Genomic DNA, 72,089 nt, shown 5'->3' with positions numbered 1-72,089 from the left:
CGGGTGCCGGTCTCCATGCCCTTCCAGAGTGCCCGGGTGCCGGTCTCCATGCCCTTCCAGAGTGCCGGTCTCCATGCCCTTCCAGAGTGCCCGGGTGCCGGTCTCCATGCCCTTCCAGAGTGCCCGGGTGCCGGTCTCCATGCCCTTCCAGAGTGCCCGGGTGCCGGTCTCCATGCCCTTCCAGAGTGCCCGGGTGCCGGTCTCCATGCCCTTCCAGAGTGCCCGGGTGCCGGTCTCCATGCCCTTCCAGAGGGCCCCGGTTGCGTGTCTCCAAGCCCTTCCAGAGGGCCCCGGTTGCGTGTCTCCAAGCCAAAGAAACAGGGGTTCCCCTAAATGGGACTTTGAAGGCACATAAAAATGGTAAAATTGTATATAATAGAAAAGGTAATAAATTTTATTGAATACAAAAAACAATTGGTTAAAAAGACATGTACAAGCATGAAATAGACAGGGGGACAAAACTCATAATGCTAGAACTATGAAACCCGACATGTTTCGAAGCCAAAATGCTTGCTTCTTCTTCAGGGGTGGTTCAAAGTGGTACTAGAGTTAGGTCATAACTGGGCTTTCATTGCATGCACAAAGGTTAAAAACATCTGATTGGTGTGGATTTATCTGGCAATGTATGCAGCAGTATAGTTTGTGGATTGATCGAATATTTGGAACCCCGGAGGATCAGGTCAGGTAGGTGCCCCACAAATAGCTGGGCATCTGAAGTCCTCAAAGGGAGGAGCCAGGAGCAATCCCTTATGGTGTAAACAATCCAATGGAGGTACTGCCGATCTTGAGGATAAAGTTGGAAGGAAATTGGGTGTCCTCTCCACACAGCAATGGCAGACAAGTGCCCCAGAGGGCCCCGGTTGCATGTCTCCAAGCCCTTCCAGAGGGCCCCGGTTGCCTGTCTCCAAGCCCTTCCAGAGGGCCCCGGTTGCCTGTCTCCAAGCCCTTCCAGAGGGCCCCGGTTGCGTGTCTCCAAGCCCTTCCAGAGGGCCTTCTGACCATCACTGCACCCTCCCTCCTGTCGGATGATGGGGGTGTTGCAGTGCCTTTTTTTCCTCCTCCAGCCCAGGGGAGCAGTGGCCAGCAGGGTTGTCTGTGCCTGTGTGCCCGATGCTGTTTGGAGTTATATGAGCTTGTGTCATGCAGCCCAGGACTTGCAAGGTGGTTATTGCAGTGAAGGGAAGCCTCTGCAGTGGTGGAGGCTTGCCACATGTGATCTGCAGGTCCTGGCCACTCCGCATTCTCAGAATTCTGCTGCTCTGTGCAACATGGAGAAAGCAGAAACTGTTAGCTGCTACAGCAGAAGCAGGTGCCTCATCTCATGCACTAGCCAGGCCCAGGTAAGGGGGGTACAGTGGTGCCTTTTAGTTATCCTTACTATTGGGATTACTTGTGTGTGGTTTATTGTGCCTTCCTCTCTAGGTGTCAGGGTAAAGGAAGCCTGCTGCTGAAGTGCGCTACAGCGTGGGGGCAGCTTTGCATTGGTGAAAGTTCTCAGAGCTCCTTCCTCTCTTGTCTATTTGCGGTTGATTGACCTTGCATGGGGAGCTTGGGTGGTCACATGGCGGGTGTGGGTCAATTGTTGCTGGAGCCCACTTAAAATGGGATTGTATTTGTTTCCCTTTGTTATTGTTTAAGTTTAAAGCAAATGGAGCTCTCCTGATAAAAGGAAAGTGCCCTTCCAGAGTGCCCGGGTGCCCGTCTCCATGCCCTTCCAGAGTGCCCGGGTGCCCGTCTCCATGCCCTTCCAGGGTGCCCGTCTCCATGCCCTTCCAGAGTGCCCGGGTGCCCGTCTCCATGCCCTTCCAGAGTGCCCGGGTGCCCGTCTCCATGCCCTTCCAGAGTGCACGGGTGCCGGTCTCCATGCCCTTCCAGAGTGCCCGGGTGCCGGTCTCCATGCCCTTCCAGAGTGCCCGGGTGCCGGTCTCCATGCCCTTCCAGAGTGCCCGGGTGCCGGTCTCCATGCCCTTCCAGAGGGCCCCGGTTGCGTGTCTCCAAGCCCTTCCAGAGGGCCCCGGTTGCGTGTCTCCAAGCCCTTCCAGAGGGCCCCGGTTGCGTGTCTCCAAGCCCTTCCAGAGGGCCCCGGTTGCGTGTCTCCAAGCCCTTCCAGAGGGCCCCGGTTGCGTGTCTCCAAGCCCTTCCAGAGGGCCCCGGTTGCGTGTCTCCAAGCCCTTCCAGAGGGCCCCGGTTGCGTGTCTCCAAGCCCTTCCAGAGGGCCCCGGTTGCGTGTCTCCAAGCCCCTCCATAGGGCCCCGGTTGCGTGTCTCCAAGCCCCTCCAGAGGGCCCCGGTTGCGTGTCTCCAAGCCCCTCCAGAGGGCCCCGGTTGCGTGTCTCCAAGCCCCTCCAGAGGGCCCAGGTTGCGTGTCTCCAAGCCCCTCCAGAGGGCCCAGGTTGCGTGTCTCCAAGCCCCTCCAGAGGGCCCAGGTTGCGTGTCTCCAAGCCCCTCCAGAGGGCCCAGGTTGCGTGTCTCCAAGCCCCTCCAGAGGGCCCAGGTTGCGTGTCTCCAAGCCCCTCCAGAGGGCCCCCGGTTGCGTGTCTCCAAGCCCCTCCAGAGGGCCCCGGTTGCGTGTCTCCAAGCCCCTCCAGAGGGCCCCGGTTGCGTGTCTCCAAGCCCCTCCAGAGGGCCCCGGTTGCGTGTCTCCAAGCCCCTCCAGAGGGCCCCGGTTGCGTGTCTCCAAGCCCCTCCAGAGGGCCCCGGTTGCCTGTCTCCAAGCCCCTCCAGAGGGCCCCGGTTGCCTGTCTCCAAGCCCTTCCAGAGGGCCCCGGTTGCCTGTCTCCAAGCCCTTCCAGAGGGCCCCGGTTGCCTGTCTCCAAGCCCTTCCAGAGGGCCCCGGTTGCCGGTCTCCAAGCCCTTCCAGAAGGCCCAGGTTGCCTGTCTCCAAGCCCTTCCAGAAGGCCCAGGTTGCCTGTCTCCAAGCCCTTCCAGAGGGCTCCGGTTGCGTGTCTCTCCAAGCCCTTCCAGAGGGCCTTCTGACCATCACTGCACCCTCCCTACTGTCGGATGATGGGGGTGTTGCAGTGCCTTTTTTTCCTCCTCCAGCCCAGGGGAGCAGTGGCCAGCAGGGTTGTCTGTGCCTGTGTGCCCGATGCTGTTTGGAGTTATATGAGCTTGTGTCATGCAGCCCAGGACTTGCAAGGTGGTTCTTGCAGTGAAGGGAAGCTGCTGCAGTGGTGGAGGCTTGCCACATGTGATCTGCGGGTCCTGGCCACTCCGCATTCTCAGAATTCTGCTGCTCTGTGCAACATGAAGAAAGCAGAAACTGTTGGCTGCTACAGCAGAAGCAGGTGCTCAATCTCATGCACTAGCCAGGCCCAGGTAAGGGGGGCACAGTGGTGCCTTTTGGTTATCCTTACTATTGGGATTACTTGTGTGTGGTTTATTGTGCCTTCCTCTCTAGGTGTCAGGGTAAAGGAAGCCTGCTGCTGAAGTGCGCTACAGCTTGGGGGCAGCTTTGCATTGGTGAAAGTTCTCGGAGCTCCTTCCTCTCTCATCTATTTGTGGTTGATTTACCTTGCATGGGGAGCTTGGGTGGTCACATGGCGGGTGTGGGTCAATTGTTGCTGGAGCCCACTTAAAATGGGATTGTATTTGTTTCCCTTTGTTATTGTTTAAGGTTAAAGCAAATGGAGCTCTCCTGATAAAAGGAAATTAATAAAAAAGCCACTTATAGTAGAACTACAAGCAAAACCTTCTTTTTGTATAGAGTAAGCCCATCAGGGGTGCCCGTGTCCAGCCTATCAGGGGTGCCCGTGTCAGCCCTTCCAGAGTGCCCGGGTGCCGGTCTCCATGCCCTTCCAGGGTGCCGGTCTCCATGCCCTTCCAGGGTGCCGGTCTCCATGCCCTTCCAGGGTGCCGGTCTCCATGACCTTCCAGGGTGCCGGTCTCCATGCCCTTCCAGAGGGCCCGGGTGCCGGTCTCCATGCCCTTCCAGAGGGCCCGGGTGCCGGTCTCCATGCCCTTCCAGAGGGCCCGGGTGCCGGTCTCCATGCCCTTCCAGAGTGCCCGGGTGCCGGTCTCCATGCCCTTCCAGAGTGCCCGGGTGCCGGTCTCAATGCCCTTCCAGAGTGCCCGGGTGCCTGTGGTATGGGTCTGCACTTGAAGCCCCCTGTGTCAATAAGGTTGACCACCACTGCCTTAAATAATGCTCTTAAAAAGCTGGGGGTCTATTGGATTCAAGCTTCTGGTTCATGTGGTCTCTTCTTCCATTCAGCTCTTTAATAGGTTTCTGCAGTTCATCCATGGACCATGGCTGGAAGGTGTGTGTGCATGGACTTAAGAAGCATTGAACAAATATTGGCATTGAGCTCTGTTTTCATTCAGCATCGGGTATAATTAACCTTTTACACTTCCCCATTCGTCTATCAGGACTGCACCTGGAGAGAGTTGCTGCACCCAAATTCCCAAGAAACACCACAGCAAGCCTTTAAGTTCTACCTCTTCCACCATGCCATTCTGTTATGGTGTTTCCTCCACTATGGAGGCACTGCAGGCAACTTTTGTAGTGGGGGTTATGCTCTCACTGAAGGGGGAGGGGGGAGTGGTTTTTTTACCCAGGTTTTTTTCTGCTCATCCCAGCACCCCCTCCTGTCGGATGATGGATGTGTTGCAGTGCCTTTTTTCCTCCACCAGCTCAGGGGAGCAGTGGCCAGCAGAGTTGTCTGTGCCTGTTTGCCCGACGCTGTTCGGAGTTATATGGGCTTGTGTCATGCAGCCCAGGACTTACAAGGTGGTTCCTGCAGTGCAGGGAAGCCGCTGTAGTAGTGGAGGCTTGCCACATGTGAGCTCCGGGACCTGGCCACACCACATTCTCAACATTCCGCGGCACTGTGCAACATGTAGAAACCAGAAACTGTTGGCTGCTACGGCAGAAGCAGGTGCCTCATCTCATTCACTAGCCAGGCCCAGGTAAGGGGGTACAGTGTTCCTTTCGGTTATCCTTACTATTGGGATTTTTTGTGTGTGGTTTATTGTGCCTTCATCTTTGGGTGTCAGGGTGATGGAAGCCTGCTGTTGAAGTGCGCTACAGATGGGGGGCTACTCTGCATTGGTGAAGGTTTTCAGAGCTCCTTCCTTTATCCTCTATTTGCGGTTGTTTGACCTTGCATGGGGAGCAAGGGTGGTCACATGGCTGGAGCCCACTTAAAATGGGATTGTATTTGTTTCCCTGTGTTTAAGGTTAAATCAAATAGAGCTCTCCTGATAAAAGGAAGTGCCCTTCCTGGAAAAAGCCACTTAAAATAGAACTACAAGTAAAACTTTCTTTATGTATAGAGTAAAGGGGGGGGGGGATTAACCTCAATCAGATATTGATTCGCCATCTGTCCCATAACCAAGATTTTCCTTCAATTCCTGTCCCATAGCCAAACAGGAAGGGAAAAGAAATTCCTGCAGATTGAGGGACCTCCTTGGGGACAGCTAGGTCACCAAAAAAAAGGTGTCGCTATTGGAATATTTCCCTTTTATTTCTTTTATGGGGACCACCCAAACTTTTTTTACTTTCAATGATACCACCTTTGTCCAGCCCCTCAGAGGGCCCGGTTGCCTGTGTCCAGCCCATCAGAGGGCCCGGGTGCCGCCTGTGTCCAGCCCGTTGGAGGGCCCGGGTGCCGCCTGTGTCCAGCCCGTCGGAGGGCCCGGGTGCCGCCTGTGTCCAGCCTGTCGGAGGGCCCAGGGGGGTGCCTGTGTCCAGCCCGCCAGAGGGCGCCCGGGTGCCTGTGTCCAGCCCGCCAGAGGGCGCCCGGGTGCCTGTGTCCAGCCCGCCAGAGGGCGCCCGGGTCCCTGTGTCCAGCCCGCCAGAGGGCGCCCGGGTGCCTGTGTCCAGCCCGCCAGAGGGCGCCCGGGTGCCTGTGTCCAGCCCGCCAGAGGGCGCCCGGGTGCCTGTGTCCAGCCCGCCAGAGGGCGCCCGGGTGCCTGTGTCCAGCCCGCCAGAGGGCGCCCGGGTGCCTGTGTCCAGCCCGCCAGAGGGCGCCCGGGTGCCTGTGTCCAGCCCGCCAGAGGGCGCCCGGGTGCCTGTGTCCAGCCCGCCAGAGGGCGCCCGGGTGCCTGTGTCCAGCCCGCCAGAGGGCGCCCGGGTGCCTGTGTCCAGCCCGCCAGAGGGCGCCCGGGTGCCTGTGTCCAGCCCGCCAGAGGGCGCCCGGGTGCCTGTGTCCAGCCCGCCAGAGGGCGCCCGGGTGCTTGTGTCCAGCCCGCCAGAGGGCGCCCGGGTGCCTGTGTCCAGCCCGCCAGAGGGCGCCCGGGTGCCTGTGTCCAGCCCGCCAGAGGGCGCCCGGTTGCCTGTGTCCAGCCCGCCAGAGGGCGCCCGGGTGCCTGTGTCCAGCCCGCCAGAGGGCGCCGGGTGCCTGTCTGCAGCCCATGCCTCAAAGATTGTGTTAGGGTGTTTGCTTTCCAAAATGGGGTCATTTTGTGGGTGTTTCCATTGTCCTGGTCCTCCAGGGCCTTCAAAAGTGTGATTGGTTGTAATGAAATTAGATGTGCAATTCTCCTAGAACGCCTGAAGGTGCTACTTGGATGTTGGGCCTCTCACACCTGGTATCGCCTTACTCCGGAGGAGTAGCAGAATGTATTTTGGGGTGTAATTTTTGCTGTGTACATGCTATGTGTTAGGAATATCTTTTAAAATTGACAGCTTTGTGTAGATAAAATAAATAAAAAATGTTTATTTTTCTTTCCACATTTTCTAAAAATTTGTGGAAAAAAATGACATAGAGAAAAGACTCATAATGCCTCATAGAGTATACATTGGGGTGTTTTTCAAATGGGGTCATTTTGTTGGTAATTCGATTGTCCTTGTGCTCCAGGGCCTTCAAAGTGTGTTGGGTCGTTATGAAATTGCGTGTAATTTATGCTCCTAGAACACCTGACGGTGCTCTTTGCATGTTGGGCCTCTGTATGTGGCCAGGCTGTGTAAAAGTCTCACACGTGGTATTGCCATATTCAGGAGGAGTAGCAGAATGTATTTTGGGGTGTAATTGCAAGTATGCCTATACTGTGTGTGAGAAATAACTTGTTATTACAATTTTGTGTGAAAAATAAAGTATTTATTTCCTCAAGAATTGTGGGAAAGAATTATAACTCCAAAAATCTCACTATGCCTCTTACTAAATACCCTGGAATGTCTACTTTCCAAAAAGGGGTCATTTTACTGTCCTAACATTTCAGGGCCTCAAGAAATTAGATGGGCCCGTCGGAACATCTGATGTGATTAGGTGTGATCAATTTTTAATGATTGGCACCATAGACTCTATAAGGCCCCTTTCACACAGACGGACCGTTCAAATCCGCCTGTCAGTTGTTTTTGTGGATTTGAACGGACACCCCATGCATCTCTATGGGGCATCGGGTGTCAGCGGAGACATGTCCGCTGACATCCCATCAGATCCATCAAATCTGGACGGATGGAAACCCTATTTTCCATCCGTCGATCGGATGGGATCGAATGAGAATGGACCGACGGTCCGTTCCCATCCAATTCCCCCATAGAGATGCATAGGGACCTGACAGCTGTATCTCCGCACACAGCGCGGAGAACAGCTGTCATCCGGCTGCTCAGCGGGGGATCGACGGATCGATCCCCCGCTGAGATAAACGGAGTCCGTTTGACGGAATCCTAGTGTAAAAGAACCCTAACTGTCACACATAATAATACCCAGTAATTTTGGGTTATTTTTACCAAAGATATGTAGCAGTTCAAATTTATGAGAAAAAAAAATTACTTATTTGCAAAATGTTATAATGGAAACTAAATAAAAATGTTTTTTTTTTTTCTACATTTTCGCTCTTATTTCACTTTTTTCGCAAAAAAATTAATTACTCAGTGGCGATTAGATACCACCAAAAGAAAGCGCTATTTGTTTTAAAACGGATAAAAAATTTGGGTACAGCGTTGCATGACTGAGTAATTGTCATTCAAAGTGTGAGAGCGCTGAAAGCTGAAAATTGGCCTGGGCAGGGGGTGAGAGTGCCCTTGTATTCAAGTGGTTAAATAAGAGTTGCTTGTTCAATATTACTTCTGTAACTTTACCATCTGAGACTAAAATGCTGTCTTGCAGTGCATGAAAATGTTTAAATGCAAACAAAGCAATACATGTTTTTTTTTGGTTGGCTAGAATTTCATGTGTCAAGGCATCTTGCGGTTTTGATAGAAGTAACATAAGAAAACATGGAGGCTTCCCTCATGGGTTTATTCAACTGGAGACTGCTGATTCTCTTGAAAAACTAAAACTTGCTATAGATGGATCACAATTCAAGCAGTTCAGCAGGGACTGGGCTGCATTTTCAGTTAATCTATGGCTGTTCCTATTCCAGAAATGTAGATCTAATGGTAAGACTTCTCTCGAGCCAGCTTGTTGTTCCTTTCAATAAGTGATGATCAGTGTAATCTGACAGTGGAGGAGTCTAAAATACATTAACAAAATTGGAAGGACATCTCCTTCCACATTGTGTGGATGGGGAAATCTGTTCAGTTAAACGGTTCCATGTATGGCCAGCCTTAAAGTAACTAAACTGTGACATGTATTCAGAAAGAGTTGTAACTTCCTTAAGCTGGCCATACATGGATTAAAATGTGGCTGGTTCAGCAGGGCCCAGCTGAATTTCGATCCATGTGTGGCCAATGTGGTTTACAGAAGTCAGTATATTCCCGCTCGATCAGTGCAGTAGGCTGCAGAGCTGATCTGTATATTTTGACAGCAGGGGAGTCTCCTCGCTGTCAGAATACAATGCCACAGCAGGGAAGCCAGATTTATTATAACCATGCAGCAAGCATTTTAGGTTCAAGGCGAAAGTCTTTCTCATGAAATGGTTTACATTTTGTGTTTTTAACCCAAATCTCATATTTCATTATCTCTGAAAACATAGGCATGATGCCGTTGTAAATTTTATCTTTTCCATTAATAGGTGGAAACAATGAACAGCAAAGTGAGAAGCCATGAACACTCCAAGCAAAATGGTAAGCCATGAACACTCCAAGCAAGATGAAATCCCTTTCCTGCGGCATTGGCGGATGGTGGGTATCAATGTAACTCATGGCTTGGGTTAGCCTCTCAATTTTGTGGACTGAAAAATATTTAATGTTTTATGCTGAGTAAGGAAGGAGATGAACTGAGTTATGAGCTTTCATTCTAACTCGTTTCTTGGGTTTAGCCACTCAGTTTTGTGGACCCAAAGCTTAACATACTTTTATTATGCCATTATTATGACATTAATTGTTGCTCATTTATATGCCCACCCTGGAGCAGTGTAGAATGCATTGCAAATGATTTCCCCTTGCGCATATGCTCTTTGTGGTCCCAACAAAGCAGAGTTCATAGGCAATGCATATAGTGATTGGCTGCTTTACTAGAGCCGTGTTTCATTCATCTGAAATGCAAATGATATGTTGTGTAATCAAGCCCTCTCTAGCACTGTTTGTATACAATGCCAGTAATTCCCCTTCCCTGCTGATTTATGCCCAGCCTCTTTCTAAATCTCTTTGCGGATCAGAATGAGCAGCATGGTTGGGCTCTGGCAAGACTTTGCTGTTTGGGTTAGTTTGGTAAATTGGTAAGCATACAATTTAGTCGTTGGAATATGCAACCTATGTTGTTTTTTATATTTAGAGGAAAATCTAGGAGGATCATGGGATATAAGGAAAGGGTACACACTTTTTTTTTCCTGCAATAATATGTGCATTTTACAATTTTTTTTTTTTTTTTTCCACCCTCAAGGGTAAACTTCACTTTTAATTGTATGTGCGTCCCTTTGGTGGTGTGGGTCTGCACTTGAAACCCCCTGTGTCAAGAAAGTTGACCACCACTGCCTTAAATAATGCTCTTAAAAAGCTGGGGGTCTATTGGATTCAAGCTTCTGGTCCATGTGGTCTTTTCCTCCATTCAGCTCTTTAATAGGTTTCTGCAGTTCATCCATGGACCTCCTATGGTTGGAAGTGGTGTGTGTAAGGACTTGGAAGCATTGAACCAAATTTTGCACTTAGCTCTCCTTTGTTTTCATCCAGCATCGGGTATAATTAACCCTTTACACTTTCCCCAATCATCTTTCACGACTGCACCTGGAGAGAGAGTTGCTCCACTCAAATTCCCAGGAAACACTATAGCAAGCCTTTTTGTTCTACCCCTTCCACCATGCCCTCGGTTATGGTGTTTCCTCCACTATGGAGGCACTGCAGGCAATTGTTGTAGTGGGGGCTATGCTCTCACTGGAGGGGGGGGGGGAGAGTGGTGGCCTTACACAGGGTTGTTTCTGATTTTCTGTTCATCCCAGCACCCCCCTCCTGTTGGATGATGGGATTGTTGCAGTGCCTTTTTTCCTCCACCAGCCCAGGGGAGCAGTGGCCAGCCGGGTTGTCTGTGCCTGTGTGCCCGAAGCTGTGTGAAGTTATGTGAGCTGGTGTCATGCAGCCCAGGACTTACAAGGTGGTTGCTGCAGTGCAGGGAAGCCGCTATAGTGGTGGAGGCTTGCCACATGTGAGCTCCAGGTCCTAGTCACTCCACATTCTCAGTTTTCCGCTGCACTGTGCAACATGGAGAAAGCAGAAACTGCTGGCTGCTACAGCGTAAGCAGGTGCCTCATCTCATGCACTAGCCAGGCCCAGGTAAGCGGGGTACAATGGTGCCTTTTGGTTATCCTTACTATTGAGCTTTTTTTTTGTGTGTGAAATTGTGCCTTCCTCTCTGGGTGTCAGGGTAAAGGAAGCCTGCTGCTGAAGTGCGCTACAGCTTGGGGGTTGCTCTGCATTGGTGAAGGTTCTTGGAGTTCCTTCCTCTCTCCTCTGTTTGCGGTTGTTTGACCTTGCATGGGGAGCTTGGGTGGTCACATGGTGGGTGTGGGCCAATTCTTGCTGGAGCCCACTTAAAATTGAATTTTATTTGTTTCCCTGTGTTATTGTTTAAGGTTAAAACAAATAGAGATTACCTGATTAAAATGAAGTGCCCTTCCTGGAAAAAGCCACTTAAAGTATAACTACAAGTAAAACTTTATTTTTGTATAGAGTAAGGGGGGGGGGGTATATCCTCAGTCAGATATTTTTTCACCATCTGTCCCATTGCTGATGTTTTCCTTCACTTCGTGTCCCATAGCCAAACAGGAAGTTAGAAGAAATCCCTGCAGATTGAGGGATTTCCTTGGGAACCGCCAGGTCACCAGAACTAGTGTCCCCATTGGAATATTTCCCCTCTATATTTCTTTTATGGGGACAACCCAAACTTTGGGATTTTTTTACTTTCACTGATACCACCTATCTCCAGCCCATCAGAGTGCCCGGTTGCCTGTCTCCAGCCAAGAGCATGTAACTATTTTAAGCAAATAAAATGCATGTAAAAAGGCAATTTTTCTCCTTTCATCCTTCCAGGACGGCCTACAATTGGGAGATTGTGGCTCCGCCTCACAGGAAACACAACTAATTTGCAGCTGTTTAAAAGGGTCCCACCCATCCTTAGCTCCAGTTCAGTTGTGTTTCCAACCTCACATCGGAACGTTTGTTTTTTTTAACTAACCTGAGGCAAATAGCTGGCCAAGACGGTACCCCTGTAAGGCGGCTTCGGTCGGCCTAATAGCAGGTTCCTCCCTAGCTGTGTCCTTTGGAAAAAGGAGCTTTCAGGTCGCCAAACATACCAGGTAGTGCGGTTTGCCTCGTGGAAGGTCCCTCATACCTGAAGTCCTGCTAGTCTCTGCAGGAAGTCTCCTCCATTCACTTCGTTGGGCGGTAAGGATTTCGAATTTCCCGCCGAGCGGTGAGCCCCAAGCCTCGCTATGGAGACAGGAAGTTCCGGCGGAAGGGGCGGAGCGGCTGACTCCCGGAAGAAACCCAGCGTGGAGGAGACGCCAGATCGGAGCGAACTCGGTGATACCATGACTGACTCTCCGACTCCGAGAGGGCGAAAGCCCCAAAAAGAGACACAAGCAGCCGCAGTCCTCACAGGGGAGAAAGCGGCAACGCAGGTGGCGACAGGATCGGGTAAGTGATACCGATGGTGGCCCACTGCTGTCTATTAGGACAGGTATGCCATGCCATGCTTTTCCTGTATGTTGCCGTAGTGATAGGCAAGAAGATTATGTCGCTTCATGGTGTCCTCTCTTCTTGTTTTTCCATGTGTTGTCACAGGTACACCACCGGCACAGGAAGCCCCTGCCAGACCCCTATCCTCAACTAAAAAATGTGGGGAATGTGGGGTTAGGTTATCTAGGTCTTATACAAAGCCCTTATGCCAGACTTGCATTAACAAATTGGCAGGGCAGGACCTTATGAAAGATTTACTTAAATCTATGAGGGAGGAAATAGCAGCTGCTGTTCAAACCTTTAAGGCTCCAGCAGCCATCCCTCTAGTTCCAGCAATGGAAGGAGCAGACAATGCATCCTCCCAAGATGCTGAGGGGTCAATGGGACCCCCATCCCTCTGGGAAGATAATTTATCCATTCCCTCAACTCAGGTTAGGGAACAGGAGGATCCAGAAGTTAAAAATCTTTTTCCCTTGGAATATATGCAAAATCTTCTCAAAGTGGTATATGACACTGAAGAGATTCCTATTCCAGCAAAAAAGTCTTCTTGCAAAGACAAAGTGTACAAAGGCTTGGGGAAAGCCCAGTACAGAACCATTCCCATTCATCAGTCATTAAAGGACATAATACATCAGGAATGGAAGGTACCTACACATGCCTTTTCCAGACCAAAAAACTGGAAAAGGTTTCCCTTTGAGCCTCAGGATTTTGAGGGTATTTACAAAAAACCCTAAACTTGATGCTCCCCTGTCACAATTATCAAAAGGAACAGATTTGTTCTTTGAAAATGCCGGGCATATTACAGATCCCATGGATCGCAGGATTGAATCCGCATTAAGTAAAGCCTGGGATTCAAATGCATACAATACCACTGTAGCCTTAGCTGATACCTGTGTGGCCAGGAATACAGACTTTTGGCTTAAGGAACTATTAAAACGTGTCCACAGTATGGCAGGATCACAAGATTTGATAAATTCCTTAAACCTGATTAGTAAAGCTGCGTCCTATCTAGCAGACGCAGCTGTGGAGTCATTAGCAGCATCTGCTAAAACAGCAGCATTGGTTAATTCTGCTAGAAGGGCGCTTTGGGTCAAAGCTTGGGAAGGTGATACAAACTCTAAAGTAAGACTTTGTGCCCTGCCTTTTGAAGGTTCATTGCTTTTCGGTTCAGGACTTGATGATACCTTGTCCAGATTCGCAGAAAAAGGGATAAAATTCCCCACAAAGAGAAAGGATAAATCAGGAAGATATTCCTTTCAAAACTTCCAAGGCAAGAGTCAAAGACCATTTAAAGCCAGGAAAAAAGGCTCTGGGAAAGGAAAACAAGGGGACAATTTGTTGTTCCTTAAACCTGGGCCTAAACCCAAAGAATCTAACTGACGTCAGAGTCAGTGTAGGGGGCAGACTAACCCATTTTGCTTCCCAATGGGAAAACATCTCTGCCAGTCCCTACTTTCTGCATCGGGAAGGGTACCAATTGGAGTTGGTCTCCCAAGTGGTACAAAAATCAACTATGACTTGTCCCTTAAAAATAGAACAAAAGTTCTCCAGGGTGAACATGTTCATGGTCAGAAAAAATCTGTACCAAAATGTCTGTATGACAATGTTGGATGTAAGAAATGCTTACCTACACATTACAATGTGCGGGAAACATCAAGCTTTTCTCAGGCAGCCCAGAGGTTCTCCTCCTTGCCTGATAGCAGAGCCAAGGATCTTTATAAAGATTTGGATCAAGGTAGTAGGGCCTCAGTACCTACTAGGCAAAAGGTGGGTCCCATCTCTGGACGATATGGGGACTCGGCTAAAATCAGCAGGTCTATTGGGAATCAGTTACCATCTCACCCAACAGGTAGAATGGGAACTGAACCCCACAATAGTCTAAAACCTGGTCCAATAAAATTGTCAAACAGGAGTGGACATGTTTGTCACACAGAAGAGCCAAAAAGTAGAACAGTTCTTCCTTCTGATGGTACAGAAGGATATGCTGGGCTTGGAGGCCCCAGTACCACCTGGGCCTTTCAAGCAAACCTATGCATTTCCACTACAAAATTTAATATCAAGAGTTCTGCAGAGTCACAAAGTATGGTCGCAAAAAACGATGTGATTTGCAACCCTGGTGTCTCTATTTGTGACAGTTCTTTGGATAATACTCATTGAGTCATTGAGACCCTCCTTTCTAGGAATCTGGAATACTTTTTGTACTTGGCAGAGTCAGAAGAATGATTCCTCTGCCTCAACCCCAAGGATCCTGGATTTTTTACAGGATGGGGTAGATAAGGGAGTGGCGGTGAACACCCTTAAAGTACAGATAGCGGCACTTTCTGTTTTTTTAGACAAAAGGTTAGCCCAAGAACCTTTAAAAGATTTCTGTTGGCCCGGAGTAGGGTATCTCCAATAAACAGAACTATTGTTCCGGCCTGGAACTTAACGCTAGTACTAGAGGCGCTATCTAGTGAAGCGTTTGACTTACAGGGGTACCGTCTTGGCCAGCTATTTGCCTCAGGTTAGTTAAAAAAAACAAACGTTCCGATGTGAGGTTGGAAACACAACTGAACTGGAGCTAAGGATGGGTGGGACCCTTTTAAACAGCTGCAAATTAGTTGTGTTTCCTGTGAGGCGGAGCCACAATCTCCCAATTGCAGGCCGTCCTGGAAGGATTGAAGAGAAAAGCCGTTACCGGTGAACTAACGGTAAGTTTTTTAAAGTTTGAAATAATGCTATGTTAATAGGAGCATCTAACAATATATAAAGTACATGTTACATTCCACTTTGGCTCCAAAAGTGGAAATATGCTTTAAGGACTGCTTTACAAATGTTTTGTCTCTAACCCTATACCTCTCCTCTTTTTTAGCTCCTGCCTTCATTTCAACGAGTCTGCCTAACTGGACTAGCAGTGCTTGTCAGCAAGGTTGAGGTGAACTGCAATCAACGCAAAGATCTCATCTTCATCAATTTTCCCGACTTGCTTTGCAATTTTGTTCTGTAATGTGCATGAAGATGTAGCCCCTTTCTGATGACTTGAAGGACTGTCCTCTACCATTCTTTATAACATGGAGTCATTGAATATAGCTAAAAAATAAATGTTGACCTGATTTTTAAACCTTAGTTATGTCTTCCCATTTTTTTCTCTGTGTTTCTAACCTGGATCGTAGTATTAAGATGCATGCACTTTGAATTCAGATACCATTTGATCAATCAGAATAAAGCAACCCATACACGATTTATTTTATTTGTTTCGATCAACTCTTCCCACACACTTAATGTGGATGGGGAAATCACTCCTGCTGAGGTATTGTATTCTGATGGTGGGGAAAGTTCCCTGCTGTCAGAATACACTGATCAGCACTGCCGGTGTAGCGGAGTAGCCGTACGATCCACGATATCTCCACTGGTAGTCAGGCAGAGCATACAATAATCCTGGTAGCGTATAATATTAACAACGCTATAATAACCAGCAGACACATGGCTTGAAGGTCAACACTAGACTGCCTTGTTTATTGAAAAAACACAGGGATTACACTCAGCCAAAACCCCTCCCTCTTCGAGACATTCCACACACAAAACTGAACATCCCATAATACCTTACTCTGCCAGACAAACAATAGGACAATATCCAGTGGCTGTGTTTGCCACACGGGGTCTCCACAGAGGGACAGCAGGGGTTTCCAATACACATTCATGAGCCAGCAGGTAACACAATACAAAATCCTACAGGTACTGCTCGGGTTACGTTTACACATACAATGCACACATAATACAGTTGTACAATCATTCCTGACAGAATACTCTGTAAGTGGAGATGTTTGCCACAATGCTCCCCCCAGAACCAAGCCGGCATACACAGTCTGATCCATAACGGATCGGCTTGGGGATGTCCGGGGAATACTCACAGATAATTTTTCCAGTTCAGTTTGTCGAGATAACCGTCAGCATTGCCATTCTGTTTTCCGGGGCGGTAGTGAATAGTAAAGTCATAAGGTTGTACCACCAAACTCCAGTGCAACAACCGGGCTCAATACTGTTCTTAATCCAAACATTGAAGCGTCTGGACCTCAGAAGGCCAGTAGGTCTCCAGGATATTGGTCGGGGATCTGGACTGGCAGGATCGCTGAGGGCAACTGGCCTAGATCGTTCCCCAGTAAGATGTCGGTGGGGAGCTCCCGTATCAACCCCACATCAATCAGACCTGACCCGGCACCCCAATTCAAGTGGACCCTCGCAGTGGGTAGTCGGTGTACTGCTCCCCCTGCCATCCGTACCACTGCTGAGCCTCCGGTTCGGGCGGCATCTGGAACCAGGTGTCGCTTGACCAAGGTGAGAGTGGCTCCCGTGTCTCGGAGACCTTGAGCGGGCATTCCATTTAACTGGACCGATTGTAGATGATGCTGTTGGTTCTCCGTGGCGGCTTGCACCGGGTTAGCTTCATGAAGGGTACCCCATTGCTCCTCTGTGTGTTTGAACCTGGGTACAACTGGGGAAACCTCTGCTGGATAGTAGGGGACCGTTGTCTGTGCTGAAGGGGGTGACCCTGGTCGGATCCATGCAGCTTGGTTCCTGCTATGGGTACAGTCTCGTCGATAGTGCCCAAACTGCTTGCACCTGTGGCACTGTACCCCACTGCGGGACGGGTATCTGGGTGTCTGGTGTTTGGAGGAGTTTCGCCCCGTCTGTGGTAGTAGTGGTCCTGTGGTGCGAGCCTGCTGCTGGGTAACAACCGAATAAGCTTCGTGGATGGTAGATTGGGGAACAAAAGCTGAAGTCAGCTCCCCCAGGTCGTTGCCCAAAATAACATCTGCGGGTAAATCCTGCATCATGCCCACCTCCACATTCCCTGACCCAGCTCCCCAATTCAGGTGTACTTTCGCAGTGGGAACTTTGAAAATGGCTCCCCCAGCTACTCGCACAGCTACAGAATCCCCAGTAAGTTGTCTGGATGCAATAAGGTGATTCCGGACCAATGTGATGGTAGCCCCAGAGTCACGTAACCCTTCTAGTTGTCTCCCCTCCAGGTGAACAGCTTGCCGTCGGTTTTGTCGATTGTCCGATGCTGCTTGGATGGGGTTAACCTCGTGTAGGGTGCCCAGGGGTTCCTCCATTTGGAGTGCTGTGGGGGGTTGTAATGCAGCGGCTGCTTGGTAACAGTGTACAGCGGCTCGAGGTGCTGGTGCGTAGCCCTGATTCGGCCAGGGCTGACGAGGCCGATTTCGGGGACAGTCTTTCTGTATGTGCCCCATTTGGTTGCAGAGATGGCACCGGGTATGGGCTCCTGGTTGGTACCTGGGGTACTGACTGTTACCTCCTCCTGAACGTGGGCGTGCTGGTTCGGTAACTGCTGGTCGGTGATAGGGTTGCTGGGCAACTACCCTAGGCGGTGGTCGTTGTTCCCGTCTAGTGTCTTGGTGCTCATCTGCTAATTTAGCAGCCTCTGGAAGGGTGCAAGGTTTACGGTCCCTTATCCAGAGCTGCATTTCTTGAGGTAGTCTCCGGAAAAACTGCTCCAACAATAATAATTGCAAAACATCCTCTCGTGAAGTGGCTTGTGTTGCATCTAACCATCCGGTGGCCGCCCTGTGCAACCGATGGGCAAACTCAGTGTGGGAATCTTGGTCCTGCTTTTTAAGATCCCGGAATTGGAGTCGGTATGCCTCGGAGGTGATGGCATACCTGGTCAAAATCGCCTGCTTAACTTTCTGGTAGTCCCGGATGTCGGCATTAGGGACTGCCCGATACGCATCGGCCGCCCGGCCAGACAATTTCCCAGCCAATATCTGTACCTGATCCTCTGGGTCAATGTTATGTAACTGGCACAGCCTCTCGAAGTCTTGCAAATACCCATCTATTTCTCCCTCCGTGTCCGTGAAGTTTTTAAATGCCTGGTACGGTATTTTGGGTTTACCTTGCGGCATGCTGAGTGGAGTTGGGTGTACTTGGAGAGGTTGTGGCTGGGGCCCCCTTATGGCCATGATGTATTCATGTACGTCTGCTGCGACCCGTTCATGGGTTTCCATTGATGGGGTACTTGGATACAACGCTATCCTGCTGAGAAATTCCAGTTCAAATTCCCGGTCTGTTTCTGGCCTTGCATCCATGGCTGCTCTGTCTTCTTCCATGAGTTCTTTGATCAGTGTCGCCTTGTTCTTGTTGCTGGCTATCTTGCCTCTTGCCTCCAGCAATGCTTTCAATGTCTGCCGCTTTAGCCGTGTATAATCCGTTCCCATTCACCAGCCTTTCGTGTAGTTTTACGTACTGCCGAACTCCGGTTTCACCTGAATGGTTTCTTTTCTCTTTGTTCGCATGAATACTGCCGAACGCTGCTTCGCTGTGTGGATAAAGATCCCGTCGCTTGCCACCAATTGTAGCGGAGTAGCCGTACGATCCACGATATCTCCACTGGTAGTCAGGCAGAGCATACAATAATCCTGGTAGCGTATAATATTAACAACGCTATAATAACCAGCAGACACATGGCTTGAAGGTCAACACTAGACTGCCTTGTTTATTGAAAAAACACAGGGATTACACTCAGCCAAAACCCCTCCCTCTTCGAGACATTCCACACACAAAACTGAACATCCCATAATACCTTACTCTGCCAGACAAACAATAGGACAATATCCAGTGGCTGTGTTTGCCACACGGGGTCTCCACAGAGGGACAGCAGGGGTTTCCAATACACATTCATGAGCCAGCAGGTAACACAATACAAAATCCTACAGGTACTGCTCGGGTTACGTTTACACATACAATGCACACATAATACAGTTGTACAATCATTCCTGACAGAATACTCTGTAAGTGGAGATGTTTGCCACAGCCGGATATCACTTCAGTGTTGATCGTGCAGACTTTTTCAAATAGGCTATTGTACAACCAGCCCGCCCTTACATGGGTCGACACTTGGCTGGTTCCTGCTGAACCAGGGCCGGATCCAGGTGTGGGGGGGGGGCGCAACTGGGCAATTGCCCCTCAAAAAAGTATTACTCCAGAGTACCAAGTCCAAACTGAGCGGAGCCGCCACCTTCCTCTTCCACCGCATGCCTAGTGGGTGTTGGCTTCACCCACCTCCTCCCTTAAGCATCTCAAGGCTCCAGCACTGTGAAATATGAAAACATCTGTGTGATGCTGGCTGCCTCCTTATCTTAGTCTCTATTCCTCTTCCATGGGAGCCCCCCCACCAAAGCACCAAAGTATTACCTATAAGTGCATACAATAATACATGTCTAATATCACAGAATACAGTCAGGTATGGATGCCATTAGTTATGAAAAAAAAGTGCTGCCCTTTTAGTATTGACATTATTGTCTAGTTCAATCTTAACCACTTAAGGACCAGGTCTATTTCTGACACTTGTTTACAAGTTAAAATCAATATTTTTTGCTAGAAAATTACTTAGGCTGGGTTCACATGTGGGCGTTGGCGTTTTTCAGGCGTTTGTTTATCGTTTTTCCAGCCTTGTTTTGGCGTTTTTCAGGCGTTTTTTCAGGCGTTTTTGCAAGCGTTTACAAGCGTTTTACAGGCGTTTTTATAGGCGTTTTTTATAGGCGTTTTTGTGTAGTGACTTGGCCAATGAAAAGCATTGTGTTTTGTTTACAAAATTTGCAAAGGAACCTCCCAGGGACCTCCTCCCCTGCATTGGACCTCCCAGGGACCTCCTCTTCTTCATTTTGTTTTTTTCTTTTTTGTCTGTGTGAGTTCTCTGCTGCTTAAAATGGACGACAATGAAAGAGGATTTCTGTTTTGTGCATCACTTGCACTTCTGATGCTGGAGGAAGAGAAGGAAGAGAGTAATCGACAATACTGGGTCCATCCTGTGATTGCTAATCGGCGACAGCGTGGCCAGTTCTGGGCAATGTATGATGACCTTCGTGTGCACGAGGACAAATTTTTTCAATACACACGGATGTCAGTAAAAAGGTGGGTACATCTCCTAATATCCTCAATAAGCTTGTACTATGAATGATATATTATTTGCCCACTAACAATCAATATTATATTGTACAGTTTTGATGAGTTGCTGGAGTTACTCTCTGCACATCTTCAGCGACAAGACACTGATTTTCGTGACTGTATTCCACCTGTGGAAAGGCTGATCATTACACTGCGGTAAGCAACAACCCACGTCCCCATCCCCCATCTCTCAAACCCCATCTCCCTCACCCTACTCCACTTACAATCAGTGCCACGTATCAGTGCCACGAATAAGTGTCCACCAGTGCCACGTATCAGTGCCACGTATCATTGCCACGTATTAGTGCCACGAATAAGTGTCCACCAGTGCCACGTATCAGTGCCACGTATAAGTGCCACGAATAAGTGTCCACCAGTGCCACGTATAAGTGCCACGAATAAGTGTCCACCAGTGCCACGTATAAGTGCCACGTATCATTGCCACGTATTAGTGCCACGAATAAGTGTCCACCAGTGCCACGTATCAGTGCCACGTATCATTGCCACCTATTAGTGCCACGAATAAGTGTCCACCAGTGCCACGTATAAGTGCCACGAATCATTGCCACGTATTAGTGCCACGAATAAGTGTCCACCAGTGCCACGTATCAGTGCCACGAATCAGTGCCACGAATTAGTGCCACGAATAAGTGTCCACCAGTGCCACGTATAAGTGCCACGAATAAGTGTCCACCAGTGCCACGTATAAGTGCCACGTATCATTGCCACGTATTAGTGCCACGAATAAGTGTCCACCAGTGCCACGTATCAGTGCCACGTATCATTGCCACGTATTAGTGCCACGAATAAGTGTCCACCAGTGCCACGTATCAGTGCCACGTATCATTGCCACGTATTAGTGCCACGAATAAGTGTCCACCAGTGCCACGTATCAGTGCCACGTATCATTGCCACGTATTAGTGCCACGAATAAGTGTCCACCAGTGCCACGTATAAGTGCCACGAATAAGTGTCCACCAGTGCCACGTATAAGTGCCACGTATCATTGCCACGTATTAGTGCCACGAATAAGTGTCCACCAGTGCCACGTATAAGTGCCACGTATCATTGCCACGTATTAGTGCCACGAATAAGTGTCCACCAGTGCCACGTATCAGTGCCACGAATTAGTGCCACGAATAAGTGTCCACCAGTGCCACGTATAAGTGCCACGAATAAGTGTCCACCAGTGCCACGTATAAGTGCCACGTATCATTGCCACCTATTAGTGCCACGAATAAGTGTCCACCAGTGCCACGTATCAGTGCCACGTATCATTGCCACGTATTAGTGCCACGAATAAGTGTCCACCAGTGCCACGTATAAGTGCCACGTATCATTGCCACCTATTAGTGCCACGAATAAGTGTCCACCAGTGCCACGTATAAGTGCCACGAATCATTGCCACGTATTAGTGCCACGAATAAGTGTCCACCAGTGCCACGTATCAGTGCCACGAATCAGTGCCACGAATTAGTGCCACGAATAAGTGTCCACCAGTGCCACGTATAAGTGCCACGAATAAGTGTCCACCAGTGCCACGTATCATTGCCACGTATCATTGCCACGTATTAGTGCCACGAATAAGTGTCCACCAGTGCCACGTATCAGTGCCACGTATCATTGCCACGTATTAGTGCCACGAATAAGTGTCCACCAGTGCCACGTATCAGTGCCACGTATCATTGCCACGTATTAGTGCCACGAATAAGTGTCCACCAGTGCCACGTATAAGTGCCACGAATAAGTGTCCACCAGTGCCACGTATCAGTGCCACGTATCATTGCCACGTATTAGTGCCACGAATAAGTGTCCACCAGTGCCACGTATAAGTGCCACGAATAAGTGTCCACCAGTGCCACGTATCAGTGCCACGTATCATTGCCACGTATTAGTGCCACAAATAAGTGTCCACCAGTGCCACGTATAAGTGCCACGTATCATTGCCACCTATTAGTGCCACGAATAAGTGTCCACCAGTGCCACGTATAAGTGCCACGTATCATTGCCACGTATTAGTGCCACGAATAAGTGTCCACCAGTGCCACGTATCAGTGCCACGAATCAGTGCCACGAATAAGTGTCCACCAGTGCCACGAATCAGTGCCACGAATAAGTGTCCACCAGTGCCACGTACAAACACCTCCCTTTCCACCCACCATGTGCACCCGCAAGAGTGTCACTGGTTGGAATCCCAACCACGACACTACCTGCCTGGAGTTTGTATGTTCTCCCTGTGCCTGCGTGGGTTTACTCCCACACTCCAAAGACCTCCAACCTCCTCCCCCTTGTCCTCTACCCCAGGTATTGCTGATCCTGTGGCCCTGCAGCTTTTGCAGAACTAAAAGTCCCATTAACCATTGCAAGCTGCTGACAGTTACAAGCATGAGACTCCCAAATGCGCAGATATTATGTGATTTTTAGTCCCACAACAGATGGAGGGCCACAAGTTGAGCATCCATGCTCTACCCCTATGAATAAGCCATGCTATACCCCGTATGAATAAAATAGAGACACCAACACAACATTTGTACTTGTGGTACATTTTTTTTTAATTTTTTTAATCTGCTGAATTGCATAGAACTCTATGCTAAATAATAACAACTCTTGAACACAGGAGAGTGTCCTGAGCAAACATGAATGTTGCAACCGAAAACTGTATACCAAAAAAATTACAAATTATGAAATGTAGGGGAGCTTGGGCATAAATTGTCAAACATTGCTCCCTGTGTAAAGTATGGGGATGGAGCAGAAGAGGGGTTTGGGTAATGGGGAAAACCGGAGTAGGGAGGTGGTCGTGTTGGCGGTGGTGGTGGTGCGAATGAGGATGGTGCATGGTGGTAAGTACGTGGAGGACAGGTAATTTGGGAAGGTGCTGAGGTAATTTGGGAAGGTGCAGAGGTAATTTGGGAAGGTGCTGAAGATGGGCAGGGTGGGTCATCAGAGGGGATGAAGGAGGAAATGCAGTCCAGCATTGCCTTCCGCATTGCTATCTGCCTTGATTCAGGGACCTTGTCAACAAATGGCTCCAGACTTCTTAGAAACATAATTGTAGGGTTTTCCTGCCTTCTTTGTACAAATTGCGACATCATGCCCACTATTTGGTTAAATCTATCATTTCTTCGTTTTGGTGGCCTTGTGGTTGCTCGCCGTAGTGTCGCAGCAGGGGGGGGAAGCATTTCAGGGCTTCTTGATACCTCTGTCAAAGGTCTTTCTTCTACTTGGGGTTCTGTATTATCTGGAACTGGCATTTCAAGGGAGGGAGATGCTAATTCAGTTAATGACATGTCCGGTACTGCCATGTCCATAAATTGCATTTCTCGTTGTTCTTCAATTTGTATTTCTTGACTCTCCTCCACTTCGTTGTCGTCCTCTTCTTCAGGAGCTGTGTTGCTCCAGGAACTCTGGGTACTGTGGAAAAAAAAAACATGCTCTAGAATGTCTGCATGCATACTTTATATGTAACTTTCAAAGTAACATGACCTACTTATTCATTTGTAGTGAAGGCCACAGAAAGTCAAGGTCTTTTGCATGAATATATTGCGGCGGTTCCTCAGCTGCCTGCCCACTCCGGAACTCCCTTAACTGGCGCTTATAACGGGCATAAGCGTCCTTCAAGCTTTTCCATTTACGTTTAAGTTGAAAAACTGTTAAAAAAAGAAAATAATTATGTTTTTTTTTTCTTTTCCACAGGTACTTAGCAACTGGTCAATCCCTGGCAAGTTTACACTTTGCATTTATGATTGGGAAATCTACAGCTAGCTACATTATACGGGACACTTGTGACAAAATCTGGGATGTCTTACATGATGTGGAGATGGCCCAACCTAAGGAGGACGAGTGGCTCTCTATTTCTAAAGTCTTTTGGGAAAGATGCAATTTCCCAAACTGTGTAGGAGCTATAGATGGCAAGCATATACGAGTAATTAAACCAGTTAACAGTGGTACAAAATATTTTAATTATAAAAAATATTTCTCTTTTGTTCTATTGGCGGTCGTGGATGCCAATTATTGCTTCCGCTACATTGATATTGGCTCTTACGGGAGTAGTTCGGACTCCAGCATCTTTGCGCATTCTACTTTTGGCCAGATGCTACGTAACAATAACCTAGACCTACCTGATAACAATCCACTACCGGGAACCAATGGTCCACCTGTCCCCTATGTGTTTGTTGGGGATGAAGCGTTTGCGCTTCATGAACACCTTCTAAGGCCATACTCAAGCCGAAACCTCAATGTGGAGAAGAGGGTGTTCAACTATAGGCTAACCAGAGCAAGGAGAGTGGTTGAGTGTGCTTTTGGCCTGCTATCAAACAAATGGCGATTTTTACACAGCGTCATAAATCTCAACATGGAAAACGCAATATGCGCAGCCAAGGCAGCGTGCATCTTACATAATTTTGTAAGGAAGCGGGATGGTGTGTGCTTCGAAGATGCTTTAATGCACACAATGCAGAGGGCACAATGGAGCGGGAGTCGTGGGAACACAACTGGTGCATATGTTCGAGATACCTTCAACAACTTCTTCATGAACACAGGACAGGTTCCATGGCAAATGGAAGCCATTGAAAATTGCTAATGACAATTGATAAGTGACAATCTCTGTATTGATGTGCATTAAATAAATTTAAAGGTATCATTTCAAATAAAGGTATTATTGCAATCTAACATTCTGTATTGGTGTGCATTCATGGTATGATACAAAGTGCTTATTTGTGGTGTCATGTGACCAGGGATTTTGTTTGTGCAATTAAACTACAAGGTAAGAAAAAAAAGTATAGCCAGAGCGAGAGCATTATTAAAAAAAAAACAACCCTCTACTCCATTCACACTACTCTGACTTTTCGGGCGACTTCTCAAGTCGCCCCAAGTAAAGGTGGCACTGATACGTGGCACTGGTGGACACTGATACGTGGCAATGATTTGTGGCACTGATACGTGGCACTGGTGGACACTTATTTGTGGCACTCATGTGTGGCACTGATATGTGGCACTGGTGGACAATGATTTGTGGCACTGATACGTGGCACTAGTGGACACTTATTCGTGGCATTAATACGTGGCACTGGTGGACACTTATTCGTGGCACTGATACGTGGCACTGATACGTGGCACTGGTGGACACTTATTCGTGGCACTAATACATGGCACTGATACGTGGCACTGGTGGACACTTATTCGTGGCACTAATACGTGGCACTGATACGTGGCACTGGTGGACACTTATTCGTGGCACCGATACGTGGCACTGGTGGAAACTTATCCGTGGCACTGATACGTGGCACTGATACGTGGCACTGGTGGAAACTTATTCGTGGCACTAATACGTGGCACTGATACGTGGCACTGATACGTGGCACTGGTGGAAACTTATTCGTGGCACTGATACGTGGCACTGATACGTGGCACTGGTGGACACTTATTCGTGGCACTGATACGTGGCACTGATACGTGGCACTGGTGGAAACTTATCCGTGGCACTGATACGTGGCACTGATACGTGGCACTGGTGGAAACTTATTCGTGGCACTGATACGTGGCACTGATACGTGGCACTGATACGTGGCACTGGTGGAAACTTATTCGTGGCACTGATACGTGGCACTGATACGTGGCACTGGTGGACACTTATTCGTGGCATTAATACGTGGCACTGATACGTGGCACTGGTGGAAACTTATTCGTGGCACTGATACGTGGCACTGATACGTGGCACTGGTGGAAACTTATTCGTGGCACTGATACGTGGCACTGGTGGACACTTATTCGTGGCATTAATACGTGGCACTGATACGTGGCACTGGTGGAAACTTATTCGTGGCACTGATACGTGGCACTGATACGTGGCACTGGTGGACACTTATTCGTGGCATTAATACGTGGCACTGATACGTGGCACTGGTGGAAACTTATTCGTGGCACTAATACGTGGCACTGATACGTGGCACTGATACGTGGCACTGGTGGAAACTTATTCGTGGCACTAATACGTGGCACTGATACGTGGCACTGATACGTGGCACTGGTGGAAACTTATTCGTGGCACTGATACGTGGCACTGATACGTGGCACTGGTGGACACTTATTCGTGGCATTAATACGTGGCACTGGTGGACACTTATTCGTGGCACTAATACGTGGCACTGATACGTGGCACTGGTGGAAACTTATTCGTGGCACTAATACGTGGCACTGATACGTGGCACTGGTGGAAACTTATTCGTGGCACTAATACGTGGCACTGATACGTGGCACTGATACGTGGCACTGGTGGAAACTTATTCGTGGCACTAATACGTGGCACTGATACGTGGCACTGGTGGACACTTATTCGTGGCAATAATACGTGGCACTGATTTGTGGCACTGGTGGACACTGATTTGTGGCACTGATACGTGGCACTGATATGTGGCATTGTTGGACACTGATTTGTGGCACTTATATGTGGCATTGGTGGACACTGACTTGTGGCACTGATTTGTGGCACTGGTGGACACTGATTTGCGGCACTGATTTGTGGCACTGGTGGACACTAATTTGCGGCACTGGACACTGCATTCTTGGACACTGATTTGTGGCACTTATATGTGGCATTGGTGGACACTGACTTGTGGCACTGGTGGACACTAATTTGCGGCACTGATTTGTGGCATTCTTGGACACGGATTTGTGGCACTGATATGTGGCACTGGTGGACACTAATTTGCGGCACTGATTTGTGGCATTCTTGGACACTGATTTGTGGCACTGATATGTGGCACTGGTGGACACTAATTTGCGGCACTGATTTGTGGCATTCTTGGACACTGATTTGTGGCACTTATATGTGGCATTGGTGGACACTGACTTGTGGCACTGGTGGACACTAATTTGCGGCACTGATTTGTGGCATTCTTGGACACGGATTTGTGGCACTGATATGTGGCACTGGTGGACACTAATTTGCGGCACTGATTTGTGGCATTCTTGGACACTGATTTGTGGCACTGATATGTGGCACTGGTGGACACTAATTTGCGGCACTGATTTGTGGCATTCTTGGACACTGATTTGAGGCACTTATATGTGGCACTGGTGGACACTAATTTGCGGCACTGATTTGTGGCATTCTTGGACACTGATTTGTGGCACTTATATGTGGCATTGGTGGACACTGACTTGTGGCACTGGTGGACACTAATTTGCGGCACTGATTTGTGGCATTCTTGGACACGGATTTGTGGCACTGATATGTGGCACTGGTGGACACTAATTTGCGGCACTGATTTGTGGCATTCTTGGACACGGATTTGTGGCACTGATATGTGGCACTGGTGGACACTAATTTGCGGCACTGATTTGTGGCATTCTTGGACACGGATTTGTGGCACTGATATGTGGCACTGGTGGACACTAATTTGCGGCACTGATTTGTGGCATTCTTGGACACTGATTTGTGGCACTTATATGTGGCATTGGTGGACACTGATTTGCGGCACTGATTTGTGGCACTGGTGGACACTGATTTGCGGCACTGATTTGTGGCATTCTTGGACACTGACTTGTGGCACTGATATGTGGCACTGGTGGACACTGATATGCAATGCAACACATATCTCCCCCCACATACATGATGTTGTAAATGCAGACATGAAATCAGACACAAGGCAAGACATGCAGAACACAACACTTTACCTTTCTCATGCTGCTGCTTCTTGCTCAATGTCGACCACCCTGAAATAACTTTAGTAGCTATTTCCTCCCATGCCCTCTGCCTCTTATTCCTGTTCTTATAATGGATGTTTTTGGTATCATACAGACAAGTAAAAGTCCGGATAATAGCAATGAAAGATTCAGCTTCTAATAAGAAATTAGTTTCTTCCATGTTTCCTGGACAATGTGCTCACAGAGGCGTGCCAAGGGGGTGGAGAGCTGGGTGGAGAGCTGGGTGGAGAGCTGGGTGTAGATTTGTGCTGTTTGAGCTGATCAGGAGCAACAAAACGTTTGTAAAACACTTGTAAAACGCCTGTGAAACGCCAAATAACACTTTACATTGATGTCTATGGGACAAAACGCCTGTGATCTGCCCAAAAAGAAGCTCAAGTACTTTTTTGAGCGTTTGGCGTTTTCCTTAGGGCGTCAAAACGCTCAGATGTGAACAGGGGTCATTGCAATGAATGGGATTTGTCTTGTTGGGCGTTTTGAGAGCTGATTAGTGAGCAGAAAAACGCTCCAAAAATGCCCAAAAACGCCCACATGTGAACGGAGCCTTAGAACCCTCAAAACATTATATTTGTTTTTTTTTTTTTTTTTTTAGCAGAGACCCTAGAGAATAAAATGGAGATCGTTGCAATATTTGTCACACCGTATTTGCACAGCGGTCTTACAAATGCAATTTTTTTGGAAAAAATACACTTATGTGAATAAAAAAATATAAAAACAGTAGTTGGCCCAATTTTTTTCTCTAATGTGAAAGAGAATGTTACGCCAAGTAAATTGATACCTAACATGTCATGCTTCAAAATTGCACACGCTCGTGGAATGGTAACAAAGTTTGGTACTTAAATGTCCATAGGCGTTGCTTTAAACATTTCTACAGGTTACCAGTTTAGCGTTTCAGAGGAGGTCTAGTGCTAGAATTATTGCTCTCGCTTGAACAATCGTGGAGATACCTCACGTGTGGTTTGAAAACCATATAAATATGTGGGCGCGACTTGTGTATGTGTTCGCATTTGCGCGCAAGCACAGAGGGACGAGGTGCTTTTTTTTTTTTCTTATTTTTTCTTCTTGTATTTTTTTACACTGTCCCTTTAAAAAGTTTTTCTCTCCCCGTCTTCCAGGACGGCCCAACAGTGAGAGATGAGAGGCTCCTCCTACCGGAAACACAATCAATTAAGATTAGTTAAAAGGCCCCACCCTTCCCTCAGGCCCTCAGTTTAGATTGCGTTTCTTCCTACAAGATACGTGTGTTATTACTAACCTTCAGACTTATGGAGTCGAAAGGGAACCCTGTGAGCCAGGTTCAGCGAAAGGCCACGGGTTCCCCCTGGGGGACCCCACGAGCGGAGCTTTACCTGCTGCCCCATCCAGGCTTCTTGCAGGTCGCCCAATGTGGTGCAAGCCCTCGGTCACCTGCGGGATGTTTCCAGGTCTTGCGATCCGGCGCCAGCAGCTCTCCTCCACCGAAGGTTTTTGAATTTCCCGCCGGACAGGCACTTCAAGCCTCATCTTCAAAACTGGAAATTCCGGCGCAACGTCATACACGCGCGACACGGGAAAGCGGAAGAACGTGGAGGAGATGCCGGAGCCACTTACGAGCGGCAAAGCAGAATCCAAGGCTATCGGAGCTCGGATGTCTGCTGTGGAAATGAAGCCCTCCATGACTCATCCTCCGGGGAAGGAAGAGGAGAGGCAGCTCCAGGTGTCGGCAGCCAAACCCAGGCCTGAGCAGGGTAATTGCTGAACATGTAACCCTTATTGGGTCTATGCATTTTTTAAGACTGCTGGTTACCGACATAAAAAATACCTGGAAGTTGTATCATTTCCTTGAACTTATTGGAACCCACCATGTTCTTTCTATGGTCCTCAAAAGTGGACAAGGGGTCCCCCTGGGTTGCGGGATTTTAGCGGTAATACACTTCCACAAGAAAGTAAAATTTAAATAATTTTATTAAAAAAAATATTAAAATCGATCTGTAAAAGATCTAGAATGTAGACATATTACAATATATACAGAGTGTGTATGGATGTAAAACCAGGACAATAAAGATGATGATGGTACATATACTCAGTGGCATATGTTTGCTTTGAAGGAAATCCTCCAACCCGACACGTTTCAGGCACGCAGGCCTTTCTTCAGGGGTCTGGATGCGGAGAGATTTTGATTTCCTACATAACATAGCAGATAGTAGTTTTGTTAGTTACACAGGTTGTGGTATGTTAAATATATGTTCATATACAGATATAACAGAGTAGTTAATCATTACATCTGTGAATATCATTTGATGTACAGAAATGCATACCAGTAGAGTGATCCGAATGTGACAAGAGAGTCACAGCTGATAAAAGCAGAGAAGGGAGAGGTCCGCTGCGTAGGGTGCCGACAGTGCGCCAAGAGGGGGTCCTAGGGGTACCGATCCTCCCGCATGTGGTCCCAGCGAGGATACCCAGTGGAAGGTCACAATGGCATCTGTGTTGGCATATATAGGGGGATATGTAGAGTAGTTACTTTATTTGGAAATATCCTGCGAGTTATAGGTGAAATATATACTATGGAGGTATACCTTGTGGAAACGTTAGTACGTCTATGGAGGCAAGATCCTGTATTAAGCGGGTCCGAGTGCAGGAGAGTATGTTTCCAACCGGAATCACCTTCCTGCAATGTATATATCCTTATATGAGAGCTGGTCTAGGGGTAACATAATTTTAAGTTGTAGGATCTGTGTTACATCGTACCTTGGTATGTCAGTGGGTGAATGATGGGGTGATCGGGTCCTCCAAAAAAGCGTTATGGGGGTCCAGTGTTCCCCCAAATAAACAAGATGTGTGTAGGGATAGGGTGGTCCAAGGATAGGTACTGAAATAGGAACATATGTTGTTATATATCACTGTTAATCATGTCTTCATCTATATATGGAGTTAATTGGTGCGGATATAACTGAGGAGTAGAGATTCAAGCGTATCCAATTCTTGAATTGAGTAGTTGAATCATACACCTGGAAAAATAGCATAGTGTGTATGAAATCATAGTGTAATGTAATCATTGTCTAAACAGAGGAGGGTATAAAAATGGGGAAAAGTACCTGGAGTAGCTGGACCTAGATAGTAGGAACTATAAATAGGGTGCAGCCTCCTGTTAGGTTCCTAGGATAGCAAATTTCTAATTAGATGCAGTGAAATGATTCAAAAACAGATGGTCCTCATGTCATAATTTATTATAGGAAGGGTGATACTTACTGTATACTATCTTGTATCCTGTCTTCCAGAGTCCTTGAGCGGTCCACAAGAAACCTCTGTCTCTACACCAGCATTGTAAGGGCACGTTGTTCATAGGAAGTGTGGTAATTGCTCAGATAAGTTGCCCAGCTCCCACACTAAGGCCTTTTGCTATAAATGCCTTTATAGAATGACAGCAATGGAAACTTCAGGAATGATGAAAGACTTTTTTAAGACAATGCAGGAGGAAATGCTGTCCACTATGATGACAGTTAGGTCCACTCTAGGAGCTAATAGAGTGGACCCTATAGATCCCTCTTCAATGGAAGGGACTTCTTCTAAAGGAAGAGCTCTATCAAGAGCGGGACAGTCAGGTATTACTCCAAACTACAGAAAACCTTCCCCCAACTCGAGTCAGGACAGAAGGTTTTTCTCCAGAGGAGAGCCGCTCAGATTCCCCATCCTGCTCAGATGCTGAAGGGAATAAGGACTCAGATGCCCCAGACGAGGCAGAGTCAGCAAAAACCTTTTTGGGTTAGAAAATATGCAGGTTCTCCTTCAGGCCATCTATGCCTCAGAAGAGATACCTGGTTTGCCTAGAGAAACCATGGCACAGGATAAACTCTACAAAGGGACAGGGAAGAGTTTCTCTAGAGTTTTTCATGTTCACCATTCACTGAAGACTGATTCTTCAGCAATGGCAATTACCTGAGAATAGGTTAAATAAAGGGAGCTCCTGGAAGAGGAGATTCCCCTTTAAGGAGGAGGATACAAGCAAATTCCTAAAAATACCAAAACTGGATGCTCCCTTGGCACAAGTTTCTAGAAAATCAGATCTCTCCTTTCTAGATGCTGGTAGCATCAAGGATGCCATGAGCCGAAAAGCAGAAACTTTACTGGGAAAAGCTTGGGATGCCAATGCAGCTACTATGGCTTCAGGTCTAACAGCCTCCTGTGTGGCCAGAAATGCCTTTTCCTGGGTGGATAGACTCAGTAAAAGTCTGTCTCAGACAAAAACCCAAGAAATCCAGGACTCCCTGTCGGTGATAAGGCATTGGCCTACCTGGCAGACACCGCACTAGAATCAGAAGCATCTGCCAAAACAGCTCTCCTGAACTCAGCCAGAAGAGCTATTTGGCTTAAGGAGTGGGAAGGTAACCTCACATCCAAGACCAAGCTTTGTGGTCTTCCATTTGAGGGGACCCTTTTGTTTGGTTCAGGTTTGGACAATGTCCTTTCCAGATCTTCAGAAAAAGGGAAGAAATTTCCCACAAAACCTAGAGAGGCTAACAGGAATTTTTTTTGTGGCCCCAGGGATAATAAACAACAAAGAAGGAAAAGGGAACCTTCAAAGAGCTGGAATTTTCGGAAGGAAAGATCAAGAAACAGTGCGTCCTTTCCTTCCACCTCAGCTGTAAAGGATTAAAAATGACTTAAAAGTCAAAGTAGGGTGCAGACTCAATTTCTTTCCGGCTGGGAAGAGATAAGTCTCCCCATATATCCGCAGCACCATAAAAGAAGGCTACAGACTGGAATTTGCATCAATACCACCTCCCAACAGTAACCCTTACAAATGTCCCCAAGGGAACTCAAAAAGGGCAAGCCCTACTATTAGAGATTCAGGAACTGGCGGAACAACTGGTAATCATCCCAGTACCAAAGGAACAGTTTTTCCAATGGTTTTACTCCCACGTGTTTGTGGTCCCAAAACCCTCAGGGAAACTTTGCCTGATAATAAACTTGAGAAACCTCAACAAGTTCCTTCTATACAAAAAATTCACTATGGAGACCATCTACTCAGTAAGAAAAAACCTACTGAAAGATGTGTTCATGATCACCCTGGACCTAAAAGATGCGTACCTGTATGTTCCTATTCACCAGGATCATCAGCCGTTTCTGAGGCTGATGACAGAGTGACAGAGAAAGGAACCTCTTACTGGCAGTTCAGGGCACTGCCATTTGGACTAACCTCCAGTCCAAGAATCTTTACCAAGATCCTAGCGGAAGCAGTGGCTTGGTTACACGATCAAGGGATAGCTCTAATCCCTTACCTGGACGACCTGCTGGTTTTTGCAAAAACAGAGGCCCAACTAAAGACAGACACCCAGCAAGTAATAACCTCCCTACAAGAGTTAGGATTGCTTCTAAATTGGGAAAAATCGTCCCTGGTGCCAACACAGGTACAATCCTTCCTGGGATTTCAGGTGGACTCGGTGTCACAAACTCTTTCTTCCCAAAGAGAAGAGGGAATAAATAGTTTCGGCAGTCTTAGACTTAAAGAATGCTCAATCTTGCCCCAGGAGAAAAGTATTAAGTCTTAGGCCTTATGTCAGCCAGTATCCCAGCCATTGTGTGGGCACAGCTGCATGCAAGAGAACTACTGTTCTTCCATCTGTCCTCTTGGGACAGAAGAATAGAGTCGCTAGACGAAATGGTTGTCCTCACTCCACAGGTCCAGACCTCCCTGGAATGGTGGACCAATTCAAACAACCTAGCGGAAGGTAGGCCATGGGGTCAGTGGGACCCACTAAGGATTACCACAGATGCCAGTATAAGAGGCTGGGGAGCCCACCTAGAGGGGGCACAAACCCAGGGAATATGGGGCAAACAAACAGCACAAGCCTCATCCAACTTCAGAGCACTGAAGGCAGTAGGAAAAGCCCTAAAAGCCTTTCGGAAACTCATATGGAACAGAGAGGTTCTGATATTATCAGACAACACCACAACTGTGGCCTATCTGAACCGACGGGGAGGGACCAGATCGAGATCTCTCCTTACCCTAACCCAAGACATCTTGGGATGGACCGAAGGGAGGGTAATCTCACTAGCAGCTGTCCACATCAGGGGAAAGGACAACCTGCAGGCGGATTTTCTCAGCCACTACAGCATCAAAGAAGGGGAATGGGAATTGAATCCCAAAGTCTTCCAGTCTGTAGTAGAGAGGTTTGGGCAACCAGAGATAGACCTATTTGCCTCAGCTCTGAACAAGAAGGTGAAGAACTTCTTCTCCCTATCCAGGTCCAAAGAAATGGTAGGGCTGGATGCCTTAGCTCAGCCCTGGAAGTTCAATCTGGCCTACGCCTTTCCACATCTGATGCGAATTCCCAGAGTGCTCCAGAAATTGAGCAGGACGTAGGATCTGAATTTAATTCTGATCGCTCCCTGGTGGCCCAAAAGGCCATGGTTCCCAATCCTGAAAGCCATGTCCATAGCCTGTCCTTGGCATCTCCCAGTCTCCCCAGACCTTCTGTCTCAGGGACCAGTACAGTGGCAGAACCCAGGTTTCTTCCATCTGACGGCCTGGTTACTGAACACCAATTGCTTAGAGCAAAAGGATGCTCAGATAAAGTTGTAGATACTCCTACTGAGCAGAAAAACAGTCACTAGAAAAATGTATTTGAAAGTATGGAAAAAATTCTGTGCCTGGAAGAAGTAAAAGGACTTTGCTGCTACCTCTACTCCCATGATCCTGGAATTTTTGCAAGATGGAGTAGATAAGGGTGTGGCGGTGAACACCCTTAAGGTACAGATAGTGGCTCTTTCAGTTTTTTTGGACTCCAGTCTGGCAAAAGAGCCGTTAAAAGATTTTTGTTGGCTAGACAAAGGGTTACCCCTATTACTAAAGACAGGTTCCCTCCTTGGGACCTGAACAGGGTCCTAGAGGCGTTATCTAAGGACCCTTTTTGAACCTTTAAAGGAAATCTCATTAAAATTTCTTTCTCTAAAAGTAGCCATCACTACAGCAAGAAGAATTGGTGATCTACAGGCTCTTTCCATTAAAGAGCCCTTTATGGACCTCAAATCACTGAACCGCTTTGTGCGGGTGCAGAACTTTCAATTTGTGGCTATCCAGACTGTCAGGCAGTGAACTTTCTAGCAGATCCTGTTCAGACTCCTGTTGCCGTGGGGAGGTTAATCTCTTTCCTGTACCCCTCACACTCAATCACAGATAAATCCCAAAAGGAGAATAAAACAGGCAATAGTGCATTACCTCTTATAAGACTTTATTAGTAAAGGTAGAACACTTACATTTAAAGTTGGATAAATAGGCGAATGTTATTTCAATCGTGGCCGCTCTGCAGCATGGACCACAGGTGGTGACAGCGCAGGCTTCTCCCCCAACGCGTTTTCCCTGATGAGGTATCGACTGGGAATGGAGATAGGGGCCGCGCCGTCACATTGCACAAATTATTTTTTATAATTGCAGTTGCCTGGCCTGCCAGTGAGTGTCAGGTCCACAGAGTGTACTGTGCCCACCACTCATATATATATACGGTGGCACAGCACCTTGAGAATTAAAAAAAAATATATTTTTTATAATTGCAGTTGCCTGGCCTGCCAGTGAGTGTCAGGTCCACAGAGTGTACTATGCCCACTGCAGTGCCCACCACTCATATATACGGTGGCACAGCACCTTGCAAATTAAAAAAATATATATATTTTATAGTTGCCTGCCAGTGAGTGTCAGGTCCACAGACTGTACTGTACCCACTGCCCAACACTCATATAGGGTGGCACAGCACCTTGCATGCATAGTACCACAAATCTAAAAAAAATCACAGGCAGAGGCAGGCCACCCCTCAGGGGCCGTCGTGGTCATGGTGCTGTGATAATGCCAATAATTGGCCCTAGAATAATGCCCAGTGTTCAGAAGCCACGTACCCTGAACTCAAAAAATTCTGAGGACATAGTTGACTGGCTTACACAGGACACCCAATCTTCTACAGCTTCCGCTCGGAACCTTGATGCACCATCCTCCTCCAGCTCAGCTTCGGGCACCTCTCAATTTACCACTCGCCCGCCCGCCGGCACCACCACCAACACTAGCACCACAGCCGCTTCACTTGATCTGTCGGAGTTATTTACACATCAGTTGGAAGAAATAAGTGATGCGCAACCATTAGTGCCAGAGGATGTAGATAACGGGGATATGTCTGTCAGGCAGCATTATACACATTGACGTACATTGTGATGATGATTATGATGTTGTACCTGCTGCTGCTGCCTTTGCTGAGTTGTCAAGTGAAGCGGCTGATGATGACGATGTGTCTGTGGATTTCACCTGGGTGCCTGCTCAAAAGAGGAGAAGAAGAGGGGGAAGAGGGGGAAAGTTCAGATGGGGAGACGGAGAGGAGGAGGAGACGAGTTGGAAGCAGGGGGAGGTCATCGCAAGGAGCTAGTGGCACAGTCAGACAGCATGTATCGGCACCCGGGGTCAGCCAGACAGCCCGCCAATCAACGCAAGCTGTTGCCACCACCAGAAGGCCATCATTCCAAAGCTCAGCAGTGTGGCATTTTTTTTGTGTGTTTGCCTCTGATAACAGCGATGCCATTTGCAACCTGTGCCAAAAGAAACTGAGTCGTGGGAAGTCCAACACCCACCTAGGTACAACTGCTTTGCATCACAAACGCCTATGGGATCAACACAGGAGTACAAGCAGCACACAAACTCAAAGCCACCATCCTCCTCCTGGTCCAGCATCTTCGGCCACGTCAACCACTGCTGTCCTCCTTGCCCCATAACAACCCGCCACTCCGCCTCTCACCTTCAGCAGTTCCTGCTCATCTGCCCACAGTCAGGTGTCTGTCAAGGAAATGTTTGAGCGTAAGAAGCCAATGTCACAGAGTCACCCCCTTGCCCGGTGTCTGACAGCTGGCTTGTCGGAAATCTTAGCCCACCAGCTTTTACCATACAAGCTGGTGGAGTCTGAGGCCTTCAAAAATTTGTCGCTATTGGGACACCGCAGTGGAAGGTACCCGGCCGAAATTTTTTTCACAAAAGGCAATCCCCAACCTGTACTCTATTGTGGAAAAGGAAGTCATGTCATGTCTGGCACAGAGTGTTGGGGCAAGGGTCCATCTAACCACTGATACCTGGTATGCAAAGCACGGTCAGGGCAGGTATATCACTTACACTGCGCATTGGGTAAACCTGCTGGCGGCTGCCAAGCATGGAATGCGTGGCTCTGCAGAGGAGTTGGTGACACCGCCACGACTTGCAGGCAGGCCTGCTGCCATCTCCTCTACTCCTCCTACTCCATCCTCTTTGCTAACCTCCTCGGCTGAGTCCTCTTCTGCTGTTGCGTCTTGCTCCACACCAACTGCACCCCCCAGCTCCCCAGGGGCTATTCCACATGCCGGATATGACAGTGTCACGCCGTCTTGGGGTTGGCTTGCCTGAAAGCAGAGAGTCACACCGGACCAGCACTACTGTCCGCCCTGAACACACAGGTGGATCAGTGGCTGACCCCGCACCAACTGGAGATCGGCAAAGTGGTGTGTGACAACGGAAGCAATTTGTTGGCGGCATTGAATTTGGGCAAGTTGACACATGTACCGTGCATGGCACATGTGTTGAATCTGATTGCACAACGCTTTGTGCATAAGTAGCCAGGCTTACAGGACGTCCTCAAGCAGGCCAGGAAGGTGTGTGGCCATTTCAGGCGTTCCTACACGGCCATGGCGCACTTTTCAGATATTCAGCGGCGAAACATGCCAGTGAAGCGATTGATTTGCGACAGCACGACATGTTGGAATTCAACACTCCTAATGTTCGACCGCCTGCTCCAACAAGAAAAAGCCGTCAACGAGTATTTGTATGACCGTGGTGCAGACTTGTATAAAGTACTCAAAATTTCTACTTGAGTAAAAATACAAGTACAAGTGCTCGATCAAAAAGTGATCAGGGCACCGATCACCAGTGCCCTGATTACTAGAGGTACACCAAACACACCTTCAATGCCCACAGTGCCCACCATCAGTGCCCCCCATCAGTGCACACAATCAGTGCCCATAGTGCTGCCAGTCAGTGCCTGCTCATCTAGGCACTGATGAGCACTGACTGGCAGCACTATGGGCACTGAGTGTGGGCACTGATGGTGCTGCCCATCAGTGCTCATCAGTGCCGCCCATCAGTCCTCATCAGTGCCACCCGCCAGTGCCCATCAGTGCCACCCGCCAGTGCCCATCAGTGCCACCCGCCAGTGCCACCTCTCAGTGCCCAGCTGTGCCACCTCTCAGTGCCCAGCTGTGCCACCTCTCAGTGCCAAGCAGTGCCGCCTATCAGTGCTCATCAGTGCGGCATATTAGTACCTCCTCATCAGTGCCACCTCATCAGTGCCCATAAGTGCCACCTCATCAGTGCCCATCAGTGCCCATCAGTGCCGCCTCATCAGCACACATCAGTGAAGGAGAAAAGTTTATTTATTTTCAAAATTTACTTGCAAAAAATAAGAAAAACTTTTTTTTTTTCAAAATTTTCTGCCTTTTTTCTTTTTTTTTGTAAAAAATAAAAAACCCAGAGATGATTAAATGCCACCAAAAGAAAGCTTTATTTGTGTGAAAAAAATGATAAAAATTTTATATGGGTACAGTGTAGCATGACCGCGCAATTGTCATTCAAAGTGTGACAGCGCTGAAAGCTGAAAATTGGCCTGGATGGGAAGGGTGTTTAAGTGCACAGAAGGCAAGTAGTTAATCGCGGTTTGATTTGATTTGCTCAATTGATGATGATGTGCCAGGCCAGCTTCATCAAACCTACAAGTGAAAAATGCATCAAAAACTACTAACAAAGTGCCTTCAATTATATATATATATATATATATATATATATATATATATATATATATATATATATATATATATATATATATATTCTTCTTGTATTCAAAATCATCGCCCACAGTATCAAAAATAAAGTGACATGTCTGTGCTAAATGCAGTGCAAATTATTCCCACAATGTGAATTTAATTCATATAAAATATATATGACTAGGGTTGAGCGGACACCTAGATGTCCGTGTTCGACGGGTTCGGCCGAACTTTAAAAAAAAGTCCGGGTCCGTGTCCCGGACTTTTACCGAACTTTTCCCGGACACCGAACCCCATTGAAGTCAATGGGGACCCGAACTTTAAGGCACTAAAATGGCTCTAAAACACCAAAGGAAAGGGCTAGAGTGCTGCAAATGGCAGCAAAACGTAATTAAGAGCATGGCAAGTGCTCTGCAAACAAATGTGGATAGGGAAATAACTTAAAACAACAAAAAAAAACAGAAAAATAAAACAATGTTCTTCTTCATCTCTGAAGGACGAGGCCCATATGGAGTAGGAGGGAGGTTGAGGTGGTGGTGGATGTGGCGGTGACATAGGCGTGCGCACAGGGTGTGCTGGGTGTGCCTGGGCACACCCTAATCACCTAGGGCACATAGCATTGCCAGTGAGGAGATGGGAAAGATCTCCCTGGGACCTGCTCTGCTCTATTTCTCCTTGCCTACAGGTACATGGCCCCGATACATTACTCTCCCTGCTGGCAAACACATGCATGTGTATTTCAACTTTGGGGTGCACACCTTAATGCAATAGGCTGCGCACACCTATGGGCGGTGTAGGTGGAAGCGGCGGTGGAGGAGGACCAGGGCCGGATTAACAGCATCATGGGCTTGGTGCTGAGGATTTTGAAGGGCCTTAGGGCCGTGCCTTGCCATGCACCCAGAGGAGGAAGGGTGCAGCCATGCATGCCTAATTCAACATGGGATGCTGTCTCTGAAGCCCATAAACACATCCATGCATCGCCAACTGTCCCTCCTTGTCCGGCCTTCACGCTGTGTGGGGAGGTTCTGAGGGTGCTGCCTGGGGAAGCGAGCATAGAAGCCAGACTTCTGTGTTTACAAGTGACAGAAGAGCGGTAACAGTGAATATGGCCAACCCGGGGCCTATATAAAAGGTAGGGGCCTGGAGCTGCAGCTCCAATAGCCCCTACATTAATCTGGCCCTGAGGAGGAGGACGAGGTAGCCAACACTGCTTCTTTTCACAAATTTTAAATGAGGGTACACCCCAAAAGAGTGAGAAAGAGCAAAAATGGAACAATGGGTGGGTAAGGTCGGTATCCATTGCTATTCTGCATAAGGTACGGAAAAGTCCCGTGGGATCCATGCCTGGTTCATTTTAATGAACGTGAGCTTGTCCACATTGTCTCTGGACAGGCGGCTGCGCTTGTCTGTTATAACGCCCCCAGCCGTGCTAAATACCCGTTCAGATAATACACTGGCTGCAGGGCACGCCAGCACCTCCAAGGCGTAAAGGGCAAGCTCAGGCCATGTGCCCAATTTGGAGACCCAGAAGTTGAAGGGGGCAGACCCGTCATTCACTACATGTAGGCGTGTGCACACATACTGCTCCACCATGTTGGTAAAATGCTGCCTCCTCCTAAGACGTTCCATCTGAGCTGCTGGTGCTGCTGTTTGTTGTGGCGTGCTGACAAAGCTTTTCCACATTTCGGCCATGCTAACCCTGCCTTCTGAGGTGCTGGCGGTGCCCTGGTTGCGTTGGCGACCTCCTCCTCCTCTGCCTTGTGCTTCCACTGTGGCCCCGCTGTCAGATGGGAATGCCAGCAGCATGGCGTCTACCAGCGTGCGCTTGTACTCGCGCATCTTGCGATCGCGCTCCAGTGAGTGAATTAAGGACGGTACGTTGTCCTTGTAACGGGGATCCAGCAGCGTGGCCACCCAGTAATCAGCACAAGTTAGAATGTGGGCAACTCGGCGGTCGTTGTGGAGACACTGCAGCATGTAATCGCTCATGTGTGCCAGGCTGCCCAGAGGCAACGAAAGGCTGTCCTCTGTGGGAGGTGTATGGTCCGTGTCCTCTGTATCCCCCCAGCCACGCACCAGTGATGGCCATGAGCTGGCCTGGGTGCCACCCTGCTGTGAACATGGTTCCATCTCCTCCTCCAGCTCCTCCTCCTCCTCATCCTCCTCATCCTCCAGAACTGTGCCCCTGCTGGACAATTGCGTCCCTGGCGTTTGCGTGTGCAGGAACCCACCCTCGGAGCCCCTTGCGAATGACTGCCCTGAAAGCCTTGGAAATGTTACCTCTTCATCCTCCTCCTCCTCCTCATCCTGTGCCACATCCTCTTCCATCATCGCCCGAATTGTTTTTTCAAGGAGGCATAGAAGTGGGATAGTTAAGCTGAGAACGGCGTCATTGCCACTGGCCATGTTGGTGGAGTACTCAAAACAGCGCAACAAGGCACACAGGTCTCGCATGGAGGCCCAGTTATTGGTGGTGAAGTGGTGCTGTTCCGCAGAGCGACTCACGCGTGCGTGCTGCAGCTGAAACTCCACTATGGCCTGCTGCTGCTCGCACAGTCTTTCCAGCATGTGCAAGGTGGAGTTCCACCTTGTGGGCACGTCACATATGAGGCGGTGAGCGGGAAGGCCGAAGTTACGCTGCAGCGCTGCCAGGCGAGCAGCAGCAGGGTGAGAACGCCGAAAGTGCGCACAAACGGCCCGCACTTTCTGCAGCAGCTCTGACATATCAGGGTAGTTTTTAAGGAACCTCTGCACCACCAAATTCAGCACATGCGCCAGGCAAGGGATGTGCGTCAAACCGGCTAGGCCCAGAGCTGCTATGAGATTTCGCCCGTTATCGCACACCACCAGGCCGGGCTTGAGGCTCGCTGGCAGCAACCACTCATTTGTCTGCTGTTCCATGCTCCTCCACAACTCCTGCGCGGTGTGTGGTTTGTCCCCCAAACAGGCAAGTTGTAAAACTGCCTGCTGTCGTTTACCCCTGGCCGTGCTGAAGTTGGTGGTGAAGGTGTTACGCTGTCCGGATGAGGAGGCGGTAGAGGATGAGGAAGCGGAGTAGGAGGAGTTAGGAACAGGAGGCAAACTGAAGCGCCCTGCAATCCTCGGTGGTGGAAGGACATGCGCCAAATTGCTATCCGCCTCAGGCCCATCCGCCACTGCATTTACCCAGTGTGCCGTTAGGGAGATATAACGCCCCTGACCGTGCTTACTGGTCCACGTATCCGTAGTTAGGTGGACCTTGGCACAGATGGCGTTGCGCAGTGCACACCTGATTTTTTCCCCCACTTGGTTGTGCAGGGAAGGGATGGCTTGCCTGGAAAAGTAGTGGCGGCTGGGCACGACGTACTGTGGGACAGCCACCGACATAAGGTTTTTAAAACTGTGCGTCTCCACCAGACGGAATGACAGCATTTCAAAGGCCAATAATTTTGAAATGCTGGCATTCAGGGCCAGGGATCGCGGGTGGGTAGGGGGGTACTTCCTCTTCCTCTCAAGTGTTTGGGAGATGGAAAGCTGAACGCTTCCACGGGACATTGTGGAGATGGTTGTTGGTGACCCAGGTGGTGGTGTTGCTGACAGATCGTCTGTTTGCGGGGTGGCAGGTGCCGGTATCACTACAGATGTGGCTGGAGCGGCCGAGACTGCAGCAGAAGAGGAAGCAGGATGAGCCAGAGACGTTTCTTGGTTTTGAAGGTGTGTACTCCACTGCAGCTCGTGCTTTGCACTTAGATGCCTGATCATGCAGGTTGTGCTCAGGTTGAGAAGGTTCATGCCTCGCTTCAAGCTCTGATTGCACAGGGTGCAAACCACTCGTGTCCTGTCATCAGCACATTTTCTAAAGAACTTCCACGCTAGAGAACTCCTTTGAGCTGACTTTGGTGCGCTCGTTCCCTTGCTGCGTTGGGCAGTAGCGGGCGTAGTGTCTAGGGCACGGCCGCTCCGCTTCTGCACCCTGCTCCCTCTTCTGCTGTGCTGGTGGCTCTGTGCGACCACCGCCTCTTCCTCCAAACTACTCAGTTCACCTGCATGACGTTCATTCCATGTGGGGTCGAGGACCTCATCGTCCTCCACATCATCTTCCACCCAGTCTTCACCCCTGCCCTCCTTGTCGGTCTCCACAATGCTGAACGCCGCAGCAGTTGGCACCTGCGTTTCGTCATCATCGGAGACGTGCTGCGATGATCCTTGCATGTACTCATCTTGAGAAATAAGTGGTTGGGCATCGCTGCACTCAATCTCTTCCACTTCTGGGGCAGGGCTAGGTGGATGGCCCTGGGAAACCCTGCTGACAGAGTCCTCAAAAAGAATAAGAGACTGCTGTATGGCTTGGGGCTCAGACTGCTGGCCTGATTTGCAAGGGGGTGAGGTGAAAGACGGTTGGACATTGGCTGCAGGTGCCAACTCTGACCTTTCTGCAGTAGACTGGGTGGGAGACAATGTGAAGGAACTGGAGGCACTGTCAGCAGCAAACCAATCTACTATCGCCTCAACTTGTTCTGGCCTCATCACTTCTAGGGGCGTTTGATGCCCTACCAAATACTGATGCAGGTTCTGTCGCCTACTCACACTTGAGGAAGGTGTTTCACTTGTGCGTGTAGCTGGCACAGATCGACCATGTCCTCTCCTTGCAACAGGAGCTCTACCAGCAGCACCACGACCCAGGCCACGGCCCTTATTTGACGGTCTCCTCATATTTCTGTAATTTAAGATCTTGCCCTAGAAAGGTTTTTATTGAATAGCGGAATAGAAAATATGATCCAAAAAAAGTGTATGTATATCACACGTACACAACCACACTAGGCCCCAATTACTATTGTTTGTACCCCTAAAAGGCTAGATGAGGAGTAGGGGGAGTATGGAACAGGCAGCACCCTCAAACCTTCAGAAGTATGAGATGAACCCCAACAACTTGGAAAGGTGGATCTCTCTCACACGTACCGACACAGACTATCCCGCAATTCAATTGATCCTCAAAGGTTTTTATTGAATAGCGGAATAGGAAATATGATCAAAAAAAGTGTATGTATCTCGCACGTACACAACCACACTAGGCCCCAATTACTATTGTTTGTACCCCTAAAAGGCTAGATGAGGAGTAGGGGGGGTATGGAACAGGCAGCACCCTCAAACCTTCAGAAGTATGAGATGAACCCCAACAACTTGGAAAGGTGGATCTCTCTCACACGTACCGACACAGACTATCCCGCAATTCAATTGATCCTCAAAGGTTTTTATTGAATAGCGGAATAGGAAATATGATCAAAAAAAGTGTATGTATCTCGCACGTACACAACCACACTAGGCCCCAATTACTATTGTTTGTACCCCTAAAAGGCTAGATGAGGAGTAGGGGGGGTATGGAACAGGCAGCACCCTCAAACCTTCAGAAGTATGAGATGAACCCCAACAACTTGGAAAGGTGGATCTCTCTCACACGTACCGACACAGACTATCCCGCAATTCAATTGATCCTCAAAGGTTTTTATTGAATAGCGGAATAGGAAATATGATCAAAAAAAGTGTATGTATCTCGCACGTACACAACCACACTAGGCCCCAATTACTATTGTTTGTACCCCTAAAAGGCTAGGAGTAGGGGGAGTATGGAACAGGCAGCACCCTCAAACCTTCAGAAGTATGAGATGAACCTCAACAACTTGGAAAGGTGGATCTCTCTCACACGTACCAACACAGACTATCCCCCAATTTAACTGATCCCCAAAGGTTTTTGATTAAATAGCGGAATAGAAAATATGATCCCAAAAAAGTGTATGTATATCACACGTACACAACCACACTAGGCCCCAATTACTATTGTTTGTACCCCTAAAAGGCTAGGAGTAGGGGGAGTATGGAACAGGCAGCACCCTCAAACCTTCAGAAGTATGAGATGAACCCCAACAACTTGGAAAGGTGGATCTCTCTCACACGTACCAACACAGACTATCCCCCAATTTAACTGATCCCCAAAGGTTTTTGATTAAATAGCGGAATAGAAAATATGATCCCAAAAAAGTGTATGTATATCACACGTACACAACCACACTAGGCCCCAATTACTATTGTTTGTACCCCTAAAAGGCTAGGAGTAGGGGGAGTATGGAACAGGCAGCACCCTCAAACCTTCAGAAGTATGAGATGAACCCCAACAACTTGGAAAGGTGGATCTCTCTCACACGTACCGACACAGACTATCCCGCAATTCAATTGATCCTCAAAGGTTTTTATTGAATAGCGGAATAGGAAATATGATCAAAAAAAGTGTATGTATCTCGCACGTACACAACCACACTAGGCCCCAATTACTATTGTTTGTACCCCTAAAAGGCTAGATGAGGAGTAGGGGGGGTATGGAACAGGCAGCACCCTCAAACCTTCAGAAGTATGAGATGAACCCCAACAACTTGGAAAGGTGGATCTCTCTCACACGTACCGACACAGACTATCCCGCAATTCAATTGATCCTCAAAGGTTTTTATTGAATAGCGGAATAGGAAATATGATCAAAAAAAGTGTATGTATCTCGCACGTACACAACCACACTAGGCCCCAATTACTATTGTTTGTACCCCTAAAAGGCTAGATGAGGAGTAGGGGGGGTATGGAACAGGCAGCACCCTCAAACCTTCAGAAGTATGAGATGAACCCCAACAACTTGGAAAGGTGGATCTCTCTCACACGTACCGACACAGACTATCCCGCAATTCAATTGATCCTCAAAGGTTTTTATTGAATAGCGGAATAGGAAATATGATCAAAAAAAGTGTATGTATCTCGCACGTACACAACCACACTAGGCCCCAATTACTATTGTTTGTACCCCTAAAAGGCTAGGAGTAGGGGGAGTATGGAACAGGCAGCACCCTCAAACCTTCAGAAGTATGAGATGAACCTCAACAACTTGGAAAGGTGGATCTCTCTCACACGTACCAACACAGACTATCCCCCAATTTAACTGATCCCCAAAGGTTTTTGATTAAATAGCGGAATAGAAAATATGATCCCAAAAAAGTGTATGTATATCACACGTACACAACCACACTAGGCCCCAATTACTATTGTTTGTACCCCTAAAAGGCTAGGAGTAGGGGGAGTATGGAACAGGCAGCACCCTCAAACCTTCAGAAGTATGAGATGAACCCCAACAACTTGGAAAGGTGGATCTCTCTCACACGTACCAACACAGACTATCCCCCAATTTAACTGATCCCCAAAGGTTTTTGATTAAATAGCGGAATAGAAAATATGATCCCAAAAAAGTGTATGTATATCACACGTACACAACCACACTAGGCCCCAATTACTATTGTTTGTACCCCTAAAAGGCTAGGAGTAGGGGGAGTATGGAACAGGCAGCACCCTCAAACCTTCAGAAGTATGAGATGAACCTCAACAACTTGGAAAGGTGGATCTCTCTCACACGTACCAACACAGACTATCCCCCAATTTAACTGATCCCCAAAGGTTTTTGATTAAATAGCGGAATAGAAAATATGATCCCAAAAAAGTGTATGTATATCACACGTACACAACCACACTAGGCCCCAATTACTATTGTTTGTACCCCTAAAAGGCTAGGAGTAGGGGGAGTATGGAACAGGCAGCACCCTCAAACCTTCAGAAGTATGAGATGAACCCCAACAACTTGGAAAGGTGGATCTCTCTCACACGTACCAACACAGACTATCCCCCAATTTAACTGATCCCCAAAGGTTTTTGATTAAATAGCGGAATAGAAAATATGATCCCAAAAAAGTGTATGTATATCACACGTACACAACCACACTAGGCCCCAATTACTATTGTTTGTACCCCTAAAAGGCTAGGAGTAGGGGGAGTATGGAACAGGCAGCACCCTCAAACCTTCAGAAGTATGAGATGAACCCCAACAACTTGGAAAGGTGGATCTCTCTCACACGTACCAACACAGACTATCCCCCAATTTAACTGATCCCCAAAGGTTTTTGATTAAATAGCGGAATAGAAAATATGATCCCAAAAAAGTGTATGTATATCACACGTACACAACCACACTAGGCCCCAATTACTATTGTTTGTACCCCTAAAAGGCTAGGAGTAGGGGGAGTATGGAACAGGCAGCACCCTCAAACCTTCAGAAGTATGAGATGAACCTCAACAACTTGGAAAGGTGGATCTCTCTCACACGTACCAACACAGACTATCCCCCAATTTAAATGATCCCCAAAGGTTTTTGATTAAATAGCGGAATAGAAAATATGATCCCAAAAAAGTGTATGTATATCACACGTACACAACCACACTAGGCCCCAATTACTATTGTTTGTACCCCTAAAAGGCTAGGAGTAGGGGGAGTATGGAACAGGCAGCACCCTCAAACCTTCAGAAGTATGAGATGAACCCCAACAACTTGGAAAGGTGGATCTCTCTCACACGTACCAACACAGACTATCCCCCAATTTAACTGATCCCCAAAGGTTTTTGATTAAATAGCGGAATAGAAAATATGATCCCAAAAAAGTGTATGTATATCACACGTACACAACCACACTAGGCCCCAATTACTATTGTTTGTACCCCTAAAAGGCTAGGAGTAGGGGGAGTATGGAACAGGCAGCACCCTCAAACCTTCAGAAGTATGAGATGAACCCCAACAACTTGGAAAGGTGGATCTCTCTCACACGTACCAACACAGACTATCCCCCAATTTAACTGATCCCCAAAGGTTTTTGATTAAATAGCGGAATAGAAAATATGATCCCAAAAAAGTGTATGTATATCACACGTACACAACCACACTAGGCCCCAATTACTATTGTTTGTACCCCTAAAAGGCTAGGAGTAGGGGGAGTATGGAACAGGCAGCACCCTCAAACCTTCAGAAGTATGAGATGAACCTCAACAACTTGGAAAGGTGGATCTCTCTCACACGTACCAACACAGACTATCCCCCAATTTAACTGATCCCCAAAGGTTTTTGATTAAATAGCGGAATAGAAAATATGATCCCAAAAAAGTGTATGTATATCACACGTACACAACCACACTAGGCCCCAATTACTATTGTTTGTACCCCTAAAAGGCTAGGAGTAGGGGGAGTATGGAACAGGCAGCACCCTCAAACCTTCAGAAGTATGAGATGAACCCCAACAACTTGGAAAGGTGGATCTCTCTCACACGTACCAACACAGACTATCCCCCAATTTAACTGATCCCCAAAGGTTTTTGATTAAATAGCGGAATAGAAAATATGATCCCAAAAAAGTGTATGTATATCACACGTACACAACCACACTAGGCCCCAATTACTATTGTTTGTACCCCTAAAAGGCTAGGAGTAGGGGGAGTATGGAACAGGCAGCACCCTCAAACCTTCAGAAGTATGAGATGAACCCCAACAACTTGGAAAGGTGGATCTCTCTCACACGTACCAACACAGACTATCCCCCAATTTAACTGATCCCCAAAGGTTTTTGATTAAATAGCGGAATAGAAAATATGATCCCAAAAAAGTGTATGTATATCACACGTACACAACCACACTAGGCCCCAATTACTATTGTTTGTACCCCTAAAAGGCTAGGAGTAGGGGGAGTATGGAACAGGCAGCACCCTCAAACCTTCAGAAGTATGAGATGAACCCCAACAACTTGGAAAGGTGGATCTCTCTCACACGTACCAACACAGACTATCCCCCAATTTAACTGATCCCCAAAGGTTTTTGATTAAATAGCGGAATAGAAAATATGATCCCAAAAAAGTGTATGTATATCACACGTACACAACCACACTAGGCCCCAATTACTATTGTTTGTACCCCTAAAAGGCTAGGAGTAGGGGGAGTATGGAACAGGCAGCACCCTCAAACCTTCAGAAGTATGAGATGAACCCCAACAACTTGGAAAGGTGGATCTCTCTCACACGTACCAACACAGACTATCCCCCAATTTAACTGATCCCCAAAGGTTTTTGATTAAATAGCGGAATAGAAAATATGATCCCAAAAAAGTGTATGTATATCACACGTACACAACCACACTAGGCCCCAATTACTATTGTTTGTACCCCTAAAAGGCTAGATGAGGAGTAGGGGGAGTATGGAACAGGCAGCACCCTCAAACCTTCAGTATGAGATTGTGTTCACTGTACCCCACAAAGATTGAGTTCACTGCACCCCACAATGATTGTGTTCACTGCACCCCACAAAGATTGTGTTCACTGCACCTCACAAAGATTGTGTTCACTGTACCCCCCAAAGATTGTGTTCACTGCACCCCACAAAGATTCTGTTCACTGTACCCCACAAAGATTGTGTTCACTGCACCCCAAAAAGATTGTGTTCACTGCACCCCAAAAAGGATGTTGTTCACTGCACCCCAAAAAGGATGTTGTTCACTCCACCCCAAAAAGATTGTGTTCACTGCACCCCACAAAGATTGTGTTCACTGCACCCCAAAAAGATTGTGTTCACTGCACCCCAAAAATGATTTTGTTCACTGCACCCCAAAAAGGATTTTGTTCACTGCACCCCAAAAAGGATGTTGTTCACTCCACCCCAAAAAGATTGTGTTCACTGCACCCCAAAAAGATTGTGTTCACTGCACCCCACAAAGGATTTTGTTCACTGCACCCCAAAAAGATTGTGTTCACTGCACCCCAAAAAGGATGTTGTTCACTGCACCCCAAAAAGGATTTTGTTCACTGCACCCCAAAAAGATTGTGTTCACTGCACCCCACAAAGGATTTTGTTCACTGCACCCCACAAAGATTGCGTTCACTGCACACCAAAAAGGATTGTGTTCACTGCACCCCAAAAAGATTTTGTTCACTGCACCCCAAAAAGATTGTGTTCACTGCAGCCCAAAAAGATTGTGTTCACTGCAGCCCAAAAAGATTGTGTTCACTGCAGCCCAAAAAGATTGTGTTCACTGCAGCCCAAAAAGATTGTGTTCACTGCAGCTCACACACAGAAAAATGGATGTGGATCACTGACACCTGCCTATCTCCAATCCCACACCACACAGCAATATCGATTGTAGTTTGTAGAACACAGTTTCCCTAAAATTCAGCAGACTCTGTCCCTAACAGGATTGAGAAGAGATCGTAGATCAGGATTGAGTGCAGACCCCACCCCCCACACAGCAATATCGATTGTAGTTTGTAGAAGACACTGACCCTATATAATTCAGCAGACTCTATCCCTAAAATGCCTACAACTCGCCCTGCCTAAACACTCCGACCTGTCCCTCAATTCTATCCGGACACAAATGGTTTTTTCCTGCCTATCTTTCCCTAATCAGCAGCCAGCACGTTGATGTGTGCTCTGTCCCTGAATCTAAGCAGCATAATGACGCCGCTGCGGCTGCCTCGAACTTATAAAGACTTGGTCACATGCTTCAGACGGCCAATCACAGCTACTGAGACATTTGCAGGCATGGCTGGGATGGCTTAAGGCACACCAGTTAAACGATTGTTGATTGGCTGTTGAAAGCCCGCCATGAAAAGAGCGCCAAAGCATGCAAAACCCGGAAATAAAACGACCGAACACGGATTTTTACCCGAACATACAGTAAAGTGTCCGTGTCCGTGTTCGGGTACAAAAAATCCAATTATTCGGTACGAACACGAATAATACAGTCCGTGTTCGCTCAACACTATATATGACAATACCACAATAAAATAAGTTGTGATTGTGAATAATTTAGGTGCAAGTTTAAGTGTGTAAACTAAACTTTATAACGAAAAGTCCATAAATTCCAGTGTGCAATCAAAGAAGTGCTTGTCACTTGCTGTCAGATGCTTCCACCTTTCTTCTGTGATCTGCTCAAGTAAAGTGGTGGACTGGATAGCCTCTCTCTCTGCCTCTCACCTTAGTAGCACTGGCACTGCACTGGTTCAAAAAGCTGTCTATATTATTTTCATTATAAGAACTTGTCAGAACATGCTTCCACCACCTGTCCTTCACACTAGTAGTGCTCATTTGATTTGCTCAAGTCAAGTGCCACTGCCAGTGGCCACTGCAGTGCAGGCACAGCCGCACAGGCAGAGGCAGGCCGCAGGAAGCACAGGCACCACCACAACACAACACTTATGGTCCATGGCCCATGGATGGTCGGATAATCATCATAGCCGTCAGTCTCATTCTTCTTGGTTCAAAAAAGCCACCCATGACCCGTGTGTATATAATATATTAATATTTCATATTGATTATTTGTTTCTCAAATGGCACATTTGCCATGGCAAGGATTAGGCCCTCTCCACGGTCCACCTCACTCACCTCATAGAGAAGAAGAGATGACGAAGAAAATGCTCCGAGTCCTGCTCCCGCGTCCCGCTGCCAGCGTCACAACTCCTCTCAGTAAGGGCCGTAAGGGGTGGAGTCTGAGTGACACACAACACGTTTAGAGGCAGAGACCTCGAGCGGGAAGATGGCAGCACGGCTCCTCCAGTGCGGTCTCTTAACTTGATGATCATGACAGTGATGCCGCGGCGCGAGCGAGGCTGTGGGATTGATTGAATTGAGTTGTGTTGCCTACTGCTACACGCTACCTACTACTACTACTAAATTGTGAGTCAGTATATTTTATTTCATTTTTATATATAAAAGCGATATTGTTGAGCACTACTAGCCACTAGATCTCCTGGCTGTCACTTTGTCACATGTTGGGGAATCACAGCGGCTCGGCTCCAGAAGTGGCGGGTGTCCCCGTCATCCTGCCAGGGCCGCCAAGAAGTTCATCACCTAATCTTAAGTTATTAATATCTTATGAGGAGAGGACCTATGAGATTGAGAATTGAAATAATTAAATATATATGGCTTTTTGAACCAGTGCAGTCAGTGCCAGTGCCAGTGCCACAGTGCCACCCAGACGCTATCCACCAGTGCCACCACCATTAAGTGTGTTGGTCGGTTACTCGAGCACTGAAGGAGGTGGAAGCATCTGACAAGTGAAGTGACACTTTAGATTTGCACACTGGAATTCATTTATGGACTTTTCGTTCTAGATAGGTTTACACACTTCAACTTGTTGCACGCACCTGACCTAACTTATTTCATAACTTATTTTATTGTGATTTAAAAATTATTTTGTCATATTTTATATGAATAGAATTTACTGTTACATTGTGGGAATAATTATTTTCACTGCATTTAGGCTTTAGCACATTCATGTCACTTTATTTTTGATACTGTGTGGAGTGTGGGCAGGGCACTGGGGGCAATGATGATATTATATCGATTGCACAGGCACTTTATTCGCACAGCCAAGTTGTGTTTGTTAGTAGTTTCTTGATGCACTTTAAGCGCTGTAGCACCATTTATTTGTTTGTTTCTTATTTTCTTTTTATTGGAAAGATTTGGTATAGCAGCTTTTATTATACACAGCCATTATTTTCGTATGCGCTGATTTACAAATGACATTATACACATTTTTTTGAGCTTTATGCAACCTGCCATCTACTGTTCTGGCAGTGGTAATTTTTTTAAAAGTAACGAGTAGCGATGCAGCACAAAAAAAAAAATATCGGAGTAGAAGTATTGAAATCATCGAAAAAAATGTAGTGAAGTAAAAGTAGAAGTAGGAGAAAAAAAATTCTACTCTAGGAAAGTACAGATACCGCATTTCGGTACTTAAGTACAGTACTTAAGTAGTTCTACTTCGTTACTATACATCTCTGCCGGGGTGCTAGGACAGCCTCTGCAGAGCTGGGTATTTTTTTGCCATGTTACTGGACGCTCATGCGTCAAGTTGTGGTCACCATCACCACCAGAAACAGCCTTATCATAGCTTGCTGGACCTGCGGCAACGCTGGAAGAGGAGTCTGAGGAAGAGGAGTCAGAGGAGGAATGTAGCTTTGAGGAGGAGGAACACCAACCACAGCAGGCATCCCAGGGTGCTCGTTGTCACCTATCTGGTACCCGTGGTGTTGTACGTGGCTGGGGGGAAGAACAGACCTTCAATGGGATCAGTGAGGACAAGGAATTGGACATGAGTAGCTCGGCATCCAACCTTGTGCAAATAGGGTCTTTCATGCTGTCATGCCTTTTGAGGGACCCTCGTCTAAAAAGGCTGAACGAGAACGACCTGTACTGGGTGGCCACGCTACTAGACCCCCGGTATAAGCAGAAAGTGTCTGAAATGTTACCGAATTACCGGCAGTCGCAAAGGATGCAGCAGTTACAAAACAAGTTAAAAAGTATGCTTTACACAGCGTATAAGGGTGATGTCACAGCACAATGGGAATCTGACAGGGGAAGAGGTGAAAGTAATCCTCCTCCTACCACAACCACGCCGGCAAGGACAGGACGCTTTACAGACGTGTTGTTGATGGAGGACATGCAGAGCTTTTTAAGTCCTACGCATCGCCACAGCCCTTCGGGGTCCACCTTCAGAGAACGACTCGACCGACAGGTAGCAGACTACCTTGCCTTAACTGCAGATATCGACACTCTGAGGAGCGATGAACCCCTTGACTACTGGATGTGCAGGCTTGACCTGTGGCCTGAGCTATCCCAATTTGCCTTAGAACTTCTGTCCTTCCCCGCTTCAAGTGTCCTGTCAGAAAGGACCTTCAGCGCAGCAGGAGGTATTGTCACTGAGAAGAGAAGTCGCCTAGGTCAAAAAAGTCTAGATTACCTCACCTTTATTAAGATGAATGAGGCATGGATCCCGAAGGGAATGACAGTGGGGGATGCATTTGACTAAAAAAGGCTTGATGAGATGCCTTGAGCTAAAAATGGTCCACACGCTGCTGTATTTAATCTCTGCATGCCGGATGACTTACGTGACTTCTCCGCCACCAACTACGGTTCAAGCCACAATGTTTTAGTGAACTTTCTGCCTGAAAAACCTCAATTTTTCCGGCCGCTGCTACAGCAGCAGCTGAAACAATACCTACTTTTTTCAGGCATGTGTACATGCTTAATTTTTCTGGCCTCTGGTGCTACACTGTGGCTGCAAAAAAACAAAAAAACAAAAAAAGGCACTGTTACGGACCGTTTCAGCAGACAAGGGGTTAAAATCCGTTTAGGCGATATGCCCCTTTCTGAGAGACAGGCACAGCTACTCCCGAAATGTATACAAAATAGCACTCCAACCTGGAACCTCACGAATAGCTGCTAGCAGACGAACAGGAAAAGCATACATCAGCTTACACTCCTAAAAAATCAGTCTCCAACAGCATACAGTGAATCCCCCCAATAACGAGACAAAGCTCCGAGATGAGGGTAAAACAGGAACAACATTTATTTGAAGAACACAACACACTTTTATACAGAATTTGGAACATCCTTCCCCCAACAACCGCTTTCCCATTGGTCAATTTCACAGTACCTGCAGTCCCCCATAAGGTCCTCTCCAGACATGCAAATGAGGGCTCGAAAATGAGTCAGTAGTGATTGGTCAGATAGCTTGACCAGGAGGGCTGCTATGCAAATGAGGACTTGAAAATGAGTCAACAGGGATTGGTCAGATAGCTTTGACCAATGCAAGGAGACAGAAGCCCCAGGGGGCAATCAATGTAAACTATAGTCAGACACAGAACAATGGTTCCCTAACGAGCCCTCAATACACATTACTCTGAGTGTCAATACCTCCCTTAGCAGACAACAGGTGAGGTCATTAGCACACCTAACAAAAGGTGAATGGGGAGCCACCTTAGACAGTCCGTCTCCTCAGAACTTCCTGGAATAACCATATTAGGAGTTGACTTCCTGTTCCTTACAGTTTACAGGAATAAGTTTTAGCTTCCAGGATAGAGGCAAGACTCCATTAGCCACATTGGTTAAAGAAACACAAAAAGACACAAAAATGCATAACTCCCAGTCTACTGAACAGAACCCCCACATTCAACCCATCCCCAGATAGCCTGGATCGGAGCGCTCAACATATCCAAACCGCACTCATATGCCACAAACACAGTCAAATTGCCATGGGGTTTACGTTTAGCATGGGCTGAGAGAGGGTCCATAGTCACCTTGCAGGAGGCGAGCAACCAGGCTTCTCCAATGCCCAGAGGCGAGATTGGTCTTGTCACATTTCTCCCCTTTTCCAAACAGACTAACAGGGTATCTGACCTTCTGCCGGTCAGTGCCCTTGTTAGTCCAGCAGCCCACCCACAAAACAGAAACAGCAGTACAGCCCACCCAAAAGAACTGGTTACTACACCTGGGTAGAAGAGAAATTTGTCCATGTCCAGGTGCCTCACCTTGGCTGTGTGGGGGACTGGTAGACTGCCTTGGTGGGTTGCTGAGTGGGCAGAGACCAGCGGTACTCTGCCCTGTTGCAAGCGTTACCACGGAAGTAGCCTGGTTGTTGGAGGGGGAGACCGACTGTCTCCCCTTTAGATAACCCACCCTGCTGCTGTGGGGGAAGACCGACTGTCTCCCCTTTGGCTAAACAGCCCTGTTGCTGTGGCATGGAGACTGGGCTCCCAATTACCAATAAAATACTCTGCCGCTGTGGAATGGAGACTGGGCTCCCAATTCCCAATGAATCCATCTGCTGCTGGGGGACAGGACCAACTGTGTCTGCCCCCTGTAACTCAGCCTGCCGCTGTGGGATGGAGACTGGGCTCCCAATTCCCAACAAATCAAACTGTCCATGGGGAGAGGGGGTAACAAGCCTTTGCGGAGGGAGACCGACTGTATCTCCTCCCAACACAGAGTCCTGCTGCTGGGGAAAGGAGACTGGGCTCTCTATTCCCTGTAGGATACTCTCCCGCTGGGGAATGGAGACTGGGCTCCCAATTCCCGGCACATCACACTGCCGCTGGGGAATGGAGACTGGGCTCCCAATTCCCAAAAAATCACGCTGCCGCTGGGGAGGGAGGACACTGCTCTCCTCTCCCTGTACTTCACACTGCCTTCCAGGCATATAACTCTGCTGCTAGGGGGCAGGAACAACTACCTCTGCCCCCTGTAACTCAGCCTGCTGCTAGGGGGGGGGGACATTGCTCTCCTCTCCCTGCACTTTACACTGCCGCTGGGGAATGGAGACTGGGTTCTCCTCTTCCCTTAACTGTACCTGCCGCTGGAGTTCCTCCCAACATGCCAGCTGGCCCTCTCTCTCTGCCCTGTCTAGCAGAGTCCCGAACACTAAGTTCTTCACGAACCGCTTGGATCTCTCCAGTGGATTGGGTCCAAAGAAGCTCAGCCGTAACCACACCATACGGTCATATTCTTTCAGAGAATATCTGTACTCCACTGCTGGTTCCATCCTGTTGCTTTAAGGGTTGCTGTACTAAAACATGCGTTGCCCCAAACTTGTAAATCCACGAAATGGTGTCTCCTGTAGCTGACCTTCTGGCTGTGGGAACGATCCCGCCGCTTGCCACCAATTGTTACGGACTGTTTCAGCAGACAAGGGGTTAAAATCCGTTTAGGCGATATGCCCCTTTCTGAGAGACAGGCACAGCTACTGCAGAACATCAAACTCCCGAACTGGATACAAAATAGCACTCCAACCTGGAACCTCACGAATAGCTGCTAGCAGACGAACAGGAAAAGCATACATCAGCTTACACTCCTAGCAATCAGTCTCCAACAGCATACAGTGAATCCCCCCAATAACGAGACAAAGCTCTGAGATGAGGGTAAAACAGGAACAACATTTATTGGAAGAACACAGCACACTTTTATACAGAATTTGGAACATCCTTCCCCCAACAACCGCTTTGCCATTGGTCAATTTCACAGTACCTGCAGTCTGCAGTCAGACACAGAACAATGGTTCCCTAACGAGCTCTCAATACACATTACTCTGAGTGTCAATACATCCCTTAGCAGACAACAGGTGAGGTCATTAGCACACCTGACAAAAGGTGAATGGGGAGCCACCTTAGACAGTCCGTCTCCTCAGAACTTCCTGGAATGACCATATTAGGAGTCGACTTCCTGTTCCTTACAGTTTACAGGAATAAGTTTTAGCTTCCAGGATAGAGGCAAGACTCCATTAGCCACATTGTTTAAAGAAACACAAAAAGACACAAAAATGCATAACTCCCAGTCTACTGAACAGAACCCCCACATTCAACCCATCCCCAGATAGCCTGGATCGGAGTGCTCAACATATCCAAACAGCGCTCAGATGCCACAAACACAGTCAAATTGCCATGGGGTTTACGTTTAGCATGGGCTGATGAGAGAGGGTCCATAGTCACCTTGCAGGAGGCGAGCAACCAGGCTTCTCCAATGCCCAGAGGCGAGATTGGTCTCGTCACAGGCACATACATGTGTCAATTCCCCTTCGTGATTGTTACCTTGTTGTGGTGAAGGGGCTTGCGTATCACAATGAAGCGATCACCTCTAGGAGTGTGTTGGCAATGTTGGCACACCCCAGATGATAAGGTCGTTGCTTCATTGTGGCTTTGAGGAGGTGGAAGACCAACCACAGCAGGCGTCCCAGGGGGCTTGTTGTCACCTTTCGGGGACCCTTGGAGTTGTACGTGGCTGGGTGGAGGAAGAGACCTTCAATGACGTCAGTGAGGACAAGGAACGGGACATGGCTAGCTTGGTATCCAACCTTGTGCAAATGTGGAGTTTGCGGTTGTGCAAATGGACTGACTGACTGACTGTTAAACGGGGAGTTTGGTCTGTCACTGTGAAGCGGGCATAACCCTTACACTACCTGATTGATACAACATCATACCGGATCGTACACACACACTGAATGTTTTAAAGCACGTTATTCCAAACAATTTAGGAATGTTAGGTGATTTATGCCCTTTATGGATTAAAACCCGACTCTGCGTCAACTACGGCATGCCAAAGTCCAGGTGTTAGTCCCCTTGAAACAACTTTTCCATCACTATTGTGGCCAGAAAGAGTCCCTGTGGGTTTTAAAATTCGCCTGCCTATTGAAGTCTATGGCGGTTCGCCCGGTTCGCGGAGGTTCGCGTTCGTCGTTCGCGAGCGGCAAATTTTAGGTTCGCGACATCACTACTGAGTATAGTAACTGGCAAGTATATAAACAGTAGGAAAGCGAGGCCAGAACACATTGGCCCCATAAAAGATGATAAAGGAAAAATGGCCACTGAGGACAGAGAACAGGCGGAAGTGTTAAATAATTTCTTCTCTTCAGTCTTCACAAAAGAATCGGGGTGCTACACTAACCCAGCTTGTAAGGCCGAACTAAATAATACACCTCAGGAAGTGCCGCCATGGCTAACAGAAGATAGACTTAGAGCTAAACTAGAGAAACTTAACATAAATAAATCCCCGGGACCGGATGGCTTGCACCCGAGGGTTCTCAATGAGCTCAGCCAGGTGATTGCCAGACCATTATTCTTGATCTTTAAGGATAGTTTACAGACGGGTATGGTGCCAGCTGATTGGAAAAAAGCCAACGTGGTACCGATATTTAAAAAGGGGCCGAGATATATCCCGGGTAACTATAGGCCGGTCAGCCTAACATCAGTAGTCTGCAAAATTTTGGAGGGGATGTTAAGGGACCACATACAAGACTTTAGTAATGAAAATGGTATTATAAGTAGTAATCAGCATGGATTCATGAAAAATAGTTCGTGCCAAACCAATCTATTAACCTTCTACGATGAAGTGAGCTGCCATCTAGATAAAGGTAAGCCGGTGGATGTGGTTTATCTGGACTTTGCAAAGGCCTTTGACACCGTTCCCCACAAACGCTTACTGTACAAACTAAGGAAGGTAGGTATGGACCATAAGGTGAGTACCTGGATAGAGAACTGGCTCCAGGGGAGAGTCCAGAGGGTGGTGATTAATGGGGAGTACTCGGATTGGGCGGGGGTGGAAAGTGGGGTCCCCCAGGGTTCTGTCCTGGGACCAAACCTGTTTAATTTATTCATAAATGATCTAGAGGAGGGGATATCGAGTACAATCTCAGTATTTGCAGATGATACTAAACTAGGCATGCCAATATCTTCTATGCAGGATGTGGAAACCTTGCAAGCGGACCTGAACAAAATAACGGGATGGGCAACTACATGGCAGATGAGGTTTAATGTTGAAAAATTTAAAGTAATGCACTTGGGGGCCAGAAACCAGAAAGCAAGCTACTCACTAGGGGGGGGGAACCTCTGGGGGAGTCTAGGATGGAAAAGGACTTGGGGGGTACTGGTAGACAACAAGCTTGGCAGTGGCATGCAATGCCAAGCCGCCGCAAGCAAAGCCAACAGAATACTGGGATGTATAAAAAAGGGGATTCACTCCAGAAATAAAGAGATTATTCTCCCTCTCTACAAGACTCTGGTCCGGCCACATCTGGAGTATGCTGTCCAGTTCTGGGCACCGGTCCTCAGGAAGGATGTGCTGGAACTGGAGAAAGTCCAGAGAAGGGCAACAAAAATAGTTAGGGGAATGGAGGACATCAGCTATGAGGAAAGACTACAAGCACTGAACCTATTCTCTCTGGAGAAGAGACGATTGAGGGGGGATATGATATCAATGTAGTCCAGAGAAGGGCAACAAAAATAGTTAGGGGAATGGAGGACATCAGCTATGAGGAAAGACTACAAGCACTGAACCTATTCTCTCTGGAGAAGAGACGATTGAGGGGGGATATGATATCAATGTACAAATACTGTACTGGTGACCCGAGCATAAGGAACAAACTATTCAGTGAAAAGAGATACAATAAGACACGTGGCCACTCACTAAAACTAGAGGAAAGGCGGTTTAATCTTAAAGTGCGTAAGGGGTTCTTCACTGTAAGAGCGGTAAGGGTGTGGAATTCTCTTCCACAAGCAGTCGTATCAGCAGGGAGCATTGATAGTTTCAAAAAACTATTAGATGGACACCTTAACCTCCCTGGCGGTATGATTCTGTCAGGAATTCTGTTCCAAAAGCGGTACAATTCTTTTCATGGAAATTTGGCGTTATGTATTATAGGCCTACAATTCTTAGTAATTACTGACTTAAACCTGACCAAAACAAGACTCTAGTAGACATCCCAGATGTGATAAATTTGAAACACAAACAAGTGAATTATAATTGAATCAATAATATTATTTTATTATTTAATATATAATATATATAATAAAATTATATTATTGATTGGATTATAATTCATGCGCTATATATTATATATATATGTGTGTATATAGATATATATATATATATATATATATATATATATATATATATATATGTGTGTGTGTGTATATATATATATATATATATATATATATATATGCATATATATATATATATATATATATATATATGTGTGTGTGTGTGTATATAGGTATATATATATATATATATATACATATATATATATATATAACGCATGAATTATAATCGAATCAATAATATAATTTTATATATATATATATATGTGTGTGTGTGTGTGTGTATATAGGTATATATATATATATATATATATATATATATACATATATATATATGTATATATATATATATATATATATATATATATATATATACATATATATATATATATATATATATATATATATATATATATATATACATATATATATATATATATATATATATATATACATATATATATGTATATATATATATATATATATATACATACATATATATATATATATATATATATATATATACATATATATATGTATATATATATATATATATATATATATATACATACATATATATATATATATATATATATATATATATATATATATATATATATATATATATATGCATATATATATATGCATATATATATATATATATATATATATATATATATATATATATATATATATATATATATGCATATATATATATATGCATATATATAATATAAAATGTGTTATGTGTTTTGTGCAACGTTTTTTTTTTTTTTGAATTCCCCTCCCTAGTTCCGCTCCCATGCAGCATTGCTGCTGCAGGGAACGGAACTAGGAAGTCCTCCTACCGACAGACGAGCGGCGGAGATCTCGCTGGCGGTCACAGCAATGAGAGCTCATCGCTGGATCGCCAGGATAAGGTAAGAGAAGCTCCGCTGCGCTGTCTGCACGCTCTGCCCATTGACCCCGAGCGTGACTCGGGGATACCGCTAATAGCAGAAAATTCCTACCCCGAGTCACGCTCGGGTTTACCGCTAAGGCGGTTAAAGACCAAAACATACAGGGGTATACAATGTACGGTTAAAAGCAAACACACACACACATCATAGGTTGAACTGGATGGACTGATGTCTTTTTTCAACCTCACTAACTATGTAACTATGCAACTATGTAACTGTAGAACCTCATAAAGTTCAGGAGATACCTAAAAGTTTTCCGTTGTTACACAATAGCCCTGATTTAGCAATGGCTCAATTAGTGAAAGAACAGAAGATGTTGCCATTCCATAATTGCTGTATTTTTCATCAAATTTTGTTCCTTTTCCAGTGTATATCACTGAATTCCAAATGTAGCCCATTGACGATTTGCATAGCATGTAGGATTTTTACGCCAAATCGTGCCCTCTTTGATGCAATGTATTGCACCCAGCTGAGCCTTCCCTTGTAGGCCATTAGACTTTCATCTACGCTGGGCACCGCTCCTCAGGAAGGATGAGCTGGAACTGGAGAGAGTCCAGAGAAGGGCAACAAAGCTAATAAAGCGACTGGAGGATCACAGCTCTGAGAAAAGACTACAAGCATTGAACTTATTCTCTCTGGAGAAGAGACACTTGAGAGGAGATATGATATCAATGTACAAATACAGTACTGGCGACAAACTATTCAGTGAAAGGGAATATAAAAGGACTCACGGCCATTTGGTAAAATGAGAAGAAAAGCAGTTTAACCTAAATTGCCTAAAGCAGGGGTGTCAAACTCAATTTCATCATGAGTGCAGGGTTCAGAGGTGTGCACTACGTACAGAGAGCAGGGTTCAGGGGTCCGCTATGTACAGAGAGCAGGGTTCAGTGGTCCGCTACGTACACAGAGCAGGGTTAAGGGGTCCACTACGTACAGAGAGCAGGGTTCTTGGGTCCGCTACGTACAGAGAGCAGGGTTCAGGGGTCCGCTACGTACAGAGAGAAGGGTTCAGGGGTCCGCTATGTACAGAGAGCAGGGTTCAGGGGTCCGCTATGTACAGAGAGCAGTGTTCAGGGGTCCGCTATGTACAGAGAGCAGGGTTCAGGGGTCAGCAGCACGTTATGTACAGAGGGCAGGGGTGCGCTATGTACAGAGAGCAGGGTTCAGGGGTAACGACGTACAGACAGCAGGGTTCAGGGGTCTACTATGTACAGAGTGCAGGGTTCAGAGGTGCGCTGTGCCCACTGTGCAACATCTCATTTCCACTGCTGATCCTGGGTTCGGACATCCGCACCCAGCACTCTGCCCCATCCCCCCACCTTCCAAAGAAAACCACACATCTGTACTCTCTCCTACCTGATTTAAGATGGCATTTACAGAATGCTTTCATGGCCACTACTGCTACAAGTCCTCAAAATCCCACCCTCAAGATGCAGCTGCTTGATGCAGATTAGAACACACAGCCACTGGAGCCGCCAGGTACCTCTGCCACTGACAGACTATGCTGAATCAACAGCATCATGCGCTCAGCTACACACAGCCAGGGAGAGGAGGAGGAGGAGAGTGCAGGAGAGTGTGTTTACTCCTGTTGCCAAGGAGACTTGTTCCGTGACAGCAGAAAGCAGCTGGCGGCTGGCGGCTGCTCCGCAGGCAACATCACAATACCCGGCTGGCCGGATTCAGCCCACGGGCCTTTTGTTTGCCACCTGTGGCCTAAAGGGTTCTATACCATCAGAGCGGTAAGGATGTGGAATTCTCTTCCACAAGCGGTGCAAAACTATTAGATGGGCACCTTAACGACCACAACATACAGGGGTATACAATGTACTATTGACATAGTAACTTATACACACACTCATCATAGGTTGAACTGGATGGACTGGTGTCTTTTTTCAACCTCACTAACTATGTAACTATGAAAACCTCCAGATTTTTAGAGAAATTTTTGGGTACGTTCATTTTTCACCATTTTGCAAAAAAGGCGCAATGTAAAGTTGAGCGGACACCTGGATGTCCGTGTTCGGCGGGTTCGGCCGAACTTGAAAAAAAAGTCCGGGTCCGTGTCCCGGACTTTTGCCGAACTTTTCCCGGACACCGAACCCCATTAAAGTCAATGGGGACCCGAACTTTTAGGCACTAAAATGGCTCTAAAACACAAATGGAAAGGGCAAGAGTGCTGCAAATGGCAGCAAAACGTAGTTAAGAACATGGCAAGTGCTCTGCAAACAAATGTGGATAGGGAAATAACTTAAAACAACAAAAAAAAAACAGAAAAATAAAACAATGTTCTTCATCTCTGAAGGACGAGGCCCATATGGAGTAGGAGGGAGGTTGAGGTGGTGGTGGATGTGGCGGTGTCATAGGCGTGCGCACAATCACCTAGGGCACATAGCATTATCGCTCTGTTTGCCAGTGAGGAGATGGGAAAGATCTCCCTCGGACCTACTCTGCTCTATTTCACTTTGTCAGCAGGGAGAGTAATGTATCGGGGCCATGTACATGTAGGCAAACACATGCATGTGTATTTAAACTTTGGGGTGCACACCCTAATGCAATAGGCTGCGCACACCTATGGGCGGTGTAGGTGGAAGCGGCGGTGGAGGAGGACCAGGGCTGGATTAAGAGCATCATGGGCTTGGTGCTGAGGATTTTGAAGGGCCTTAAGGGCCGTGGCTTGGCATGCACCCAGAGGAGGAAGGGTGCAGCCATGCATGCCTAATTCAACATGGGATGCTGTCTCTGAAGCCCATAAACACATCCATGCATCGGCAACTGTCCCTCCTTGTCCGGCCTTCGTGCTGTGTGGGGAGGTTCTGAGGGAGCTGCCTGGGGAAGCGAGCATAGAAGCCAGACTTCTGTGTTTACAAGTGACAGAAGAGCGGTAACAGTGAATATGGCCAACCCGGGGCCTATATTAAGGTAGGGGCCTGGAGCTGCAGCTCCAATAGCCCCTATGTTAATCTGGCCCTGAGGAGGACGAGGTAGCCAATACTGCTTTTTTTCAGAAATTTTAAATGAGGGTACACCCCAAAAGAGTGAGAAAGAGCAAAAATAGAACAATGGCTGGGTTAGGTCGGTATCCATCGCTATTCTACACAAGGTACGGAAAAGTCCCGTGGGATCCATGTTTGGTTCATGTTAATGTCTCTGGACAGGCGGCTGCGCTTGTCTGTGATAACGCCCCCAGCCGTGCTAAATACCCGTTCAGATAATACACTGGCTGCAGGGCACGCCAGCACCTCCAAGGTGTAAAGGGCAAGCTCAGGCCATGTGCCCAATTTGGAGACCCAGAAGTTGAAGGGGGCAGACCCGTCATTCAGTACGTCTAGGCGTGTGCACACATACTGCTCCACCATGTTGGTGAAATGCTGCCTCCTGCTAAGACGTTCCATATGAGCTGCTGTTTGTTGTGGCGTGCTGACAAAGCTTTTCCACATTTCGGCCATGCTAACCCTGCCTTCTGAGGTGCTGGCGGTGCCCTGGTTGCGTTGGCGACCTCTTCCTCCTCCTCCTCCTCCTCTGCCTTGTGCTTCCACTGTGGCCCCGCTGTCAGGTGGGAATGCCAGCAGCATCGCGTCTACCAGCGTGTGCTTGTACTCGCGCATCTTGCGATCGCGCTCCAATGAGTGAATTAAGAACGGTACGTTGTCCTTGTAACGGGGATCCAGCAGCGTGGCCACCCAGTAATCAGCACAAGTTAGAATGTGGGCAACTCGGCGGTCGTTGTGGAGACACTGCAGCATGTAATCGCTCATGTGTGCCAGGCTGCCCAGAGGCAACGAAAGGCTGTAATCTGTAGGAGGTGTATCGTCTGTGTCCTCTGTATCCCCCCAGCCACACAACAGTGATGGCCATGAGCTGGCCTGGGTGCCACCCTGCTGTGAACATGGTTCCATCTCCTCCTCCAGCTCCTCCTCCTCATCCTCCAGAACTGTGCCCCTGCTGGACAATTGTGTCCCTGGCGTTTGTGTGTGCAGGAACCCACCCTCGGAGCCCCTTGTGAATGACTACCTTGAAAGCCTTGGAAATGTTACCTCTTCATCCTCCTCCTCCTCCTCATCCTGTGCCACATCCTCTTCCATCATCGCCCAAATAGTTTTTTCAAGGAGGCATAGAAGTGGGATAGTTAAGCTGACAACGGCATCATCGGCACTGGCCATGTTGGTGGAGTACTTAAAACAGCGCAACAAGGCACACAGGTCTCGCATGGAGGCCCAGTTATTGGTGGTGAAGTGGTGCTGTTCCGCAGAGCGACTCACGCGTGCGTGCTGCAGCTGAAACTCCACTATGGCCTGCTGCTGCTCGCACAGTGTTTCCAGCATGTACAAGGTGGAGTTATACCTTGTGGGCACGTCACATATGAGGCGGTGAGCGGGAAGGCCGAAGTTACGCTGCAGTGCTGACAGGCGAGCAGCAGCAGGGTGAGAACGCCGAAAGTGCGCACAGACGGCCCGCACTTTCTGCAGCAGCTCTGACATATCGGGGTAGTTTTTAAGGAACCTCTGCACCACCAAATTCAGCACATGCGCCAGGCAAAGGATGTGCGTCAAACCGGCTAGGCCCAGAGCTGCTATGAGATTTTGCCCGTTATCGCACACCACCAGGCTGGGCTTGAGGCTCGCTGGCAGCAACCACTCATTTGTCTGCTGTTCCATGCTCCTCCACAACTCCTGCGCGGTGTGTGGTTTTTCCCCCAAACAGGCAAGTTTTAAAACTGCCTGCTGTCATTTACCCCTAGCCGTGCTGAAGTTGGTGGTGAAGGTGTTACGCTGTCCGGATGAGGAGGCGGTAGAGGATGAGGAAGCGGAGTAGGAGGAGTTAGGAACAGGAGGCAAACTGAAGCGCCCTGCAATCCTCAGTGGTGGAAGGACATGCGCCAAATTGCTACCCGCCTCAGGCCTATCCGCCACTGCATTTACCCAGTGTGCCGTTAGGGAGATATAACGCCCCTGACCATGCTTACTGGTCCACGTATCGGTAGTTAGGTGGACCTTGCCACAGATGGCGTTGCGCAGTGCACACCTGATTTTTTTCCCCCACTTGGTTGTGCAGGGAATGTATGGCTTGCCTGGAAAAGTAGTGGCGGCTGGGCACGACATACTGTAGGACAGCCACCAACATAAGGTTTTTAAAACCGTGCGTCTCCACCAGACGGAATGACAGCATTTCAAAGGCCAAGAATTTTGGCCTTTTTCTTGGCCTCAAGAATTCAGGGCCAGGGATCGCGGGTGGGTAGGGGGGTACTTCCTCTTCCTCTCAAGTGTTTGGGAGATGGAAAGCTGAACGATTCCACGGGACATTGTGGAGATGGTTGGTGACCCAGGTGGTGGTGTTGCTGACAGATCGTCTGTTTGCGGGGTGGCAGGTGCCGGCCGGTATCACTACAGATGTGGATGGAGTGGCCGAGAGGAAGCAGGATGAGCCAGAGACGTTTCTTGGTTTTGAAGGTGTCTACTCCACTGCAGCTCGTGCTTTGCACTTAGATGCCTGATCATGCAGGTTGTGCTCAGGTTGAGAAGGTTTATGCCTCGCTTCAGGCTCTGATTGCACAGGGTGCAAACCACTCGTGTCCTGTCATCAGCACATTTTCTAAAGAACTTCCACACTAGAGAACTCCTTTGAGCTGGCTTTGCTGTGCTTGTTCCCTTGCTGCGTTGGGCAGTAGCAGGCGTAGTGTGTAGGGCACGGCCGCTCCGCTTCTGCACCCTGCTCCCTCTTCTGCTGTGCTGGTGGGTCTGTGCGACCACCGCCTCTTCCTCCAAACTACTCAGATCACCTGCATGACCTTCATTCCATGTGGGGTCGAGGACCTCATCATCCTCCACATCATCTTCTACCCAGTCTTCACCCCTGCCCTCCTTGTCGGTCTCCACAATTCTGAACACCGCAGCAGTTGGCACCTGCGTTTCGTCATCATCGGAGACGTGCTGCAATGGTCCTTGCATGTACTCATCTTGAGAAATAAGTGGTTGGGCATCGCTGCACTCAATCTCTTCCACTTCTGGGGCAGGGCTAGGTGGATGGCCCTGGGAAACCCTGCTGACAGAGTCATCAAAAAGAAGAGACTGCTGTATGGCTTGGGGCTCAGGCTGCTTGCCTGATTTGCAAGGGGGTGAGGTGAAAGACGGTTGGACATTGGCTGCAGGTGCCAACTCTGACCTTTCTGCAGTAGACTGGGTGGGAGATAATGTGAAGGAACTAGAGGCACTGTCAGCAGCAAACCAATCTACTATCGCCTCTACTTGTTTTGGTCTCATCACTTCTAGAGGCGTATGATGCCCTACCAAATACTGATGCAGGTTCTGTCGCCTACTCACACTTGAGGAAGGTGTTTCACTTGTGCGTGTAGCTGGCACAGATCGACCACGTCCTCTCCTTGCAACAGGAGCTCTACCAGCAGCACCACGACCCAGGCCACGGCCCCTATTTGACGGTCTCCTCATATTTCTGTAATTTATGATCTTGCCCTAGAAAGGTGTTTATTGAATAGCGGAACAAAACAACAACAGTATCACACAGGTGTATCTCACAGTCAAATATGCAAACTATGCCCAAAAGGGTGTATATTGAATAGCGGAATAGGAAAAATTTTATAATACGGTGTATCTCACACACAGACTAGGCCCCGATTACAATTTTTTGTACCCTAAAGGCAGGATGAGGAAGAGGAGTAGGAGGAGTTGGGAACAGGAGGCAAACTGAAGCGCCCTGCAATCCTCAGCTGTAGAAGGAGATGCGCGAAACAAATTTAAAAAGGTGTATCTCACATGTACCGATACAGACTATCCCGCAATTTAATTTTTTACACTCAAACAGGGTGTATATTGAATAGCGGAATAGGACAAATTTTACAAAACGGTGTATCTCACACGTACAAACACAAACTAGGCCCCGATTACAATTTTTTGTACCCTAAAGGCAGGATGAGGAGTAGGAGGAGTTCGGAACAGGCAGGAGGCAGACTGAAGCACCCTCAAATCCTCGGCAGTATGAGATGCGCCCCAAAAATTTGAAAGGTGTATCTCACACGTACCGACACAGACTATCCCGCAATTTAATTGTTTTTACCCAAAGGTGTAGATTGAATAGCGGAGTAGAAAATATGATATCAAAAGGTGTATGTATCTCACACGTACCGACACAGACTATCCCGCAATTTAATTGTTTTTACCCAAAGGTGTAGATTAAATAGCGGAATAGAAAATATTATCAAAAAAAGGTGTATGTATCTCACACGTACAGAACCTGACTAGGCCCCAATTACTATTTTTTGTACCCCCAAAGGCAGGATGAGTAGGAGGAGTTCGGAACAGGCAGCACCCTCAAATCTTCAGAAATATGAAGTATAAGATGCGCCCCAAAAATTGGAAAGGTGTATCTCACACGTACCAACACAGACTATCCCGCAATTTAATTGTTTATACCCAAAGGTTTTTATTGAATAGCGGAATAGAAAATATTATCAAAAAACGGTGAATGTATCTCACACGTACAGAACCAGACTAGGCCCCAATTACTATTTTTTGTACCCCCAAAGGCAGGATGAGGAGTAGGAGGAGTTCGGAACAGGCAGCACCCTCAAATCTTCAGAAGTATGAGATGAACCCCAAAAATTGGAAAGGTGTATCTCACACGTACCAACACAGACTATCCCGCAATTTAATTGTTTATACCCAAAGGTTTTTATTGAATAGCGGAATAGAAAATATTATCAAAAAACGGTGTATGTATCTCACACGAACAGAACCAGACTAGGCCCCAATTACTATTTTTTGTACCCCCAAAGGCAGGATGAGGAGTAGGAGGAGTACGGAACAGGCAGCACCCTCAAATCTTCAGAAATATGAGATGCACCCCAAAAATTGGAAAGGTGTATCTCACACGTACCAACACAGACTATCCCGCAATTTAATTGTTTATACCCAAAGGTTTTTATTGAATAGCGTAATAGAAAATATTATCCAAAAAAGTCTATGTATCTCACACGTACAGAACCAGACTAGGCCCCAATTACTATTTTTTGTACCCCCAAAGGCAGGATGAGGAGTAGGAGGAGTACGGAACAGGCAGCACCCTCAAATCTTCAGAAGTATGAGATGAACCCCAAAAATTCGAAAGGTGTATCTCACACGTACCAACACAGACTATCCCGCAATTTAATTGTTTATACCCAAAGGTTTTTATTGAATAGCGGAATAGAAAATATTATCAAAAAACGGTGTATGTATCTCACACATACAGAACCAGACTAGGCCCCAATTACTATTTTTTGTACCCCCAAAGGCAGGATGAGGAGTAGGAGGAGTTCGGAACAGGCAGCACCCTCAAATCCTCGGAAGTATGAGATGCACCCCAAAAATTGGAAAGGTGTATCTCACACGTACCAACACAGACTATCCCGCAATTTAATTGTTTATACCCAAAGGTTTTTATTGAATAGCGGAATAGAAAATATGATATAAAATTGGTGTGATTTATCAATAACACATGTGAACAGCAGTGTCTTATATCATTCAGCTCTGCTGCAGGCTATGGAGGGAAATAAAAAATTCCCCTTTTAAGTTTGTAATTTTTAACTAGATTAGTACAGACTATGCCACAATTTAATTTTTTAACCCAACGCTGTATATTGAATAGTGGAATAGAAAAAAGTGTATAATTTTTGAAACAACTCAATAATAGCACATGTGAACACAGCAGTGTATTATCACAGTCAGCACAGCACAGCACTGAAGGAAAAACGCTGCACACAGTGACTGATAGAAAAAAGACTTTTCTCCCTCCTCCTCAGTGGGCAAAAAAGATTGTTTTCACTGCACTCCACACACAGCAAAATCGACATGGACCAGCTCTGCTGCAGGCTATGGAGGGAAAAAAAAAATTCCCCTTTTAAGTTTGTAATTTTTAACTAGATTAGTACAGACTATGCCACAATTTAATTTTTTTAACCCAAGGGTGTATATTGAATAGTGGAATAGAAAAAAGTGTATAACTTTTGAAATCTCTCAATAATAGCACATGTGAACACTGAACACAGCAGTGTATTATCACAGTCAGCACAGCACAGCACTGAAGGAAAAACGCTGCACACAGTGACTGATAGAAAAAGACCTTTCTCCCTCCTCCTCAGTGGGCAAAAAAAGATTGTGTTCACTGCACCCCACACACAGCAAAATCGATGTGGACCACTGACACCTGCCTATCTCCAGCCTCTCCCTAAAAGGATTGATAAGATCGGTCACTGCAAACCCCCCCCCCCCCACACACACACACAGCAATATCGATTGTAGAACACTGACCCTAAAAATCAGCAGCCTCGCCCTAAAATGCCCTACAACTCGCCCTGCCTAACACACTCTGACCTGTCCCTCAATTCTATCCGGACACAAATGATTTTCTCTATCGCTCATTGACAGACGTAGTCCTCGGTGATTCAACACCCTCGGGTTATGCTGCCCTCCACAGGAGTAGGACTAGACAGGAAATAAAATGCTCTGGCCACACCCTAGGGGCAGTCCCCGAGGGTATATCCTCTCGCTCTCTGCTACAGCAAATCATTTTTTTTTCTGTCTATTCAGGAGTAAGGACCTAGATACCTTGCTGGGATCTTCGGTCCTGGCAGGATTTTTTTCTTAAAAAGATTTTTAGACAGCTTTTTTTCTCCAGTGTTCCTGTGAGATCTTCAAGCAAGAAAGCTGAACTGGGCGACGGGCGGGATGTTGAGATCCAGTGGTCACCCCAGTTCAGCCTACGAGCGCGTGCAGGCCATAGCTCCGCGCTGGGTCGGCCGCGACATAGTCCCACTGGACGGGGACTGACCCTGCGAGTTAAACGTCTCGCTGAAACGCCAAAGACCATGAGTCACGGCGCCCATATTGGTCGACAGCCCTCCAACTTCGGTGGAGAGGGGTACTGTCAGGAGTTGGCACCCGCCTGGTTCCGGTACGGTGAGTAGTATGTTCCCCCATTTCCCCTGACGGGTCCTGTGGTGAACGCGGGCCCCTCTCTGTATGGTAAGGATGGGTTCCCCTCTATCCTATAACATGGCACAGATCCCCCTATTTTGAGTGTGATTTTTGTGTACAAAAAGCCAGGAGGCTTGGTTTGGGAGCTGACAATCTAATTGCAAGTATGTTTAAATGATTGTAATCAGTGGCAGTACTGGAATCTTACTGTGATAAGAGAAAGTATCCTACCTGTCAGAAGCCACAGGACATGTATGCGGCTTTCCAGGTCATTCCTCCAGCTATAGCATGCCTCCCGACGGCCACGCGGTCCGCCAGGGTCCGGTACCGCCGGCCAAGCTGATCTCCATGAAGAGAAAGTTTTGTGATGCCGAGATACTCTGCAGTCACGCCGCTATTCTGTAACAGACCGCCGTAGATCGCACGAGGCCGCCATTTTGGCGTAGCCTCGTGTCTTCAGCATGGGGGCGGCCATGTTTGAGGTGACCCAAACACCTCGTGGAGCTAGGGGAGGCACCGGAAGGCGTACAGAGGGGCGGAGCCGCCTCCTTTCTTCCCGGGCAGCCAGCCAAGAGACTTCCTGTCTGTTCGAGACAGTGCTGAGACTAGTTGCAGTGAACTCTGAGCATCAAGTGGTGAGCCTGGGGGTCTATCTCTCTCTCTCTCTCGCTCGATAGGGATCCCTAGCAGGTAACACTGAGGGGCTTTGTGGCGCTGGGGGTCTGAAAGAAAAAAAAAAAAGTTTTATTTTGGATTGAATTTTCCGGGTAGTAACTGGAATTATCATGGACCCTGCCACTCAAGTACCCCCACCTGTTTCCCTCGAGGGGGCCACGGGACCCGCCGGTGCACAGAGTATGGATGCATTTACAGCAGTTTTGGAGTCGATGGTGGCTCGGGTGGAGGCGGCCTGTCAGGAACGGGGGTCAAGAAAGCGACCCCCGCCTACCCCTATATCATCTGACACTTCGGACTCAGAGTCTGAGATGGTCATTGCAGCTGCAGGTCCCTCTGCAAGGGCTGTTGTCTCGGGTAAAGTTCCTTCAGACAGTGAGGAGGACGTTCATACTTCCGCCATAATTCGGGAAGAAGCATTGGTGGACGCACTAGTTGTGGCGGTTCGGGAAACCTTAAGACTTGAGGTTTCACCGGCAGAGGCAACTGAAACAGAGATTCCCTTTGGTACTAACAAACCCACCAAAACGGTGAAGGTTTTTCCTGTACCCAAGTGTTTTGGTAATAAAATTAAAGAAGAATGGGAGCATTCTAAGCGTACCTACTATTTCCAAACGTATTGCTAGACGCTATCCATTTGAGGAATCCCTCATTAAGAAATGGACGGTACCACCAGTGGTAGACCCACCTATTTCCAGACTGAATAAAGCCACTGTTATTCCAGTAGAGGACACTTCGTCCTTTAAGGATCCGGTGGATCGGAAGGTGGAAGCGGAGTCCCGCACTATCTTTTCCCTGATAGGGTCAGCATTTAGACCAGTAATTGTCATTGGTCTGGTTTCCCAGACACTTACGGAATGGGCTAGATTGGTACGCCAGGACCTGAGGGGGAAAGATATCCCCCAGGGAACATCTGAATTGATGGAACAGATTATACAAGGGCTACAGTTTGTCTGTGACGCAGCCTTGGATGCTACCCCCCTATTAGGGCATGCATCTATGTCAGCGGTTATCCTCAGAC

At 47.5% G+C, this 72,089-nt stretch overlaps 1 protein-coding gene across 1 annotated transcript; it reads left to right on the top strand.

The window, feature by feature from the left end:
- Positions 1 to 19,789: 19,789 nt before the first annotated feature.
- On the top strand, positions 19,790 to 24,520 carry LOC309543964 (uncharacterized protein; the record flags this gene model as incomplete). The annotated part of the gene is made up of 3 exons (XM_082276370.1): positions 19,790 to 19,908; positions 19,996 to 20,097; positions 23,635 to 24,520. The coding sequence occupies exons 1-3, from the start codon at positions 19,844 to 19,846 to the stop codon at positions 24,518 to 24,520; spliced, it is 1,053 nt and encodes a 350-aa protein (XP_082132496.1). The 5' UTR covers positions 19,790 to 19,843.
- Positions 24,521 to 72,089: the final 47,569 nt, after the last annotated feature.

This window comes from Pelophylax lessonae, assembly GCF_965119305.1.
Source record: "Pelophylax lessonae genome assembly, contig: HAP1_SCAFFOLD_554, whole genome shotgun sequence".
Classification (NCBI taxonomy): Eukaryota; Metazoa; Chordata; class Amphibia; order Anura; family Ranidae; genus Pelophylax; species Pelophylax lessonae.
The sequence above is the reverse complement of the archived record's forward strand: the minus strand, read 5'-3'. Positions and strand labels throughout refer to the sequence as shown.